This window comes from Urtica dioica, chromosome 8 (assembly GCF_054948205.1).
Source record: "Urtica dioica subsp. dioica isolate 48M chromosome 8, U.dioica_male_clone48M_v1_H2, whole genome shotgun sequence".
Taxonomy (NCBI): Eukaryota; Viridiplantae; Streptophyta; class Magnoliopsida; order Rosales; family Urticaceae; genus Urtica; species Urtica dioica.
In genome coordinates, this window is record NC_142763.1 from 21985361 (window position 1) to 22057449 (window position 72089).

Consider the following 72089-nt stretch of genomic DNA (forward strand, 5'->3'; position numbering starts at 1 on the left):
GCGGGAGTTATAGTATCAGATGCGACAAGTCGCATCTGATACCTTCGCGGGAAAAGTATCAGATGCGACTAGCCGCATCTGATAGTAATTCCCCGCGAAAAATTTGGCGGGTACCAGTACAATCCGATGCGACTAGTCGCATCTGATACTTTTCCCGCGAAGGTATCAGATGCGACTTGTCGCATCTGATTGTCTGTAGTTTTTTTTTTTAAATGCTGATTCTAATAGAATCAGCCTATTAAATATATAAAAATTATAATTTAAAAAATTAATTAAATAATTTTTTTGTTAAATTAAATAAATAATTTGAATAATATTAATTAGAATAATTATATAAATAATTTAATAGAAATTCTAATATTAAATTCATAAAATTTGATAATTTACGTTCAATAAATTTAAAAAATTACAATCTATTCTTTTTGTTTCCCTTTTTCATTCGAAGTCTTCCAATTCTGTAATGCACGGCCTCCTCTTCCGCCAGATCTTCCTCGTGCGCTGCCGCTCGAACGATGTCTGTTGCGAATTTTCTCGCACACGCAAGTGCACGTGGTCGCAATAGTAATAAATCGTAAGAACGAGTCGATCCAACGAGGACTAGCTAAATTGAAGATTCAAGATTCACAAGTTTGAATGAGAACCCAAAAATAATGATAGAAGGTTTGTCACAAAATTATCTAGCAAGTAAATAAAATAAACAACAAAACTAAAGAACGGTTTTACAATTATGAAGACAGAGGACTATGGTTTCACGAGTTCAATCTACGGTTCGGATTCACGGAAATTACGCACGATTATTGTTGTTCATATATTACTACTCGTACTCACGCTAATCGTATCACTAAATCTCTCTCGAGCATCTAGCAACCTAAACTCAATGCCGGAGTTTTATCTCTCGATCTCAACTCCTAAAAAGCACGGCAAGCATTCACAACAAGAGTACACACACGAGTCTAAAACAGCCTAGCTATCTCTAGCCTAGGAATGTATTTTAGTAATCCAAAACAAAAGCACAACAATCTAATCTTTCTCAAGCATTAGAATTGAACATAAAACATGCATAAGGTAGCTAATCTCATACAAGGCATTAAACATGGAATTGAACTAAGCAACATGACAAGAGCAACAACAATAAAATCAATCTATTTAGGAATCCATAACCGTCAAGAACTCGCTACACCATAGCCCTATGGAGGCTTAGTTCATGGTGATACAAAGAACAAAGCAAACATAAATCAAGAGCAATGAAACCAACATAATCTTCATAAATAAATGGAGTTCAAGAGATAGAGGAAGAGGATAAAACTATGGTGGTGGTGGCTGGACGAATTACGGTGAGGTGGCACTCCGATCTCCTTCTTCTCCAAAGCAAAACCAAGAGAAACTCTAAGGAAAAAATGAAGAACAAAGAAAAGCTCTCTCTCACATGAGATGAGATGAGATCCCCCAAACCTTAGCATGCCTTAGTATGATTGTATTTGTGTTTTTAAGGATGAATGGGGTCATTTTCGGAGCCATCTAGACCTTTCATTTTGATCCAATGGCCAAAATCTGCTCAGAAACGCAACATTGGAAAAAGCTGATTTCGGGACCGCGCGGCGCGCAGATCATTTTTTCAGCTTCGCGCGGTTCGCGCGTACGACTCTGGAGGCAAAAACGGTGAAATTTTCGTCCGCGCGGTGCACGCTTTTTTCCACGCGCCGCGTGCTTCCCGGTTCGCCGCACACCGTTTTTTAAACGGTCGTAACTCCTAGCTCCGATGTCCGATTTCTGCAAATAAACATGCGTTGGAAAGCTAAGAGGGATCTCTATCCAATTCTGGAAGTGGATCATCCAGAATCATCATTTAAAAATCCCAAAATCCTGCCGAAGAGGACGTCGTTCCTTGTTTCTCTCCAAGTTGTCCAAATGTGTATGAATCTCCTTGAAATTGTTCGGAATCGTCACATGATGCGCTAATAACCTCCTCAAGACTCAATTGACCTTTTAAACCTGAAAATCACTCACAAACATACAAAAACTATCAAAAACACTTGAGGACTCGTTAGTTTTTAGTCTGGGAAATAGGAGTTTTACGCGTAATAAACGCACCTATCAATGTCGCACCATTTCTACCGAACCTGGCGTCTGATCAGCATTTGGCATTGAAGCGCCTGGCGGCGTCTGAACATTCGACATTGAAGCGGATGGCGGCGTCTGAACATTCGGCATTGAAGCTGATGGCGACGTCGTCCCAGGGTGCATCATCGCGGGAGATGTCTGGATGGGAGACGGATGCTGCTGTGTGTAGGCAAAGAACTGTCGTTGAAATGCCTCCATTTGAGCTTGTTGTGCGGCCAACGCTGCTTGTAGCTCGCTAATCACTGGATCTGGAACGCGCGTCGATGAAGAACCTGAGGACGAGTTGTCGTCCTGAGCCTGAGCCAAGAGATACGAGGATCTCGGGATCGAGGGACCTACCCCGACATACCAATCTCGACGTTGCCCGAGAACAGTATCCATCGCGTACTGCTCCGCCTGGTCTATGTCAAACGTTTGGCCTGACTCCTCTGCTTGTCGCTGCATATCCTCGACTTGAGTCATAATTCGCGCCTTCAAACATATGTTAAAAAAATTATTAAGATTATCGAAACTTGATTATTAAGTAATTAACACAAGTAACTTACAAATGCTTGTTGCGCCCAAGCTGTCGTCCAATTGCCTTGATCATCTTGATGTTTATTCTCCCACGTGTTTAACGCCGAGGCCAAAGTCCCATCTTCCCTACTCTGCAGTTCTTATGAAAATATGAGTAATGTATTTATTACAAAAAAAATATTACAAAATTAGAATAAACTTACGTTCAAATGTCGATGAGCCAAAAAAGAAATCGACCCTTGTGTGGACTTCGTTTTCTTGTTCTTTGAATTGTCTCTGTTGCGAGTAGACTTTTTCTGCACATATTAAATTGCGTTATAATTCGATTTCATAGAAGATAACATAATTTTTTTGAATTATACATTACCTTCCAATCGTCAGTTGCGAACTCCTCTATCACCTTCTCCCAATCGTCTTTTTGATATCCTTTTGGGATTTCTTTCTTGGCGACATTCATTTGCCCACAACATTTGCCTAAGAAAGTCCCTGATAATCTAGACTTTTGGTTGCGCCTCATTCGCTTTGCATCGCGAATGATAGTCTGGTCAATCTGATGACGATAGCAATCCGCCGGAAGCAGCTCCTCGGTCTCATCATCCTTGTACACAAAAGTGTACTCGGAATGAAGTGCGCTCAGAATATTGCCCAACATCTGGGGCGTCACTTCGTTCCAATCACGAAGAGTGACCGGGATATGGACTTTCACCAAAGCGCCGACGCGGTTGTTGAATACTCCTACCTTTTTTATTGTTTTTCTTACGTCCTGGTAGAAAGTTTGGTTGATTGGGTCATACCTAACAACTTTCGCACCGGGTACCCCAAGCGCTGCTTTTGCCGAAGTAGAGCCGGTTGTTGGTCCCCTTGTTTTCTTAGGACCTTGGGAACCCGGTGTCTCTAGCGGAGACTCATCTCCACCTGCTCCTGAACGGTGTAGCGGAGACTCATCTCCACCTGCATCTGACATCCTGTAAGATGTGAACAATATTAGTAAATAAATATTAGTTTTCTGTTTAAAAAAAAACGTGGACGGCACCACGGATTTTATTATTAACAAACCTCACATATGGCGGAGGAAAACCGTGGTTACATTATATAGTAAATAAACATACAAAAAAGATATTAATCATTCATCATCATCTATGCCTATAATGTTAATATCATCTTCTATATCGACATCAACATCTTCTCCCTAAAAAACGACCTGTCTCTCATTTTCATCATTGTCTTCTTCATCATTGTCAACGACAGTCACTAACTCAGCTTCATCGATTTCATGTCGATGATTCAAACGCTCGATGTTTGACAACTCTATAGTCAATGGGATCGAGGCTGAGTTGGAGGGGTCAACTTCAGGAATGTCCCAAATCCCTCGATGATTGCATTCCTGGACGATTTCCCAGTCGCCGCCTTTAATAAGATCTTCGATGTAAAAAACTTGTTTGACTTGAGTCGCGAGTACGTACGGCTCCTCTTTAAACCACTGTTTCGCAGTATAAGCACTCGTTTCTCCAGTAGTCTTATCGGTGTGCACTAGTCGGTTTGCATGATACTTGTCACCGTACCAAATGCATTTGAACAATACAACACTACAGTTATGCCTATAGTTCACGACGATGACGTCTTCCATTCGACCATAGTAAGTGAAATCATCCACAAGTACACATACACCGCTATTTTGAGTGACTCGTTGATTATCGCGACGACGAGTGATGAACTTCACGCCATTTACAAAGCAGCTCGGATATTGATAGGCGACTTGAAGGGAACCGATAGAAAGCGAATAGAGCTCGCTAGACACGTCAGAACCATTAGCTTTCATATCAAAAATCTGACTACGAAAGAAAGCATTGATTAGCACTTGTGCGTTTATCAAAAAATTGCATTGATATTGTGTTATTACCTTCTTCTCAAACCAAATTTTGAACCTCTTTCTATGCTCCGCTTCAATATCGTGAACTCCAGATTCGCTCAAGAGATCCAAATGCTCGCTGTTATTAAAAACATTACTTCAATAGCAATATATAAAAAAGAATGAATTGAAACACATTCCCAACGATAACTTACGTCAAATATGGATCCACTTCAGGACAGTTGGTATAGATGTACCACTCCGCGTTCTCTTTCTGTTCATCGTCTAATACTATCGGTTTCATCATCCCATAAGGCACACACATCTCGGATCGAAAAACAGAGAGCTCTCGCACTTGAACTTCATCTATACTTTTTTTATCTTCAAGATACCTTGCAACGAACGTTAGAGCTTCTTCTACAACATAAGCTTCCGCAATAGAGCCTTCTGGTCTAGCTCTATTTTTGACAAAATGTTTTAACGTCCCAAGGTATCTCTCAAATGGGTACATCCACCGCATATGCACCGGGCCGCCATACAACGCTTCATCTGGTAGATGAATCGCCACGTGAATCATGATCGTGAAAAAAGCTGGTGGAAATATCATCTCAAGCTTACACAAGATCTCGATGATAGACTATTGCGCATTTTCAAGATCTTCTACTCTCAAGGTTCTCGAACTTATCAGCTTGAAAAAGTTGCAAAGCTCGGAGATCGTCTGATGTATTTCTTTTGGCACAAAAGGACGAATACCAACAGCCAACAACCTCTGCAAGATCACGTGGCAATCATGCGACTTCAAACCTGTGAGCTTTCCATCAGCAGTCACATTTTTCTTCAAATTCCCAGCGACCCCATCTGGAAATTTGACAGATTGGAGGAACTCGGTAAATCGCTGCCTCTGAACAAGGGTTAAGGTGTACGATGCTCGCGGTTTGTACCACGAATCCCCTTGTTTTTTCAAGTGGAGAGCGGTCTTGATGCCCAAGTCCATCAAATCAACGCCTTATCTGTGTCGTAGTTCTTCTTTTCTAAGCTGAGCAAGGTTCCGAGAAGATTCTCGCACACGTTCTTCTCTATGTGCATGAAGTCCATGTTATGCTTCAACTCCAAATCTGACCAGTACGGCAACTCGTAAAAGATGCTTTTCTTGGCCCAATTTAGTTCGCACTCGGCTCACTTTCGTTTTCTGCCCACGGAGCTAGCATGTTTGCCAGTTGTCGTGCAATAGACACTAGCCAACTGAGCGAGTATGTCTTGCGGAGTCAACTTCTCGGGTTTACTGCGTTTCTCGTGGCGATCCTTGTAGTGATCGGTGTTTTTTCTCAATCGGTGACGCATATGCAAGAATCGACGATGGTCGTAGTAGACGATCCTGTTTCTGACTTTCAAAGACGGCGTGTCAAGGTTGCACGTCGGGCAAGCGAGATACCCTTGGCCACTCCATCCCGATAAATAGGATCGAGCTGGAAAATCGTGAATCGTCCAAAGTAGCGCGACACGCAATCGAAACACTTCATCGTTGGCGCCATCTCGAACGCGGAATCCGGTCTCCCACAGTTCTTTCAGCTCTTCGACAATTGGCTGCAAGAACACGTCCATGCAACTAGTCCAAGCCGCACGTTTCGAGGCTCATGTTGTACGATAGACTCATTTCTCCGAACGGATTGAATCCATCTGCAACTAGTCCAAGCCGCACGTTTCGAGGCTCTGCAGCAAAGCCTGAGTATCTCTCGTCCAGGTTTTTCCACGTCGTACCATCCGCAAGATGTCGTAGAACACCAACTTCCCTGACGCGATCTCTTTCGTGCCACTGCATCAAAAGCGACGTGTGTCGAGACGCGTACAACTGCTTCAATCGATCTTTCAGGGGAAAATATCGCAAAATCTTTTGCGGTATCATTTTCCCAGTTGGCTTCCATCTGCTCTCGTTGCATACTGGGCACACGTCGACTTCCGCGAGTTCTTTTCGAAATAGGACACAATCGTTAATACACGCATCGATCATCTCGTATCCCATGCCAAAACGCTTCAGCTTCGCCTTTGCCTCGTAATGCTTCTCCGGAATTCGATTACCAGCTGGATGAGACTTCTTCAAGAGCTGCAAGAGTTCTGTAAACGACTTGTTCGTCCAATGGTTCGTGACTTTGAGGTGCATCAACGAAACCAAGAACGACAAAGAAGAAAACTCTTTGCATCCAGGGTACAATTCTGCTTCCAACTCGGCGAAGAGGTCTTCCACTTGCTCCTCTGCACGCACCTCGCTCTGGGTCGGCTCCGTAGCATCGTCGAAATCCTCGTGATCCCTGATATCCTCCACAGCACCGTGCAATCCTCCTATTCCTCTCTGATCTGTTCCTCCGATGGAATCTTCTTCATGAGGAAGGACGACACGCTCGAGCTCGCCGTGATGATACCATTTTGTGTAGCCTGGGGTAAACCCCTTGTTCAGCAAATGATTCCTGACAACCCCGATGTCGTGCCATCTCACGTTGTTGCAAGGTTTGCAAGGACACCGATATTTGCCAATTTCGTTAGGGAATCTTCTTGCAGCGCGAATAAACTCGTTAACACCGGTTTTGTACTGCAATGTCACCCGATTATTCTCCGCGATCCAATCTCTACTTGGATTGGACATTTCGCTGAATGAGAGCGAGAAATGAAAGTTTGGAAGAGTTATTGATAAAGGACGACGGAGAACACAATGAAAGAGAGATTATGAATTCTATGTTAATTATTTTGAGCTCGGATTGAATAAGTTGGGAGTTTTTAAACTAATTAATTCGAAACTCTACCGAAATTTCGGCAGAGTTTCCCCTTTTATACTGACAAACCAAAAACCTGCAAAATTATTTAAAAACATACACAAACCATCCAGAACTATCCTATAAATTATCTCAGCCCTAAACCGAACCTCCGTGGTTCGATCACAACATTTATAAATGAAAAATCGAAATAAACAAAATATCACAAACTATCAAAACATGTCACAAACTATTTTTCTTAGTTAAACTTACAATTTCATTTCATGTTAAATCAAATGAAACTAATCACAAATTCATTAACTTCATTTTAACTTAAACTTTATTTTATACTAAACATGTCACGAAACATCAAAACATGTCACAAAACACAAATAAAACTTAGATTTAACCTAAACTAATCAAATTATTAAACATGTGATTACAATTACTAATCAATTTCAAAGTAGCATGTTACAATTACAATTTTAATTTCATTAAATAATTTTAAACTAAACAACCTATTCATGTAATTATTAGACTAATTACAATTCCTAATTGATAAATTACAATAAATCAAAACTAATTAAAACAAAACAAATTTAAACTAAACACTAACCTATACTATATCACAAACTATGTCAAAACATGTCAAAAAACACTAACCTATACTATATCAAATTAATACTAATTAAGCTACACATATATATACAAATTAATTCCTAACACATAAACTTAATTTAATTAAAATTACAACATATACAATATACAATATATATTTACACATATACAAATTAATTCCTAACACATAAACTTAATCTAATTAATTCTTAACAACATATACAAATTACAATATATATTTACACATATACAATATACAATAAACAATAAATTAAATCTATACAATATATATTTACATATAATATATAAACTAATAATACCTAAACAGAAAAAAAATACTAACCTGGCCGGGACTCTCGGAGAAGGAAGGCTCGGTGGCTGGGACTCGGAGGCAGCGGGGCCGGGGCTGAGCGCACGGCGAGGTACGGAGGCTGTGAGCGCACGGTGAGGCAGAGAGAGAGCGAGGCAGAGAGGGAGAGAGGCAGAGAGGGGTTGAGCGAGGCGGAGAAGATGGCGGAGTGCGGCGGAGCTACTGCAGCGGAGTGCATCGGAGGCAGCGGCCGGGGCCGGGGCTGAGCGCACGGCGAGGTCCGGAGGCACGGGACGACTAATTGAGAGAGAGAGAGAGCGAGGCAGAGAGAGAGTTTAAACATTGAGAGAGAGGGAGCGAGGCAGAGAGAATCGTACCTGACGGCGGAGCGCGTTGGTGAGTCGGTGAGAGCGTTCCTGACGGCGGAGCGCGTCGGAGTGCGGCGGAGGTGGCGCGCGCGGCTTGGTGGAGGAGCTGCTGACTGAGCGCAACCAAGAAGGAGAAGAGAGAGAGAGAAGCGGCGGCGGAGCACAGCGGAGGGTGTGGAGCGCGGCTGAGTTGCAGAACTGGCCGGAGAGAGGTTTTTTTTTTTTTTTTTTAAATGGGCGACGTGAACTGGTGACGCAAGTGATTACACGCTCAAATAGTAAAATCGTAAGAACGAGAGTTGATCTCACGAAGATTGAGTTAACCAAGAATTTAATAAGCTAGCAACGAATTGAACTCAAGACTACGAAGGTGATGATTAACTATAAAAAGACAGATTAAATAAAATGCAAAATAGCACGAGTGAATGAATGATAGGAAGACAAGAGCTATGACTTCGCGAACTTTCCTATGAACGGGATTCTAAGAATTACGCACGATTTTTCGGTTTTATTTTTTCTAATCACGCTTGCGTCTAAGTATCGCTAACACTCTCTTGAGTATCTAACAATCGATGTCAATGTTCAAAGAAATATCTCTCGACCTCAAATCTTAAAAATACGACAAACATTGTGTTCAAGAGCGTACACATGACTCCATAGCAGTCTAGTTATCTTAGTAATTAGAAATGCACTACGGTGACAAAATTCTTGTGCACAATTATTCTCTCTCTCTCTCTCTCTGTTGAGTGGCTAAGCAAACCTAAAAATCATGTACGAAGTCGTGAGTCGCACACAAGCATTAAACATAAATCAAGCAAAGAATGATGAACAAAAAAGATACTTCAATCAATAAATTATGAATCCACATCCATATTCAAGCAAGCTAGACCATCACCTCATGGGAGATTAGTTCATGGCAACAAGAAAAATGAATGCATAAATTAATTAAATAAAAAACAAATTCCGTACAATAAAAATTAAACAAAGCGTAGAAAACGGGAGCGATTCTCAGCCAAGTTTGCAGGGACATTGGCGACATTAACATTCATAGCAAGAGTTTTGCTGATCAAGTCTAGTGTCATGACATTAAAGAGTAAATTGTGCCTCGGCGGTGGAAATTTGTTCAGATCATGCACTCCACATTGCAACAGCATAGTAATTTGAATAAAGGCCGCCAAGAACGTAGATAAAGAGATATCATCGGTAATAACCTGACATGAAGCACCGATTCCTGAGCCTCTCCTCTCTCTCTCAACTCAATTCTAAATCTTCTGTATGACAAAAGAACAACCGAAGCTCAAGTGTGAAACACGAAAAGAGCAGTAGCGTATCAGAGAGACGCCAAAGAGAAACTTAAGACGAACTAATGATATGCATATATAAGCATTACTTGTTCCGAAGTCTAGTGACAAAAACCATAGCTGTCGCTTTATACAATACGTTCTTTACCAAATCATATTTTCAAATGGAGAGAGCTGAAATGGAGGAGATGAAGGAAGAGCTGCTCAGGAAGGCGATGAAGGGCGATGTACAGAGACGACCCGCGGGCCCACACGGCGAAGATCACGCGGTCCGGGGAGACCGCGCTCCACGTGGCGATCTCCGATAGGCCGGAGGCCGTGGTGAAGGAGATCATCCTGCGCCACATGACGAATGCCAAAACGGCTCGGAAGGCGCTGTGGATGATGAACAATGGAGGGAACACGGTGCTACACCTGGCAGCGGCGATGGGGAACGTGAGGATGTGCCGGTGCATCGCCGGAGCCGAACCCTCTCTCGTCGGAGCTCGGAACTCCGACAGCGAGACGCCGCTGTTCCTGGCGGCGCTGCGGGGGAAGAAGGAGGCTTTCCTTGCCCTTCATTTCCTGTCTCCCTCAACGGAGAACGCTTCTTACTGCAGGAAGACCAAGGATGGCCAGACGGCTCTCCACTGCTCCATCGCCGGCGAGTATTTCGGTGAGTACTGGTCTTTATTTCTAGCTACCCACTTTTACTTTAATGCACAGATAAATAAGTACATAATCAAAGGTTTAGAATTTGACCATACGCTTTACTTTACGGTCGTAAAATATGATTCTTTAGCTATTTCTTCTAGTCTTTCATATTTTATGTTTCATAGTCGGTCAAATTCTATTTATAGAAATGTGCAATTAAAAAGACTTTCTATTTAAAAAAATGAAACTTATAAATATATGTAAAATAATACGTTTATTATTGATAGTGTTTGTATATAAATGAACGAGAGAGAGAGAGAGAGAGAGAGGGAGAAAGATTTGAGAATGAAGATGATCAATGTGATCGGAGATAATTTCTTCATCGATCTTTGCAGTGTTAACTAACTGCGTTTTATACAAGCTATACAAAGCTTAACTAACTCTAACCGCTTCTATCTAATTATTACAGTATTCACTAATCTAAACTAACTCTAACAACCCAACGTGGCTAACACTAGCTACTCTGTTGCCGTGACTAGCACGCATGAGTTGAGATAGCTACCCTTCATACCGTACCATGTACGCTAACTAACCCCTTTTGACTGTAATAGTTATATTCAGCCACGTGTTCCACACAGGTCCGGCCTAACCATAAGGATCGTAAAGTATTTGCTTTAGGGAAATGAATTTAATTAGTAGTAATTTTGATGCTTTGGACAAAAATAGTAGCAATTATGTTTTTGGACACGTTTACTAGTAACTGTAAACTGATATATCTATAATTGTTATTAATTGTAGACTTGTAAATCTACAGTTTATGACAACTGTATACTTTGATGTCTACAGTTACTAATAAAAGTATCTAAAAACATAGTTGCTACTCTTTTGATCAAAATTATCAAAATTATTACTAGTCGATGTCATTTTCCTTTGCTTTAAGCCCGCTCATCAAGAAAAAGCCCACAAATATTTTAAACTCACATTCAGTACAATATTAAAATAGAAATAAAGACACATTCTCAACCAAAATAAGAGTGTTTGATAACTCGTTTTTCATTATCAACCAAAATATTAATTTAGACAATTCTATTAGTGTAAAACAAAGAGATAGTGTTTTGTGTCCATTTTTACCCTCTTTTTTTCTTTTCTTTTTTCTAGTATTTTTTTTCTCAGCGTCTGGTATATATCAAGGAATTTGGGTTTGTTTGACGATTTGTTGACATATATATGTCAACAAATGACAACACTGAAAAGTTTATAGATTCGTTGACATAGATGTCATCAAATGACACAATTTGTTAACATGTCAACAAATGACATAATTTATTGATATATATATATATATGTCAACAAATGACACGGTTTGTTGACATGACATGATTTGTTGACATATATGTCATTAAATGATAAAATTTGTTGGCATATAAATCATTAAATGACACAACTTGTTAGCATATATGTCAACGATTGGCCTGTGGATGGAGAACGAGGCAGGGAACACTGTGCTACACCTGGCAGCGGCGATGAGGAACGCGAGGATGTGCATGTGCATCGCCAGAGTCGAACCCTCTCTCGTCGGAGCTCGGAACCTCGAGACCGAGACGCCGTTGTTTTTGGCGGCACTGAGGGGGAAGAAGGAGAGAAGGAGGCTTTCCTTGCGCTTCATTCCAAGTCTCTCTCACATGAGAAGGCTTCTTACTGCCGGAAGGCCAAGGATGGCCAGACGGCTCTCCACTACTCCATCGCCGGCAAGTATTTCGGTGACTAGTCTTCTTTCTCCACACATTTACTTTACTGCACAGATAAATATACAATAAAGTCTTAAAATTTGACCATACGCTTAATGTTGTTTTCATTTTATTTCATAATGACAAAGTTCCATCAACGTAACCAAAATCACATAATGTTTTCTCTTTACAAATATACTTCGTTACAAAACTAAACTCAGATGATATCTTTCCCTTTGATCGCATTCTAAAGACTGGAGAGGGTGGTTAACTGATAACAAGTACGTACCAAAACAAAGTAGCCCAATCGCAAAATTTTAACTAGCGAAATTATCTTCCTCATCCCTAGATTTTATGTAAATGATGCATTCACGCCTTATATCGGCCACAATCATTCTCGTAATTACTTGTTCATTATTATTTTTTTACTTTATTTGCTTGGTTATTATTAGACAAGCCTTATATTTGATTAATTATTAAACATGAGTCCCTCAATCAATATTTTGGTTAAACTTTTTTGCATTTAATTTATCAAAATAAGAATTTGTTGCGAGTAGTTATTCCACTTGCTCCTTTCAATGTTCTAAAAAAATAGCTCACCACCCCGCACTAAATATAATTTACTAAAAAGAATTAACTATTAATTAAATTTAATTTACTATGGACTGATGGGATATTTTTGTAATATTTGGCTATTTTTTTTAAAAGAGCATTAATTATTGGGCTACTAGCCTTATTTTTCTTTATAAAAAATTGGTATAATAATTGTAGATATACATGAGAAATGGGGACCCAAATTGATTAAGAATAAAATAAACCTATATATACCTATTGATAAGTGAGATTCATTCACACTTATCTATGACTCTTAGATAAGAATCGAAGCTTGTTCTTAATGTTTTTGATATTATTTTGTAGTTTTTATTGCATTTTCAGGTTTGAGAGAGTATGAGAAGGTTGTGGTGCGAAAACGGGCTGAATCGGAGCTAAATCGAGCAAGTTATGGTCATTTGAAGTCAAGTCAACAAAAGTCAACGATGGTCAACGACGGTCAACAAAAAGTAAGCGTTTCAAGGTTGGCGCGCCGCGCTATTTAAGGGCGCGCCGCGCTATTTAAGGGCGCGTCGCGCCCTGGTGACTAAATTTACACCCGAGAGCTCGAGCGGGCAACACGCAAGAGAGGCGCGGCGCGCCGTTATGTGGCGCACCGCGCCTTCAGAAAATTCACGAGTGGCGCACCGCGCCGTTATGTGGCGCACCGCGCCAGTTGCTTTTTCAGCACTTTTTGGAGCTCGTCTTTTAGCTCATTTTTGGCCCTTGGATCCCATCCAAGGGTCCATATTTGCTCCGAAAACTTTTCCTAAACCCTCATATACACTTATTCAAAGAGGAAAAGAGGAAGCTTTAGCATAGAACACTTTTGTTTTGGTTTTGAAACTTTAGAGAGAGAAATTGAGAGAGAGAAAGCTAGGGTTTGACACCCATTTTGCTCTTGAGCTTGGGAGTGAAGAAGAAGAGGGAGAAGTGACAACCTCCATCATCCTCATCACCTCCATTTGTTCACTCTTAACTCTATCTCTTTTATTTATTGTTCTTTACTTATTTACTCCACTTTTTGCTTGTTGAACATATTTTAAGCTTTCAAGTATTCTATTTGGGTTTTGTTGATTACCTTTGTCATTTGAGCATTGTGATAAGTTTATTGTTTTATCTAAGTGGAATATTGAAGTAGTGCTTGAGTTTTATGATATATTTATTTGGTTGTTGAGATTAGCATTCAATGTCTTGTTTCTTTATTGTTTTGCTTCTTTTACTTATTTCAATTTTACTTTGTTTATTCTTAATCATGAGTAGCTAAGTAGATTTGGGGTGCGATGTAGTTGAGTAGTTGAGTTGGTTGGTCAAACATTTGGATTAGATTGGTGCTTCATGGTTGGGTTGAGAGTGAAATTCTATGGGTATGGGGCGTGTGTTAGCGCTAATTAGAGTAGCTACCTATTTAGTGAATCTTAGACGAGTTTAGACACCGAGAGGTAATAAACGAGTGAGCTTTACCCATCCCATCTTCAACCTTCCTAGAGCTATAGAAAGACTAGGGGATAGTCGTAGTTGATTGAAATCCCGGGCTAAATGCGGTTTTGTGCTTTAATAGAACCCAAACCGAGAGGTGTAAGTTCGACACATAGCTAGATTCCTAAAGACTCGAGAGAGATTAGTGAATGATATAGAGGGATTGAGACTAAGTTTTAACACTCTAAACCCGAGCTTAGAATCGTACCAAGACCGATCGACTCGATGAAATAACGAAATCGCGCCCCTTCCTTTTAACTTGTGTTTAAATATTGTTTTCACTTTTGTTTACTTTTCATCTTGTTCTCAAAACAATCAAAAACTCCCATTTTTCATTTTCCATAACTCGAAAAAGAAAGCTAGTGAGTTTGCTTCGGAAATAGTCTAGAGTCCTTGTGAGATCGATATCCGTGCTTTTGCACTCTATTACTTGACGACACGTTCGCTTGCGTCGTGAGATTTCTCTAGTTGAGAAAATTCCCATCACCTATATATATTATATCTATTAGGGTAACCTAACAAGTAAAATTTAATCAAAATCTAGAGTAAGTGATAATTTTTTTAACAATTATGATATGTCTAGTTTCATTGTTGTCATTTTGGTATATAACATGAAAAAGTTAACGAAGATGTCTGGTAAAAACTCGTCCAACAGAAAAAGGCCAAACGCGACGGAATACGGGAAATGAAATCATTCTCCGTCGTCGCGAGACCAGTCTCTGAACAGCTACAAGCAAGACTCGAAAAAGCCCCGTCGACAATAGAGTGAGACCTAACCACCCTAGACAGGCCACGCGAGCCATAGGCAAGACCAAGCCCAAAAGGCAAGTCCTGCGGGCTACAAGGAGGTCCAGCTGTCAGAGGCAAAGTCCTGCGAGCCACAAGCGAGATCTAGCCCGAAGGGTAGGTCCCGCGGGCTACGAGCAAGTTCCAAAATCAGAAGCAAGCCCCACGAGCCACATGCCAGACCCAGTTCAAAGGACAAGTCACGCGGGCTACAAGCGAGGTCCAGCATCAGAGGCAGGCCCCGCGAGATCCAACCCGAATTGCAGGTCCCGCGGACTACGAGCGAGGCGCAGCCGTCAAAGGCAAACCCTGCGAGACCCAGCCCAAAGGGCAAGTCCCGCGGACTATGAGCGAGGCCCAGTCATCAAAAGCAAGCCCCGCGACCCACATGCAAGACCTAGCCCGAAGGGCATGTCCCACAAGTTACAAGCTAGGCTCAGCCGTCAGAGGCAAGCCAGCGAGCAACATGCGAGACCTAGTCCAAAGAGCAGGTTTTGCTGCCTACGAGCGAGGCAAAGCCATCAGAGGCAGGCCCCCGCAAGCCTTATCAAGACCCAACCTTAGGGCAGGTCTCAAAGGCATCACAAACTACAAGGCCCGCCTCGCGGCCTATGGTCTAGCCGACCAATGGCGAGACCCGCCCTCAGACGAGCGACCCCCTCCCCTACCCACGGCGAGGCCCAGAGGCCTTCGCGCGAGGCCTCCCAGCGACATCCCGCCCGAGGACTCTAAAAAATTATGCCAAAGTCCCAACCTATATGCCTATAAATATGAGCTCTTTTTCCTCATTCTGTAAGTCATTCACAACCTGAGAATACTAATACTCTTTCTAGACTACTCTAAATACTTCTGAGCTAACGAGGACATTTTCTCGGTAGAACATTACACCAACACTAATGTTAAGTATCGGAGAGCGCGAAGATGGGAAACCTTTCGCACCCTTCTAGTTCACTGTTTATTTCCTCACATGATTTGAGCTGGAGCGATTCCCGTCTACTCCAAGAGGTCGGTGATCTCAAGCGTTTAACGACACCAGCCTACGTGCAACCTCAGGATCTGATCCTGAGTTGAATAGTTAACGGTTCTCTAGTGTTGACTCGAAATCGAGCGTTAACAATGTCTAATAAACGATAAATTTTTAAACAATTAATCAAAGATAAGGCTATTCCAACCAGAAACAAATAACTGGTGGTATAATTGTGATTGGCTTCAACATTGTAATATGATTATAAATGCAACATTTGGAAAGTTGGTATTAATTATCCCTATAGTATAAAATAAAAAGAGAATTGTCATATTGATTTTTTGGAGTGTTCGGTTTTGTCCGATCTACATATATATATATATATATATATATATATATATATATATATATATATGTATATATATATATGTATGTATCGGATCGAACTGATTTAAATGGTTTGTAAAAAATAAAATTGGACGTGACCAAATATAAAAATAATTCCAATTGCACCAAATTATTTTTTATTGGTCCAATCCAGTTTGGTCCGACTATAGACTTTTTGGATGTTTGTTAATTCTAGAAAGTTAACTAGAAAAATTAACTCAATAATAAAATTATTTGAGTATTTAAGTTAATCACTAAAGTTATTAAGTTTCAATATTTTAATTAACTCTTTTGCTAATTTAATTTACTACGAGATTGGTCTTATTTAATCTAAACTACGGTTTTGATATCAAAAACCTGAACAGCCAGCTGAGACCCGTTTAAAAATCGCAATACATAAACCCTTTTTTTTTCCTAAATGTTTAGATTTAGATAAATATGTTTAAACGTAGTTTTCCCCATGGAGAGGATAAATATTATAATTTAGGAACATATTAATTGTTGTTATGGACCCTAATATCTTTTTGTGTAAAGTTTGATTATTATATTAGCTTTCTTTTTTATACATAATCCTGTTAGGACCGTAAGGGTAGTATTGTAATTACGTATTATTAGTTAGTTAGGCCGTTTAGTATAAATAAGAAGTGAGGGAAAGAGAAGGGGGATCGGAAAAGTATCGGAAAAGTATTGGAAAGATTAAGTTAGGAAGTTAGTTCAATTTGGAGAGCACGGACCTCTCGAAAAGTCCGATATCTCATTGTAATAGTTTCATTCCTATTCGAAACAATAAAAGAAATATCTCGGGGCGTATCAAGTCCCTTTTCTAATCCTTTTTTCTTATAGATTTGGCGTTCCAGATAATTCAACTGTACGGAGAAAGTCTTATAGACTCTGCGGACCAGCATGGACATACGCCTCTCCATGTATTGGCAAGTAAGCCATTTGCCTTCAAGAGTAGTAGCAACCTTGGAGGATGGCAAAGCATTATTTATCATTGTAAGTCTCACACCAAGATCATTTGTTCCGTACTACGTACTATTGGGATCAAACTAAACACTATACTAACTGTGGTTGTAATTTTGAAAGGCACAACTGTGGATATACTCAAGCCGGAAATAGATGATCGTACACTGATGATGAAGAAAATCGAGCAAGAAGAGGAATCCGCTAATTATCCGCCCACTTGCAAGATTTGCGTCAATGTATTTCAGTTGGTGATGAGATTCGCCAAAAATCGTATGCCAAGAGTATTTGAAACTATTAAAGGTGATGTAGCTAAATAGCTAATTTAAAGTTATAGATTTGCAATATAATCACGGTTTATCTTAATTTAGTGAGATAACAAAAATGTGCAGCAATCTGGTTTTAAAAAAAAACTTTGATCCTAAGATTATTTTTTTTAAGTGATAAATTGCTTATGATAATCGTAAAAAAAAATTAATTTTGCCTGTAAAAAAAAAAATTTGAAAACGTAAATTTGATTACTTTGCTGAAAAGTTGAAACTTTGGTTATTTTGCTAATCAATAAGTTTCAAATGGTTATTTTGTACAATATTTTCACTAATTATCATCTTTCTTTATTAAAAAAAAAACTAATTGATAAAGAATATTATCAAAGTTGTAAGTTTTTAAACAAAACTGTCAAAAGTTAATTAGTAAAATAGCTAAAATTTGACACATTCCGTAATTTATTTTTATAGTCTAAATTATTTGACATCGTATACAAGGTATCTGCCTCCTTAAATAAATTTATGGACACGGACAAACATTTTATTGACGTAGGATACAAGGTAGAAGGTAGACTCTTTAATGAATTTAGGGACAGTTGCGCTTTTTTGTAAATTTTTAATATTTCACTAATTTTATGTAAACTTTGGCTATTTTTGTAAAAAATTATTAGATTCTAATTAGATTAATTTTATTTCGTTGTTAACATCAACCAGTATGGTCTTATTCGTAGAACACCTTAACTTACCAGTGACCATCGGAACAAAGGCTCACGCTCAACAAATAGGAGCTGATACAGAGAACCCAAGCACGGAACAACCTTCCAAAGCCCAAAAGCTCTTTCCTCCAAACTACAACACATGTTTCAACTTTTTCAAGATTGTTTTCGAGGCTTTGCTCGTCATTCTCGGATTCGGTACATTCAAATTTTAGGATCTTCTAAGGCCAACCAAGGTTTTGCCTGACAAGATATCTTACTTGTTTTTTTTTCCTGTGTGGACATGGTTTGAGGTATTCAAGGATCTTTGATAATGAGAGTCCGGCAAAAGAAAGAGAAACACGTGTGGTCAGTCCAAGTGATGAACGAACTCCTGAACGATGCTTCTAAATATGAATACCATGACAGGGGAGCCGATCCCCGGGCAGTGCAACCGACGCGGTCCCACAAAGAAGACGGCGAGACTAACCCGTATGAGATCGTCGATGGCGACGATACTACTTTTCCGGATAGTACATTTGATCAGCCAATTAAAGAGGCTATGACCTCTGTGGATTCTTCGAAAAACGGAAATAACGGCAATGTCACACGAAGTAAAAGTAAGCTACACAATTATCAACTTTTATGCTAAATAGAGTCTAGCTCAAAATAAATTGGCGGTGAGATTAGTAACTCATGATCTCTTAATATACATTACCCATCTTTCACATTTTTCGATGCAACATCTTTAAGACGATGATATGTCAAGACCTTCTATGGCATTTCCCCCAAACGGAAATAATGGTAATGTCACACAAAATAAAAGTAAGCTACACAATGGTCAGCAACCAAGATGTCTCAGCGTATTACGAAGCATGTTGCAAGATATCTTGTCAAGACAGATTTGTCGCTAAAAAATACGCCATTAACACATGTAACAACAGAGACAAAACTAGAAAAATATAGCAGACTGTCATTTTCTTTTCTTTCACATTTTTTGGGTTCCAAACGAACCCTTTACTAATTGGTTTTTCTACGCGGCGTGCTGTGGCAGGGCAAAGAGAGGACATGAATGAGTCGACGATATTGATAGCGGCGAAGAACAGGGTAAGCGAGATGATGGAGAGGATACTTGAGTTGTTTCCAGAGGCGATACATGACGTGAACGCGCAAAAGAAGAACGTGGTCCTGCTCGCGGTGGAGCACAGGCAGCCGCAAATGTTGGAGTTGCTCGTGAGCAGAAGGATATTCACCGACAAAATATTTCAGCAGGTCGACAACGAGGGCAACAGTGCTCTCCATCTCGCTGCCAAGCTAGGAGCCTACATGCCCCGGCAAATCCCTGGCGCCGCTCTCCAGATGCAATGGGAGATCAAATGGTTCGAGGTAAGCTTTTTTTGCCTTGTTTACCACAATATATCCTCTTCCATTTAAGTGTTTGGTGTTTATAATCAGCCTATTATTCCATAAACTCAAATAAAATTAAACCAAGTTTTTATTTTTGGTGTATTTTTAAATTTTCTTTTATATTTTTCTAGCTTATGGTACCGTTGAATTCCATTTATTTTCATCAAAATCGATAAGAATTACATATTAAAAAATTATATAATATATATATAAATATAATATTAATTACCTAGTGACTTGCAACGAAAATAGAAACTAATTACCTAAAGTCAACGTTGAAAATTTCCAAATACATAACAATTAATGGCTAATATCTTTCAAAATCTGCTCAACATTCAAATTTCAAATTTGAAAACTTCATTATTCGGTTTTAATATTTAATTCGATTTTTTTTTTTAAAAATGCCTAATTAAAATAGCGTAAGGACAAAAAGGTAAAACTAAATCAATTAATAAGCTGCCACGTAAGTAAGATGGCTATTTACGGAAAATTAACGAAACGTTGGCTAAAACCAAATTGCTAGTGTTTTAGATGGCTAAACAGCTAATTATTTGTATTAAAAAATTATATAATATATATATATATATATATATATATATAAATATATATATTCGATGATTCAAAAGTCTTTGATGCTATCATCAAAATTCATTGAATTTTATCTAATACTTTTTTTGTTACTATATATATTTTCAATGATTTCAGCTGTCTTAAAAAACAAAAACATAAAATAGTTTTGGGATGAAAAATAAATTCTAAATTTTATGTTGTGATGGTGGACTTTGTTGTGTTATTTATGGAGAAGGATAAGATTGTCCATAATATTTTTAATATTTTGAAGACATTTTGAGAATTTTGAAATTTAGTGTGGTAGTTGGTTGGTATGTGTATATATATTTGCGCAAAAGGATGCGCTTGTTTGCATAGAAAATAAATATGAAATACTTGGATGTATTAAAATTCATTTTTCTCTTAAAAAGTAAATAAAGAAATCTGCATGTCTCTAAAAGTAATACAATAAAATAAATTTGCTGAAATAAAAGTACACTTTTAACCCAAAATATGAATATATCGCCCCTCTTCCAAAAATATGATAAACCATTTAGAAATTATGAGCCATTATGAACTTTCCAAAATTGTGAGCTTTTTAAGAACCTAATTTTTTTTTTTTTTTTAAAAGTATAAATAAAAGAGTAAAAAATTTTTAAAAAAAAAAGAAAAGAAAAGAAGAAGTTATTTATGCTCAAAACAGTAAACCATTTTTAATCCAAACAAAATTATATGAAAATAAATCTCTCTTCATTGATAAAAAAAATTATTATGATTAATATTTTAATAAGTATTAAGATATTTTGTATTGTAAATTGATATAATTAATATTTAATTTTTTTAATTACTAATAATTTTTTATTATAAAATAATAAATATTTAATGTTTACTTAGTTTTAAAGACAAATTACTAAAAAAAATCGTATTAAAGAATGATATAATTAATGTTTGATTAGTTTTAAAAAAATTTAATAAATTTTAATTATATAAATGAGGAGAGATATTTTTTCTTTTTAATTTTTTTGTATTATAAAATAATAAAATTGATGTTTAATTAATTTTAAGAAGAAGAAAAAAGTAGTTTTTCATTAAAACTGAACTTGACACGTCTTTTTCCTTCCAACTTAACGGTAAAAGTATGTACAGTGCAACTAAAACGTAATATTAAGTATTTTGGCCACCGAGGAAAAAGATTAATTAGGTATATAAATATGATTTCGAAAAAAAATTAAGCATTTTTAACGTCAATAACTCTAAAAAATATTTAGAGAAGACTATTCTTACCATTAATTTTTTATAAAAATAAAATAAAAAAAAATTCATCAAATTCATTTACGCTTGACTTTACAAGACTCATATATCATCCATAACCACAGTTCGTGAAGAAATCAATACCGCTGGGCTTCTTCGTGCGGTACAACAATAAGGGCGAGACAGCGAACGAGATCTTCACGGAGAGCCACACGAAACTGGTGAAGGCGGGCGGGGATTGGCTGACCCACACGTCGCAGTCGTGCTCCGAGGGTGGCGGCCCTGATCGCAACCGTGGCCTTTGCGACCTAACCACCTTCCCTGGCGGCATGGACGAGTCCAGCGGCCGCCCAAAGCTGGAGGACCGCCCCGCCTTCGAGCTCTTCGACATCACCTCCCTCGTCGCCCTCTCCTTCTCCATCACCGCCCTCGTCATGTTCCTCGCCATCCTCACCTCGCGCTACCAGGAGAGGGACTTCGCCCGAGATCTGCCGTGGAAGCTTCTCATCGGCCTCACTTCGCTCTTCGTCTCCATCGCTTCCATGCTCATCTCCTTCTGCGCCGGACACTTCTTCGTGCTTCACCACAAGCTCAAGTTCGCGGCTTTTCCGATGTACGCCATCACGTGTCTCCCCATTTCGTTCTTCGCTCTCGCCCAGTTTCCGCTTTATCTTGATCTCATTACGGCTAATTTCAAGACGGTTCCTCAGCGTACCTACAAGCTGGCTGCTCTCTCTGCTCCCTAACTATATATATATATATATATATATATATATATATATATATATATATATATATATATATATATATATATATATATATATTGGTTTTTTAAGTGTGTCTGTTATGTACTTTTTTTCAAAAGTTCTATTTTGAATCATTGTGTGCGGGCATGAGATAGCATGCCTGATCCATTTAGTAAAAGATCATGTAATAACAACTGATGGTTTCCATTAAAAAAATAAGACTACTAATTTTATATTATTCCATGTATACCGTTTTATATATTTGAGCCAGTTAATCAAAACGCTGGAGTTTCATTTAAATATCGTTTCAATTTATTTTTTATTAAAGCCTAATTTCATTTCATGTTGCTAATGGAATAAATTATTGAGATTTGTAAGTAACTAGGCCACTTTAAACATGTGATTTTGGATCTAGCCTATGTTTGACAATTTTTAGGAATATAACCAAATGGCTTATGTGGCAATAATTAAGGTCTGATTTGCCCTTATTTATTAACAAATTCGTCACTTTCTCTCTCCTATTTTTTTCAAATAATTTTTTTTGCATCAAAACTTCAAAAATTCGTATCTTTCTCATACGAACTCGAAATTGAGTGATTTCAGATCATACAAATTTGTGGCGTCGAGATCTTCAAAAATAGACCCATTGTGTTTGATGAAAAATTATGTTTAATGCCTCATAGTTACGTTTCCATTTATTTTTTTTGATAATTTCAAAAATTTCCAATTATTTCCATATTTAAGGTAGTAACATGATTTTTCTACATCTATGTTATTAAACATGATTTTTCATCAAACACAATAGATCTATTTTTGAAGATCTCGGCGTCACGAATCCGTAGGATTTGAAATCACTCAATTTCGAGTTCATATGAGATATATATAGTTTTTTGAAGTTTTTATGTAAAAAAAAGTGTAGGAAAAAAATAGGAGAGAGAAAGTGACGAATTTGTTAATAAATAAGGGTAAATCAGGCATTAATTATTGCCACATAAGTCTGTTGGCTATTTTACTAAAAGTTGTGAAACATAGGCTAAAAACAAATTTCATAGTTTCATTTTGACTATTTCGCTACAATGCCCTAAATTATTTTGTACCTAATTTACCTCATTAATTAAGTAATTATATTTATTTCCAAAATAATAAAAAAATAAAATAAAATCGATTTCCTGATTAGTAGTATATTAATAACTTATTTAAATATGAATTTATTTACTCTCTCTCTCTCTCTAAAAGCATCACTCTCTCTCATTCTCTCTCCCCCTTTCGGATGCAGTATCGGAACATCCGAATTTCGCGAAGCAGTAGTTTTTTACTCAAATTTCAACGTTTAGGATTCCAAAATGGTGGTTCTTCTATTATTTTTTTTATATTTTTGCTTGTTTTTGTTATATTCTTTTTATTTTCAGATTTTAATTAGTAAAAAAAAAAATTAGAGAATTCATTTTCTTCCGTGATTGTTCTTCGTCTTTCCAAGCTCTTTAGTCTACATCATTTTTGGAACTAAATGTTTATCAACATGTTTGTAGCAGTAACCACGTTGCACTTGTATGACAGTATGTAGACCAACTCATAATAATTTACATATCAATTTGCGAATATATATTAACCTCTTATAATTTTAGCTCTATTTAATTTATTTAATACATTTAATGCTTCTTCAATAATTGGTCTTTCTTAAAAAAAAATAAAAAACTTCATTTATAGATAGCATCCAAAAATTGATTATTCTTTAAAAGGAACTTTTTTATTTATAAGAAGATATAATTTTTTTTTTTCATTCTTTCTGACAACAAAAGAATTATTTATTTTTTACTCTTTTTCTTCATTTATCTATCTCACACATATTCTCTTATTTCAAACTCTATTTTTCTATAAATAGATGTCTGATAAACAGAAGACGTTTCTGACCTAACACTGTAAAAAAGAAGCTTTGGATTATTATTTATAACTTGGCCTTTGAGTTCTTTTTGTTTAACATTCATCTAATATTTACATTCAATTACACACTTATCCCACTTATTTTCCACAACCTAATATAATGAAATAATCGCGTTTGGGACAATATTTTCCACAACCTTTTTCCAAAAAAATAATGAAATAATCGCGTTTGGGACAATATCCCACTTATTTTAGACAAAGAGCTTAGAAAAGTATTAAATTTACATTCAATTACACACATATATATATATATATATCATATATATATATACATATATACGCGGTGCCTTGGGCATGGCTCAAAGCTAGTATTAATATAAAAATCTCAATATTTACAATTCAATTTTTTTCTTGAATTTTATTGTAAAACAATAAAGAGAAGAAGGAGAAGAAGATGACTTTTTTATATTTTTTTTAATAAGTAAAGGGATATGTGCAGTGATATATATTTGGAGTTATGACGGTCGTTTCGAACCCATAGAAGAGAAATGGAAATGGAATCCCTCGTATTTCTCTTGTGTTATTCAGATTGATAAAAAAAAAAAAAATTAGGTGAGAAATTTTATAACTAATGAGTGACTTCAATTTTCGATGGAAATTTGGGTGGAAATTGAAATCCATTTAAATTATACATGCGGGGACTACGTTTTGTGTTTATTTCTTCATTTCCCCTCTTCTTTCTCTCTCATTTTTCATAACTTCCAAACCCGATGTAGATTTTTAATTTTTCTTCTTATTTTTCATTCAATGTTCATTTCCCTCATATATTAAATTTCCCTTGCATTTTTTTGGGGGGTTTTTTTTTTTTTTTTTTTTTTTTTTTTTTTTTTTGTGTGTGTGTGGATCTTAAGGGAATGCGGGCCATATAGTTCAATAATGACAGTTAAATTAGACTTAGGTGAAAATTTAGTGTAAAAAACTTTGTTGGGTGTTATGCTTTAGGGTGAAGTCCTCGATTACATTATTAAAGATTACATAATGCCTAGGTTTAAATTCGAGGCTATGAGATCAATAATTTGTCATTAGGCACTAAGTTGATTGGTGAGATGGTATCTGCCAATAATTTATTTTAAAACAAAAACTATTTCAGAAATTAGAGTTAGTGCCTCTGCTAACCCGCTTCAAAGAACTACCTTCAACCCAAAACTCGTGTCAAATCAAGCAGTGTTTATTCCAATTCAAAACTCTATTTCTAACACTAAAAAAATATTATTTTTTTATCTATTAATTTTGATAGTTTTAACAACTTTATATATATATATATATATACATATATATATATATATATATATATATATATATATATATATAAAATTAAGCCCACATATACTAAAGCTGTATATTTTATATATTTCCAATCAGATTTTTTTTTATCTATTTTACAAAATTTTGTAGACTCTTAAATAAATATGAACTCTCATATACATAACTGTAATATTTTTCAATAATTTTACAATAATATTTTTTTTAGATAAACACACATTATATATATAAATATAAAAAAAATTATTTTGTAGGGGAACACATTACATAAAACATTTTTAAAATTAGGTATACACATAATAAAATGAAATACTAATTAAAACACATTGCATATAAAAAATCAAATTTATGTCATGTTATTTATTTTAAAGTTTGCTTGTAATGGAGATCTAATTTATTTTGTTCTCTACCATATCAAAATTAATTTGTATACCAGAACTGTTTTAAGCGCTCGTCTTTTTATGGTTTCTATCTTTCCAAATGAACAAAACGCGATCTTGCTGTGAGATATTATCATGACCAAAAAAACAAAACCAAAGCTCGAGTGTGAGACACAAAAGAAGCGGACGCAAAAAAGAAGCTTAAGTTCGAAGCCTAAAAATATATGCATTCATTATAAAAGGGCTCGCTCGTACCGCTTCAGTCACATGCCTTTCATATCCTTGCTTTTTACCATTAAAAGAAGGACAATTAAATCACTTGTTCCAAAGTCTAGTGACAATAATAGCCAAGTCATATAATTCTCAGCTGAAAATAATAATGGAGAGGATGAAGAAAGAGCTGTTCAACACGGCGATGAAGGGCGAGTGGAAGAGAGTGGAGGCGATGTACAGAGCCGACCCGCGGGCCCACACGGCGAAGATCACGCGGTCCGGGGAGACCGCGCTCCACGTGGCGGTCTCCGATTGGCAGGAGGGCGTGGTGGAGGAGATCGTGCGCCACGTGGCAGAAGCAGGCACGGTTAGGGCGGCGCTGGGGACGGAGAACGAGAGAGGGAACACGGCGCTCCACCTGGCGGCGGCGATGGGGAACGTGAGGATGTGCCGCTGCATCGCCGGAGCCGACGCCTCCCTCGTCGGAGCTCGGAACTCCGACAGCGAGACGCCGCTGTTTTTGGCGGCGCTGCGGGGAAGAAAGGAGGCTTTCCTTGCGCTTCATTTCCTGTCTCCCTCACGGAGCGACGCTTCTTTCTGCCGGAGGAAGGATGGCCAGACGGCTCTCCACTGTTCCATCGCCGGCGAGTATTTCGGTGAGTACTGGTCTTTATTTCTAGGTACCCACTTTTACTTTAATGCACAGATAAATAAGTACATAATTAAAGGTTTAGATTTTGACCATACGCTTTACTTTACGGTCGTAAAATTTGATTCCTTAGCTATTTCTTCTAGTCTTTCATATTTTATGTTTCATAGTCGGTCAAATTCTATTTATAGAAATGTGCAATTGAAAAGACTTTCTATTTAAAAAAATGAAACTTATCAATATATGTAAAATAATACGTTTATTATTGATAGTGTTTGTATAAATGAACGAGAGAGAGAGGGAGAGAGATTTGAGAATGAAGATGATCAATGTGATCGGAGATAATTTCTTCATCGATCTTTGCAGTGTTAACTGACTGCGTTTTATACAAGCTATACAAAGCATAACTAACTCTAACCGCATCTATATATCTAATTATTACAGTATTCACTAATCTAAACTAACTCTAACAACCCAACGTGGCTAACACTAGCTACTCTGTTGCCGTGACGCATGAGCTGAGATGGCTGATGACGTGCCATCTCAGTGTCTGGGCTAATAATTATGATCTTAAAGCTCATAATTGTGCGTATTCGTTCGAGGAATGTCGTATAGAGAAAAGTTAGAAGAAAAACACATCTCGTTATATACCACTCATGATCATGAGTTGAAGGGGCTTCAAAATCATATCATTACCTAATTGCCCCTTCATACCGTACCATGTACGCTAAATAACCCCTTTTGACTGTAATGGTTATATTCAGCCACGTGTTCCACATAGGTCCGGTCCAACTTTAAGGGTCGTAAAGTATTTGCTTTAGGGAAATGGACTTAACTAGTAGCAATTTCGATACTTTGGACAAAAAAGTAGTAATTATATTTTTGGACAATTTTACTAGTAACTGTAGACTTATATATCTATAATTATTATTAATTGTAGATTTGTAAATCTACGGTTTATGAAACTGTATACTTTGATGTCTACAGTTACTAATAAAAATATGAGTCGTAGAAAAATGGTAAATCTACGATTTGTTGACATAACTGTTAATAAATGACAGGTTTCTATACAAATTTCTCATTAATGAGCCATAGAAAAATCAACATAAATAAGATTAGAGTTTTTGTCTTACAAAATTATGATAAGGTCTTCAAAAGAATTCTAATATACTCCTGCTTAGACACTATTAAAACAACCTAATAAGCATGAGAAAGTCACAACCACCCAGCACAATTAAATCTATTTTTTCAGACCATACAAAGCCGAACAATTTTTTTTTCTTGAAACACAATGTTTGATAAAAAAAAAAAAAAAAACCAACTCATATGTAACTTGCTTTGCCTCAATAAAATATAAGAAACGCACACCCTAATTTAGACTAAAAGCTTGTTCTTATTAATTCCGCTAATTAAGATGAGATGAGGCAATAAAAAAGCCAATAGCAACACTTGAAACAGAAAGAACAAACCAATCAAGCACACCAATAAGACCACTGTTTTCCTCGCCGGAAGCCAAAGACTCCGACACGTCACCACCGTCACCATAGAACCTGGCCGCACAAACAGGTTGTAGAACATTTAACTTTTTCAATTAATTTTCTTGGGATTAAAATATTATCAAACTCAAAAAATTTGGACAAATGTTTTTATGAATGGACAAATGTGTTATCAACTATATATATATATATATATATATATATATATATATATATATATATATATATATATAAAGCATAAGCACTTTTGTTCACGATGTACGCATAAGCATATATATATAAAGCATAAGCACTTTTGTTCACGATATAAAGCATAAGCATATATATATATATATACATATATGATCATCTCAACACAACAAAATCACACACAATTCACGTGCAAAAAAAAAAAGCGACATCTAAAGTCTAACCTATTAGGAAACATAACTTATTTAATCATTACAAAACAACAAAATTCGCACACAATTCACACACAATTCATGTCCAACAAAGAAAAAGCGACGTCTAAACTCTATAAACTACTAGTAAACATAACATATCGATACATATATCAAAATCACAAAAAATAATCATTTTATATTATCTAGTGACACACAATTTTCAAGCGACGCCCAATATAATATGTACAAAAAAAAATTGACATTTTATAAAATAAAATAAAAAACTTACTTGGATGCTAATACGGGAGGCGGCGGCGACGGCGAGTGAAAACCGGATTAAAGGCGTCCACAACCTAATGAGAGGCTGAAAATATGTAAAACAAATTTAATAAAATGTTTATTAAAAAAAAAAAAAAAAAAAACTCTACCTAAGCTCGACCCGACGACGGCGACCGGACGAAAGAGGGGCGGAGGGACCGGCGGCGACTATGGGCGCGGGGACGGCGGTAAATAACAACAAATGCACATCCTTCACACCGAAATCAATAAAAAATAACCTAAGAATCTTAATATCATGAAATAATAAAAAAAAAAAGATAAACAAAAAAAACCTAAAAAAACCCTAAAACTAACCTCTTACCCGTGCGTCACGACCAAAAACGTTCACCAAAATCACGACGCCGGCCGGAGTAGAGTGCTAGAAATGTGTAATGGTGGTGGAGGTGGTCGGTGGAGATGTGTAATGGTGGTGGAGGTGGGTTTCAATGGAGGTATTTGGGGTTTTGGAGAGAAAATGTCGAATGAGGAAGAAGAAGTGAGAAATAACTGTGTGCGAATTTACTTATGTATTTTTTTTTTTTTTAAAAGGGGGGCGTCGCTCGTTTTTTGAGCGACGCCAGGCCACGTGGCAGGGGCGTCGCTCAAAAAGCGAGCGACGCCCCTGCCACGTGGCCTGGCGTCGCTCAAAAAACGAGCGACGCCCCACGTCGCTTATTTATTGAGCGACGCCGGGCCACGTGGCCCAATCAAATTAAATTGGCTTAATTTTAATCATTTCCACGTCAATCGAACCCCAAAAAATTATGTTATGCGTCGCTCAAAAATGTACCCGACGCAAATATAGCGACTTCTAATAGGTATTTTGTAGTAGTGAAATAAATAAATAAACACTTTGATGAACCAATAAACATCGACTATAAACAAGTAATCAATAATACTGTCTGAAGACCATCAACACTAAACCTGAGCCTCTGCTTCACGAAGATCAAATTCCGTCCATCGACCACACCGGCCCAAACACAGGAACTATTTGTTTGATGCGTGTGGTGTGATTCTCTAAACATATTTTCAGATATCAGAATGTTCACTAGTACAAAAAAGACCTTTGGGTGCGACTATTTTAGCACCCAAAAGTCAATTTTCGCACCCAAATATATCTTTAGGTGCGACTTTTCCGCACCCGAAAGTTCGCACCTAAAAGTCTTAGGTGCGAAAAGTCGCACCCAAAAGTCTTAACTTTCGGGTGCGACATTTAGGTGCGACTTTCTGCACCTAAAGTCGCACCTAAAAAGTCACCAAAATCCATGGAAAAGGCGGGTAAAAGAGCATTGGGTGCGACAAAGTCGCACCCGATAGTCATTTGTGGATTAAAAAAAAGTGCTTAAGATGTCGCTCTATTATAAAGTGACTTGAAATCTTGTTAGCAGTGCTTTAGTTGTCACCTGATTTAAAAGTGACTTCGATTCTTAATTTATTTATAAAAATAAAAAGCAACTAAATACGTTCAGCCTCAAATTTTGAAACACATATTCAACATACGTATGCACAAATCACGGTACCGATAAGAAATACACAAATCACGGGATTGATACACGAATGTATATAGATCAAGACTACAACAAACACTCAACTAAGCACTGTAAATCAGCAAACATTTTTTTTTTTTTTTGTGTACTAACCTAGTTCCGAGTGATAGTATACCAGACTTTCTAATAATGCCACCGTCCAAAGACAAGGCTCCATCGGTTATGCACGGGAGAGCCTGAAGCATATCCATTCTTGTCTTGTAGATTTGCAAGCGAGAGAAGAGGCTGTAAAACAGCGTCTCTCTGAGACCTTCTCCACCGGATGTGACACAAGACAAGTTCTTGCTTTCCAGATTGATCAAGTTCACCGCGTAGTCAACGAAGCCAACGTATCGTCTGAAGTTTCGGAAGTTTCGGCTTCGGAAGAGCAAGCTTTCTCTGTGGATCGCCCGCCACAAGCTCACCCGCGTATCGTCTGAAGCCCAACAGAAATACAAAAGAAAATAAAATGAAAACACAAATTGGAAAAGGAAACAAAAAAAAACGAGGACTGTTTAATTGCCTCAAATCTTCAAGGCACATGACGAGAAAGCGTCCACTTATTTTCTTCCCCGAAGCCAGTCCGACACCATGCAGAGAAGAAGCGTCGTTTTTTATATTCCCTTGCTCGTCGTACTTCTCGAGAGCCTTAACACCTTCGTAGCTTCTGCAAACTATGCCCAGCAGGGCCTGCATTCCCAAGTACTCCGACAAAAGCCTGTGCTCAAAATTTCCCACAGCCCGTTATTTCAAGAACCAATCTTTAAAACTAATACCGATAAGAAATAGAAACCTGCTGAGATTCTCGTCTTCGACTCTGCCAAGGGCAGCGACGAATTAGAACATTTTAATTTCAATCACTTGACATTATTATTCTATAAATTAAAAAAAAAAAACAGCAACTTTATGACAGTTAATTGTTTGCTTGCAATAATAATTTGCCCACTTGCAAACCATCAAATAAAGGCTAGCTGCTGTAAAACTAAAATATTAACGAACGCACTATCTTATTTAGCATTACTAGCTAGTTTCCCGCGTAAGGCAGAACATTAACGACCTTAATGCTAATTATAAATACTCCATAAACAATATTAACACACACACACACACACACATATATATATATATATATATACACACACACAATACAATATTTGTCACATCATAAGTTGTTATCGATTCAAAAGCAAATAACTAACACTACTAAATAAATAAAATGACTAATTGCACCTTAAGAATCTAACACAATTATAATCACCTGAGGATTCAACAACTTGACCTTTTCTCCACCGTTTTAGAGTACTATTTCAAATACAATAAAGAGATTACAGGTTTGTGAATTCCAATCAAACGAAACACCCAAAAAAAAAAATCAAAAACAGATTCGTCCATTTATACAAATGAGGCAATGCCATTCTCTAGTCTTAAAAAAGTGAGAACAAGACAGACTATCAGTATGCTTGCAATGACTCCAACAAAAAACCTCACAAGCATAAGATACTATTGTTATCATTATATTTACTAATAAAAAAAAAATCTAAGCCTACAACAAGTTTTCCTTCATCTACCAAAGCTCGTAACAACTTGAAGCCAAGATTCTCATGCCCAAATCAAATCTTTAACACAATGCATCACTGCAGCGTATCATCGGAATATATCACTATGATACAAAACACTACTGTTTCTTCTTCCCAATCCACTCCCCTTTCAGTCCTCCAAATGTCAAATTTGAATCAAAAAAACCTCAACCAAAACAAGGTCATAAAAAATATTTCATAAACGCCGGGAATCAAACAGAAAACTCACCAATCAACAGACGAGGACACAGTGTCGCCGCCGTCCACAGCAACGCCGGTGACCTGAAGCTGGTGCCCGAAACCAATTCCTCAACATAAACAAGCACCAAAAACACTCCAAAACATATGAAAATCATCAATCTCGTTTCAAACCGAAAACCCCCAAATTCAAGTTCCAAAAACCCTAGAATCGAATCTCAAAATCGGGGAAGAAACATCTCACCTTGTTTGTGAGATCACATCTTCTCGGCGTTCTCTCCCTCCTTCCTCAGCGCCTCTCCCCTCGGTCCGGCGTCCTCGGCGGAGCGCGGTGGCTCATCTCTTCTCGGTCAATGGATCTCGGTGGCTTGCTGTCGGCCGACCTCTTCCTCCGCGAGCTCGAATCCATCTCACTCTCTCGCTCTCTTCCTCTCTCTCGCTCTCTCTCTCTCGCTCTCTCGCTCTCTCTTCCTCTCTCTCTCTCTCTTCTTCTCTCTTCTTTCTTTTCTTTTCTTTTGTTTTGTTTTCTTTTCTAATTTTTTAGAAGTGAAATAAGAGGGAACAAAATCCCGCTAATTTTTTAGACGAAATGTTTTGGATTTTTTGGTGCGACTTTGTCGCACCCAAAGGTATGATGAACTTTTGGGTGCGATTTTTTGCACCCAAATTTAAAAAAAATCAGCGAAATTTTTTTGTTACTTCAGTGACTTTTGGGTGCGAAAAGTCGCACCCGAAAGTAATTTTGGTGCGACTTTTAGGTGCGAAAAGTCGCACCTAAAAGTCATCCGCACCGAAAAACTGTATTTGTAGTAGTGGTTAGAGAGTTGTTGGATTTTGTGATTTCGTGATTGAAGATTAAGCATTGACATTGAATGATACCAAACATCAGGAGTTACATAGCCATATAGAAACTTTAAGTTTGCATAATAATCAACGTTTAGTTAATTATAATTAATTAGCCACTGATTCTATTAATTATAATTAAATTGATATACTTTGTCCAAATAATTTTTGTCTATTAATTGAATCATTTGGACAAAATTGTCTATTTAATTACAGTTAATATAATGAGTGGCTAATTAACTACAATTAATAGAACGTTGTCTAATTAGTAAATAATAAGTTTGACGTGGTTTAGTTGCTTATAAATTTCAAAAAGTTGAGATCGATGTATAATAAGGGATAAATTTTTAACAATTAATAAAAGATAAGGTTAATCTAACAATAAACAAATAACGGATGCAACATTTTTTTTAAAAGAAAATGTTACTAAAACATTTACGTCTAATAACGGATACAACATTCGAAAAATGTTCTTATCCCTATAAAATAAAGTAAAAATATGGACTCGTCATATTGCTTTCCTAGGGTGTGCATTGTCTCGTCGAGTCTCAAATTGATCTCTAAATCGCATAAGACCTTTATTTTACTCATTTAATTCCTTTATTAACTTTTTTTTTTAACTTCTTTTAGATTTGGCGTTCCAGATAATTCATCTGTACGGAGAACTTATAGGCTCTGTGGACCAACATGGACATACGCCTCTCCACGTATTGGCAAGTAAGCCATTTGCCTTCAAGAGTGGTAGCAACCTTGGACGATGCCAAAGAATTATTTACCATTGTAATTAGTCTCTCACCAAGATCATTTGTTCCATATATACTACTATTGGGATCAAGCAAAACAGTATACTAACTGTGGTTGTAATTTGGAAGGCACGTTTGTGGATCAGCTCAAGGCTGAAACAGATGATCCTACACAGATGATGAAGAAACTCAAGCAAGAAGAGGAATCCGCTAATTATCCGCCCACTTACAAGCTTTGCGTCAATGTATTTCAGTTGATGATGAGATCCGCCAAAGCTGGTTTGCCACTTAAAAAAATTAGTTATATATAATAGCAAAGTAACTAATTAACCTATTTTCTTTATAAAAAATAAAATAAAATAAAAAGACTATTTGATTAACAATATAATCAAACTTTTAAGTTATTAAACAAAATTGTCAAAAAAATAATTTATTTTACTTTTATTTTTAGTAAAATAGCTCAAATTTGACACTTTCGGTGAAAAAAACAAATTGTAGTCTAAATTATTTGATATCGTATACAATGTATCTACCTCTTTAAATAAGTTTATGGACACGGGCAAACATTTTACTGACATAGTATACAAGGTGTAGAAGGTAGACTCTTTAAATGAATTTAGGAACAGTTGCGTTTTTTGTAAATTATTGATATTTCACTAATTTTATGTAAACTTGAGCTATTTTGTAGAAAAAAAATATTAGATTCTAATTAGATTAATTTCTTTTCGTTGTTAACATCAACCAACCAGTATGGTTTTATTCATAGAACTTCTTAACTTACCAGTGACCCTCGGATCAAAGGCTCACGCTCAACAAATAGGAGCTGATACAGAGAACCCAAGCACGGTACAACCTTCCAAAGCCCAAAAGCTCTTTCCTCCAAACTACAGCACATGTTTCAACTTTTTCAAGATTGTTTGCAAGGCTTTGCTCGTCATTCTCGGACTCGGTACATTCAAAATCTAGGATCTTCTGAAGCCAACCAAGGCTTTGCCTTTGCCTGACAAAATATCTTACTTTTTTTTTTTTTTATGTGGACATGGTTTTAAGGATCTGGGATGATAATGAGAGTCCGGCAAAAGAAAGAGAAACACGTGTGGTCAGTCCAAGTGATGAACGAACTCCTGAAACGTGCTTCGATGTACGAATACGAAAACACGGGAGCCGATCCCTGGGCAGTGCAAGCGATGCGGTCCCACAAAGAAGACGGCGAGACTAACCCGTATGAGATTGTCGACGGCGGCGATGCTACTTTTCCGGATAGTACATTTGAGCAGCCAAATAAAGAGGCTATGACCTCTGTGGATTCTTCGAAAAACGGAAATAACGGCAATGTCACACGAAGTAAAAGTAAGCTACACAATTATCAACTTTTATGCTAAATAGAGTCTAGCTCAAAATAAATTGGCGGTGAGATTAGTAACTCATGATCTCTTATATATGAATCATCTTTCACATTTTCCGATGCAACATCTTTTTAGATGTCCGTCTTTCGAATCATTCGTTTTGGGTGATCGTTTTGAGTTTTGCGGGGTCTGATAACGTGGTATTCTATCTCAAAATCAATTTGCGAATCAATGAGCAACCTTTGATTTTACAAACTTTGTTAGTCTCGAGTAATATTTATATGGTCAAAGGTTACTCGTTTCATTAGGGTCTGTTTGGAACCCAGAAAAAAATTTGAAGGAAAATGAACATGGTAAGTATTAGCGTATATATATAATATATTAGCCATTATTATTATTATTATTGTATTTAGGATTATTTCCCTTTTTCTTTATTTCACTTTTTGGTTGTATTAGGGTTATATATACCCAGACTATTCTATTATGTATTTCATCAATTAAGACTTCCTCTTTTTTCTCTGAATCCCTAAATCTTCATGGTATCAGAGCCATCTTCTCCATTCATGGATTTTGTTAATTGATTGAAGAAAGTTAATATACCAAGCACGGTGTTCGCGGATCGAACTCCGCAGTGAGTTCGCTGGGGGGTTACGGGGGGCAGCGCACCCCCCTCGGGGTTCGGGGCATCGTTTTTCGTCCGTATCGTTGGTATTTTCGCGTCCTTTTCTTGATTTGTGGATGTCGTAATTGGTTGAGTGATTGTCTTGTTCATCGGTTCGGTGCTGTTTGGATGCGTTGTTGATTTCGTTTTCGGATTTCGATTTGGGGGTTTCTATCTGTTTGTTTGGATTTCGTTGTTTTTTGGAGTGTTTGGATTTGTGCTTTTTCGATATGGCGGGTCATAGAGATGATTCCCTTCAGGCAATTGGTGTTCAACTGGATGGCAAAAATTACTCATATTGGAGTTATGTTATGAGGAATTTTTTGCGTGGAAAATCGATGTGGAGTTATGTGACGGGTGTGCGTCGTAAGCCTACCGATGAGAAGGCCGAAGATTTTGCAACTTCGATTGATGTTTGGGAGTCTGACACCGCGAAAATTATCACGTGGATTAACACTTCTGTTACCCACTCGATCGGTGCTCAGTTGGCAAAGTACGAGACTGCAAAGGAGGTCTGGGGACATCTAGAGAGACTCTATACTCAGTCTAATTTTGCCAAACAGTATCAGTTGGAGATGGATATTCGTGCGCTTCGGCAAAACGGTTTGAGTATTCAAGAGTTCTATTCTGCCATGTAATCATTGTGGGATCAGTTGGCATTGACTGAGTCGGCTGAATTGAGGGCAGTGGCGGCTTACATCTCTCGGCGTGAAGAGCAGCGATTGGTTCAGTTCCTGATGGCCCATCATGACGACTTTGAGGGATTGCGTGGTGCGATTCTTCACCGCAGTCCTCTTCCTTCTGTTGATTCTGTGGTCAACGAGCTGCTGGCCGAAGAGGTTCGTCTCAAGTCCAAGATTGACAAGGAGAGTCCATCACCCGCGGTGCCTGCTGTCCTTGCTGCCCCGTACCGTTCTCCTGCTGATAGTACGTCCAGGTCATCACTCCCTCTGGATAAATGTGCCTTCTGTAAAGAGAAGGGACATTGGAAGGCTCAGTGTCCGAAGTTAGGCAGGGACAGAGCACAGCCGCAGCAGCAGCAGCAACAACGCCCAACCCAGCCTCAGTCTCGCCCGACGGCTCCGTGGGCACCCCGTCCAACGGCTCCGTGGGCACCTCGTGCACCAGCTCCGTGGGCACCTCGTCCTACATTTCGTGGACACCTCCGCCCACCAACGACGTTGCTGCCCCATCTGTGGATCCGTACATGTTTGAGCAGTTCCAACAGTTCCTTGCCTCTCAGCCTCATGCCATGTCAGCCTCTTCCTCTAAAGGTTTGTCTTCATCGTCAGTCCCAGGTATACCATCCTCCATTTGGATACTTGATTCGGGTGCTTCTAACCATATGTCCCCTCATTTTTAATCTTTTGTGTCTTTGTCCCCTCACTCGTCCATACCCATTATGACTGCCAATGGCACCCCTATGCCATCAGAGGGTTTTGGTTCTGTTGTTACACCTCATATTTCCATTCTTGATGTCTACTATATTCCTAGTCTTGCTTTAAATCTTGTGTCTGTTAGCCAATTGACTGATTCTGGTTTCGTAGTAACTTTTTCTTCTTCATCTTGTTGTGTTCAGGATCCGTGATCTCAGATGGTGATTGGGACAGGCCGTAAGCAGAGGGGACTCTATGTCTTGGATGAACTTAAAGTGCAGAGCCTCGGGGCCGAAGATGAGGAAGCGGCGGAAGCGGCGGCGGAGGGCGGGCGGGGCCAGGGAGTCCGGGAGGGTCGGGGCGGCGAGGAAGCGGGACAGGTGGCAGGGGTCGGCGGGGCCCAGGCCGAGGACGCAGATGAGGACGAAGAGGATGTGCTTGCACGCCGGGGCCCTGTCGGGGCACGTGCACGTGGGCCCCCGCGTGGCCCCCGCGAGGCTGACGGCGTACACGTTGGCCGTGGCGCCCAGGACGAAGAACGTGGTGATAAAACATCACCGAACGGTAATGCCACGTCCTTAAAACTTGTCTAGTTTTCTCTACTCTATTTCTTAACATTGTAACTTTTCCAAAAAAAAATGTGTGTTGATCCAGAGTTAATTAATACAAAGGCATCATAACGGACTAAGTAATCTGACCTGCTACTATATACGAGGTGCTGGCTAGGATATCGACATTAGTGTAGGCGTAGATGCGATTGTGAGGGGCGATGGTGTCTGATTTGCTGGTGGTGCTTCTAGTCGACCTTAAAAATCTGTGGCCCTTCAATTTCAGATTGAATGAACTTAAGTCGCCCATTCTGATTGTTCTGCTCAAAATTCTGCTTCGGACAATCTTTAAGGAAGTGTCCTGGCTGACCGCACTTGTAACACTTCATGAGAAGTACTTAACCAAAATTAAAAATACGAATTTAAAACAAAAGATAACAGCAAATATACTAAAACATAATCCATAATCTAAATCTCAAACAAAATATAAAACTCTTTGAAACTTCGAAGTAAATGAAAATAAAAACCTTTAAAAATTATTTCTTAAAAACTCGTAGCGGAAGACTTATTTCTTAATAACGAAAACAAAACTTTAAACTTTATTTCTTAATAACTCGTAGCGGAAGACTTAATTTGTGAATGGAATCCATGACCCAACCATCTCGCTATCGATGCCGCTAGTCCACCCTGCTCAGTTCCTTGCAAGTTGTTTACCTACAACACAAACATATATTTTTTTCGAAGAGATGAGCTTACGCTCAGCGAGAATAATATAAAGCTCACAAAATAAAAAGAGTAATGCAATGCATGAACCGGTTATTAGTATTTTATAACTAAACGGTGACTTGATTTTTCTTTTCTTGATTCTATCAACTTTTAATTCGGGGTGCCCCTAGGGTAGTCGTACCTATTTCAGTGCACACTTTAGAGACGAAAGATATGGGGTTGCAAGGTCCCACACTTCGCTCTATCTTATAAACTTATTATGGCCTCGGCCCGAGAAATTTCCCCATTTGGGCCCGTAAGTCGGCTCGAGAAATTCTCCTTAAGACCTCCGTAGCTCGAGGCGGTACGACTCCCTTGCTTATCTTTATCTTTTCACTTTTTTATTTTTGTTATATGCACGAATGACATATGACATAAAATATACATGATAATATGACTAGAAAAAGAACATGATATAAGTATTCTAATTTATAACATATCATCACATAACATATCATACCATATCATATCATCACATAGCATAGCATAGCATACCATATCATATCATAAACTCAACATATCATAACATATCATACCATAACACACATATGTCAAACAATCAAACAATAACAATTTCAAAAAATATTATAAACTCATTCATATCATATAATACTTAATATATTTTTGAACTAATCTGTGTTGTAGTGAGATTATTTTCACCTGGATGTCGGAGGTTACGATCGTAGATCGTCGAATGAATTGGACACTCAAAACGACTCGGAACCTAATTGGGATAAAAGACTATCGGGATCAGCTGAGAAAAAGGATTCAAGACAAAATTTTGGTTCTGGAAATTTTCATAAACGACTTTCAAAGTGAAATTACCAAAATACCCTTGGCTATTAGGGTTTCGGTGAAAAATTAAAACTCTGAGAAAACTTCTGTAAAAATTACAGTACGTATAAAACATAATTTTGATCACTTTTTGTAAAGGCACCACGGAAAAATAATTTTTTTTAACTATTTCTTAAAAATAATTAATAATACTTGTGAAAAACTAGTTTGCGGACCGATCGTAAAATCGTCAGAAAATATTATATGTAGCATGAAAATATTTTTTGATTACCTTTTTAAAAAGAACACATGTAAAAAAAGAGTTTCCAAAAAGAATCAAAACGTTTTAAAGTCTGAAAATCGGGAATAGGCCAGACCAGCGAACCAGGTCTGCGCACTGTTTTGAAAATAATCAGAAAATATTATTTATTTCATAAAAATATTTTTCGATTAAGCATTTAGATAGAAGACATCTAAACCTAACTTTTCCAAAAAGAATCGATGCAAAATAACGATTTTTGAAACCAAAATAAGTGTTTTAAAAAACGATTTTTATTGAATCCGAACCAGAAACACTTTTTTTATATCTAAAGGCTCACTTAAAATAAAACAACAAACAATATAGAAATTAATTTTAGAAAACCACGAATTACATACCTAATTTCTCAGACGGTTGTAAAAGAATTAGTCTTTTACGCTCATAGGGCTTGAGAACAAAGAGTAAAAGATTTATCTATTTGGTGACTAGGGTTTTTTTTTTTTTTTGAAGGTGGACAAAGAGAGAATAAAAGAGATTGGGGCTGAGGAAAGGGAGAGAGAGACGAGCGTATAACAAAATGAATAAAATTCTAACCCTAAAAATTATTCTGAACCTAATATTATATCTTTATATTCTCTATTATTTAAAAAAAAAAACTTGTTTTCCTTGCCGCAAAGAATAGCTAAAAATTCGGCAAAGAAACATCTAGAATATAACAACATATGTATAGCTTTATAAAAAAAAACGCATATACATATTATATACATTGACTTTTCTTTCTTTTATTTATTGCTAATATATATATACACACTAATATCGCTACAGTATACAAATTCCAAAAACGTTTAACCAAAAAGTTATTACACATTATACATATACAACATATATTATATACATATTATATATATTAAGTATCATTAATACTTTACGAATATATATACAGTATATATATATATATATATATATATATATATATATCTATATATACACACAGAAGACATATTTAATAATGTACGTTATATATACGATAACTGATAAGTGAGATTCATTCACACTTATCTATGACTCTTAGATAAGAATCGAAGCTTGTTCTTAATGTTTTTGATATTATTTTGTAGTTTTTATTGCATTTTCAGGTTTGAGAGAGTATGAGAAGGTTGTGGTGCGAAAACGGGCTAAATCGGAGCTAAATCGAGCAAGTTATGGTCATTTGAAGTCAAGTCAACAAAAGTCAACGACGGTCAATGGAGTCAACGTTTCTCGAGAGGCGCGCTGCGCCTAAAACATGGCGCGCCGCGCCCTGGTGCCAAAATTTACACCGAGAGCTCGAGTAGACGACGCGCAAGAGAAGCGCGGCGCGCCTTCAGAATTTCACGAGTGGCGCGCCGCGCCGTTATGTGGCGCACCGCGCCTTCAGAAAATTCACGAGTGGAGCACCGCGCCGTTATGTGGAGCACCGCGCCAGTTGCTTTTTCAGCAATTTTTGGAGCTCGTCTTTTAGATCATTTTTGGCCCTTGGATCTCATCCAAGGGTCCTTATTTGCTCCGAAAACCTTTCCTAAACCCTCATATACACTTATTCAAAGAGGAAAAGAGGAAGCTTTAGAATAGAACACTTTTGTTTTGGTTTTTGAAACTTTAGAGAGAGAAAGTGAGAGAGAGAAAGCTAGGGTTTGACACCCATTTTGCTCTTGAGCTTGGGAGTGAAGAAGAAGAGGGAGAAGTGACAACCTCCATCATCCTCATCACCTCCATTTGTTCACTCTAAACTCTATCTCTTTTATTTATTGTTTTTTACTTATTTACTCCACTTTTTGCTTGTTGAACATATTTTAAGCTTTCAAGTATTCTATTTGGGTTTTGTTGATTACCTTTGTCATTTGAGCATTGTGATAAGTTTATTGTTTTATCTAAGTGGAATATTGAAGTAGTGCTTGAGTTTTATGATATATTTATTTGGTTGTTGAGATTAGCATTCAATGTCTTGTTTCTTTATTGTTTTGCTTCTTTTACTTATTTCAATTTTACTTTGTTTATTCTTAATCATGAGTAGCTAAGTAGATTTGGGGTGCGATGTAGTTGAGTAGTTGAGTTGGTTGGTCAAACATTTGGATTAGATTGGTGCTTCATGGTTGGGTTGAGAGTGGAATTCTATGGGTATGGGGCGTGTGTTAGCGCTAATTAGAGTAGCTACCTAGTTAGTGAATCTTAGACGAGTTTAGACACCGAGAGGTAATAAACGAGTGAGCTCTACCCGTCCCATCATTAACCTTCCTAGAGCTATAGAAAGACTACGGGGTAGATGTAGTTGTTTGAAATCCCAGGCTAAATGCGGTTTTGTGCTTTAATAGAACCCGAACCGAGAGGTGTAAGTTCGACACATAGCTAGATTCCTAAAGACTCGAGAGAGATTAGTGAATGTTATAGGAGGGATTGAGACTAAGTTTTAACACTCTAAACCCGAGCTTAGAATCGTATCTTGACCGACCGACTCGATGAAATAACAAAATTGTACCCCTTCCTTTTAACTTGTGTTTAAATAGTGCTTTCACTTTTATTTACATTTCATCTTGTTCACAAAACAATAAAAAAAACCCCCATTTTTCATTTTCCATAACTCGAAAAAGAAAGCTAGTGAGTTCGCTTCGAAAATAGTCTAGAGTCCTTGTGGGATCGATATCCGTGCTTTTGCACTCTATTACTTGACGACACGTTCGCTTGCGTCGTGTGAGATTTCTCTAGTTGAGAAAATTCCCATCAAGTTTTTGGCGCCGTTGCCGGGGACTTCGGTTCTATTTTCGATTGAATTATCTAGTTTAATTTTTGAGTTTGTTTGTTATTATTGTGCTTATTGTGGGCCTCTTATGTTTTAAAGGTGCATGCGACGACGTAACCCTCCGCTCATTCCTATCAATCACGAGATCGAACGGATTTGCTGACGAAACCGAGCGGAGGCAAGGCGAGCCGCCATGGAAGGAGGCAATGAAGCACAACCACGTGGTCGTCGGAACGCGGAACATGGAGAAGAACGAAGGACCATACTCGACTATGGTCAACCTACTTTCGACGAGCACCAATCGGCAATACGAATTCCGGAGATGGAAGGGAACCCAAACTTCGAGATTAAAACCTCGATCATCCACATGGTGCAAAACAATCAATTTGCCGGTTCCCCCTCCGAAGATCCGCAAGACCACATCAACAACTTCTTGCGGATTTGCAACACGTTCAATCTCCCTCACTTATCCAAGGAGGCCGTGTGTCTACGACTCTTCCCGTTCTCAATCCGCGACCGCGCACAAGGGTGGTTGTCTTCGCTCGCTCCGGGTTCGATCACCACATGGGATGACTTATGCTTGAAGTTCATCTCGCAATTCTTCACTTTCGAGAAGATGACCCGGAGGAGGAATGAGATCCATAACTTCGGCCAATTTGACGGAGAGTCTCTCTATGAGGCATGGGCCCGCTTCAAGGACATGATTCGGAAGTGTCCGGGCCACGGTATAGCAGAGTGGATGCAACTACAAATCTTCTATAGCGGGCTTACGGCCTCGACTCAAGACCGAGCCAACACCGCATCGGGAGGCTCACTTCTCGACAACACCACCACCGACGCATTTGCACTACTCGAGAAGATGGTCCAAGTGAACGATCAATGCCCGGTCGAGAGGAGAATTTTCGCGAGAGAGCCGATAACTCCGGAGATGGAGCTCCTCAAATCGTTGACAATTGAGGTAGCCAAACTCGCGAAGACCGTCCACGGAAAAGAAGCGGCGAAGGCGGTGGAGGTGTCTCACCACAAGTGTGGTTTGTGTGCGGGTCCTCACCCGACGGACGAATGTGGCGAGATAGAGGAGTCTAGGTTTGTGGGAAACCACAACAATCGTCCCACTTACCAAAACTCGGGGAATTATTACACGGGAGCGAGGAACAATCATCCAAACTTCTCGTGGAGAAATCCTCAAGACCAAGTGGCAATGCAACCGGCTCCACCTCAACACCAACAACCATACCTTCCACCGCATCATCAACATCATCAACACCCACCGCCTCAACAACACCATGGGAGCTCGCAATACCGGAATAATCCTCCTCATCAAGACAAGAGACCGAATCTTGAAGAATTAATTGCCCAAATGGCAATTGAAAACACCAAGTTCATGACGAACACCACGGCCGCACTCGAACGCCAAGAAGCGGCCCTCAAAAGCAACTCGGCCCAAATAAGAACTCTTGAAGTTCAAATGGGTCACTTCGCTAAAGCCATGAGCGAGAGACCGCAAGGGTCCCTTCCAAGCACCTCCGAAGTGAATCCAAGGGAGCACTGCAATGCCATTTCTCATCAACACGTTGCAGCCACCGAGAGCCAGAAGAAAGAAGAAGAAGAAGAGGCTGCCCCGGTCACCAAAGCCCCTAAGCCGCACTCGTCGGTCCGCATCTATGAGACGCCGCTCCCATTCCTGCAACGGCTCACGGTGGCGCTTTCCACCGAGTGTAGCGCACTTCTAAAACAAGAGCTCCCGCCAAAGTTAGAAGACCCGGGCAAGTTCACATTGCCGTGCACTATTGGAGACATCTTTATCGAGAACGCCTTGTGCGATCTAGGTTCGGGCATCAACCTCATGCCGTCGGCCGTCTTCAACAAACTCGGGGTGGGTGAACTAAAGCCCACGCGCACCACTCTCCAACTGGCAGATCGGACCGTAAGGCACCCGCGCGGTTTCGTGGAAGACCTCCTCGTAAAAGTCGGAAAATTCACTTTTCCGGCCGATTTCTACGTCATCGACATGGACGAGGATCGCGATATCCCCATTCTCTTTGGAAGGGCTTTCTTAGCCACTTGCGGTGTTCGCATAGACGTGCAAAGAGGCGAGTTGATGATGCGCATGAAGAACGAGGAGGAGACGTTCGGGATCTGTAAAACCCGAAAGCGCAAGAAGGAAAAAGAAGATGTCTACGTCCTTGAGACGTACGAAGTCGCCACTCCACCACCCACACCTCCGCCACGGGCTCCTAAAGAAGAATCAACAAAAAAGGTGATCAAAGATGCAAAGCCGAAGTCTCCTTTCAAGCCACGGCGAGGACATTGGCCAAAACCGTTCAAAGAGGTATGGATGAAGAAAGAGCGCGTGGAAGAAGATCCGCCGCCGCCCGAGCGCGGAGGCGACGAGTAGGGGAGTTCTACCACCCCCGCGAGGTAAGTTCTCTGTCTCCCGTGTTTTTATGGATCTACATTGAGGACAATGTAGAGATTGAGTTTGGGGGGGGGGGGGGTGAACTACTTTGTGGGGGATTTCTGTTAGATTAGGTTGTCTTTATTTAATTTTTATTTTCTTAATTTTGTTTGGTGATTGCTTATAAGTGATAGTATTAAAGTGTTTTCTCTCGTTACTTGCCAAGGATACCATGTATTTTCGAAGAAATCCGAGTTTGAGTCAATTTTAAAATTTTGTGGGCTTCATTGTGATTGACTAGTGGTTTGAGTAACACAATTTCGGTTGATTTTTCCCACTTATGCACACACGTCGTCCCGGGGTTTGAGTAGTCCTTAGAGGTTCGATCACATCTTTAAATGTCTATTAGCTCACGAACACTAAGAACCGCTCTAGCCCTCATCGAGGCGAAATGACATGACACGAACCTAGGAAAAATGACATAGGCCTTCATTTGGACCGATCAGAGCCAAAAAGCCAACCCGTAATACTTCCTTGAGCACCCTTTCAGAAAAAGCCGAACGATTAATCCTTTCTCGTTACTTAGTCAGAAAAAGCCAAGCCCATATTTGTTCAAATCCCACAAAGAACCCCGTTAACTTAGCGACTTTTGAGTGAATTTTTTCGATTTTTGTGACATGTTCTTCGACTAGTCTCTATGTGTTTTATAGTTCATTAGACACCACGCCGGTGATTGTTCGTTTTTATGTTTATTGTTTTGTAGAAGAAAAAAAAAGAAAAAAAAGGAAAAAAAAGAAGAAAAAAAAAGGAAAAAAAAAAACAACAAAAAAAAAGAAAAAAGAAAAAGAGTGTGTTTAATTTATGCGTTTTATTATTTATTTGTATTAGTTTTTGGCGTGGTATCCTGTGACATTAGTTTTAGAGACTAGACGTTGCATAGTCAAAGTTTGGGGGAAAAACATTGGGAAGTAAAGGCTTAGGAAAGAAAACGTTCGCGAAAGGTGAAATGTTATACCATGAACGTGAGAATGGGTGAGTAAGTAATAACATGTGAAAGTTGGTGAGTTGGTGAGATTGAGTCGCTAGGTTGACGTTTTAGCCACATTTTGACCATATCCTACCGTTGACCCTATCCTAACATTACAAGCCGACAAAGCCTTATTGATTTCCTTGGTAAGTGTCTTGCATTAGTGGAGAGTGAGCGGCGAAAAGCATTATGGTGTTTGATTCACATTCATCTCATTATTATTTGAGCATTTGACATTAGAAGACGAACATATTGAGTTGACCTCTCTCTCTATCGGGACATATTTCACACACGGGGGATTTTGATCGGGAATGTGTTGCAAAAGGCCATTTAGTCAATCTAATTATTTTTTTGGTTTCATATGATGATTGACTTGGATTCGGAAATTTTTGTAGGTTGAGGCATGTAACTAACACTTGACATTGTTGCTAAACTTTGTGATCACCATTCGTTTTTAGTGTAACTTCTTTGGTGTGTTTATTTTATTGTCTAGTCTTTTGTGTTGCTTGAGGACAAGCAACGGTTTAAGTTTGGGGGTTTGATAAGTGAGATTCATTCACACTTATCTATGACTCTTAGATAAGAATCGAAGCTTGTTCTTAATGTTTTTGATATTATTTTGTAGTTTTTATTGCATTTTCAGGTTTGAGAGAGTATGAGAAGGTTGTGGTGCGAAAACGGGCTAAATCGGAGCTAAATCGAGCAAGTTATGGTCATTTGAAGTCAAGTCAACAAAAGTCAACGACGGTCAATGGAGTCAACGTTTCTCGAGAGGCGCGCTGCACCTAAAACATGGCGCGCCGCGCCCTGGTGCCAAAATTTACACCGAGAGCTCGAGCAGACGACGCGCAAGAGAAGCGCGGCGCGCCTTCAGAATTTCACGAGTGGCGTGCCGCGCCGTTATGTGGCGCATCGCTCCTTCAGAAAATTCACGAGTGGCGCACCGCGCCGTTATGTGGCGCACCGCGCCAGTTGCTTTTTCAGCACTTTTTGGAGCTCGTCTTTTAGATCATTTTTGGCCCTTGGATCTCATCCAAGGGTCCTTATTTGCTCCGAAAACCTTTCCTAAACCCTCATATACACTTATTCAAAGAGGAAAAGAGGAAGCTTTAGAATAGAACACTTTTGTTTTGGTTTTTGAAACTTTAGAGAGAGAAAGTGAGAGAGAGAAAGCTAGGGTTTGACACCCATTTTGCTCTTGAGCTTGGGAGTGAAGAAGAAGAGGGAGAAGTGACAACCTATGTTGTCGGTCGTTTTCGGAAAACCCGAGACGCCAAGAAGGCACGTCGCTCGAAGGGCCGATGGTCAGGCCGGAGGTCCTGAAGAGCGGCAAGTCTTCAAGCCCTCGCCCAAACTCTTGACTCCTTGAGTCGAGCCTAGCCCCTCGAGTCGAGACTTGAGTCGGCTCCCCGAGTTGAGCCTCGCTCCTCGAGTTGAGACTTCATACAGTCTCCTCGAGTCGAGCTTCGCCCCTCGAGTTGAGCCTTGAGTCAGTCTCCTCGAGTCGAGCTTTGCTCCTCGAGTCTAGCCTTGAGTCAGTCTCCTCGAGTCGAGCCTTGAGTCAGTCTCCTCGAGTCGAGCTTCGCTCCTCGAGTTGAGCCTCGAGTCGTTCTCCTCGAGTCGAGCCTCGAGTCATTCCTCGAGTCGAGCCTCGGGTCGCTCCTCGAGTCGCTCCTCGAGTCGAGCTTCGAGTCGAGCCTCGAGTCGTTCTCCTCGAGAGGAAACCTTCATATTTCACGTGGCAAGAATGGTATTCGAAGACCCCTAAAGGCCCGCAAGAGTCCGGCAAGACGAGCCATTCGCCGCGCGCACAGCACGCTGCGCCGGCCAGCCGCGCAGCAAGCAGCGCGCCGCGCCATCAAGTCAGCGCGCCGCGCCAAGACGCGCCCGTGCCGCGCGTCCTGCGCCACGTCCAATGACCCGCACGCCGCGCCAGGAGACCCGCGCGCCGCGCCCCCTGCGCCGCGCGCCGCGCGTTGTGCACCGCTCTTTGTGCGCCGCGCGCGCCGTGCGCCTCCACTGGATGCCACATGCGTTCCTAGTCCCACATGGACGAAAAAGAAGCCTTCTAAGGCCCCCAAACACCTATATAAACCCCCTCCCATTGAGGGGAAAGCCATCCCATTGAATCCTATTCAATCCCATTGAATCCTATTCAATCCCATTCATTCTCAAGGAACTTGAGACTTCTCTCTGCTTCTCTGGATGCCATCCTTGGCCTGAAGCAGATTCTCCACGATTTCTTGTTCTCAGAGATTCTGAAGCGCTTTCCGGGGACTCCCGAGTGCCACCTCTCTTGATCGAACGATTAATCTTGAGCCCACGAGCGCTCTAACGGTTTTCGACTGAAAATCGCCTACGCGTCTAGCACCCTAGACGCGTCCACCATTTCTGACAAGAAATCGCCTACGCGTCCGGCATTTCCAAACTAGGAATCGCCTACGCGTCCGGAATCTCCGCCACGACAAGGAACTCTTGACTTAGAGTCTTCCACGTCTCCAAAAGAGAGAAAACACACATTCTCTCTCGCATACGCGATCTCCAAAGTTCTGAGACATCGCCGAGGACTCCTCCGCGCCTCGTCTCCTTCATCGAGCACGCCTCTCCACCAAGGCTCCGCGCCTCATACTGCGTCTCACACGCTTGAACTACGTTCTGACCTGATCCCACACACGGGTACGTAGGCAGCCGACACCCAAGGCACGGTCACTCCTCCTCCTCACCCCCTACCTCTCTCGAGAGGCGGGTTGATCGGAGAAAACCCTAGCTCGAGACTATCGAGTTCACACTCTTGGCCCGGGTGCGATCACTTGGTCCGGCCTTGGATCGAACCGCCCGAGGTTTTAAATAGTTGTTCATTTTTCGTGCGACAACATTTTGGCGCTAGAAGGAGGGGACTTCCCAACCTATTCAGCCCGAAATCCCTTCTGTTCATCTTCTTCTTTTCTTCTGCGAACTCAACTTTCTCGAACTTGAGAAACGATGAGTAGCCAACCAACCATACGTTCTAAGGGAGTTAACAACCCCGATAACGTCACTGGGACCAAGAAATACTTCTTGCGCTCCCAAGCGCATGGTGACAAAGAGTCGCTCCACGAAGAGAGCTCGACCCGCTCACCATCTCCATCTCCTGATTGCAGGGAGGACCGCATCACGGAGTCGGAGGAGAGTATCCGCCAACTAAAGGCGAAGAACGCGAGGTACCGCAACTGACTGGCTGCGAAGTCGAGTCGAGCATCGCTCCTCGAGTCGAGTCATTCTCCTCGAGTCGAGCCTTGCTCCCCGAGTCGAGTCACACTCCTCGAGTCGAGCCTTGCTCTTCAAGACGAGTCACACTCCTCGAGTCGAGCCTTGCTCCTCAAGACGAGTCATTCTCCTCGAATCGAGCTTCGCTCCTTGAGACTAGTCATTCTCCTCGAATCGAGCTTGCTCCTCGAGACGAGTCATTCTCCTCGAATCGAGCTTGCTCCCCGAGTCGAGTCACACTCCTTGAGTCGAGCCTTACTCCTCGAGACAGGTCATTCTCCTCGGGTCGAGTCATTCTCCTCGAGTCGAGCTTCGCTCCTCGAGACAAGTCATTCTCCTCTAGTCGAGCCTTGCTCCTCGAGTCGAGTCATTCTCCTCGTGTCGAGCCTCGCTCCTCGAGACAAGTCATTCTCCTTGAGTCGAGCCTTGCTCCTCGAGTCGAGTCATTCTCCTCGAGTCGAGCCTTGCTCCTCGAGACGAGTCATTCTCCTCGAGTCGAGCTTCGCTCCTCGAGACAAGTCATTCTCCTCGAGTCGAGCCTTGCTCCTCGAGACAAGTCATTCTCCTCGAGTCGAGCTTTGCTCCTCGAGACGAGTCATTTTCCTCGAATCGAGCTTGCTCCCGGAGTCGAGTCACACTCCTCGAGTCGAGCCTTACTCCTCGAGACAGGTCATTCTCCTCGGGTTGAGTCATTCTCCTCGAGTCGAGCTTCGCTCCTCGAGACAAGTAATTCTCCTCGAGTCGAGCCTTGCTCCTCGAGTCGAGTCATTCTCCTCGTGTCGAGCCTCGCTCCTCGAGACAAGTCATTCTCCTTGAGTCGAACCTTGCTCCTCGAGTCGAGTCATTCTCCTCGAGTCGAGCCTTGCTCCTCGAGACGAGTCATTCTCCTCGAGTCGAGCTTCGCTCCTCGAGACAAGTCATTCTCCTCGAGTCGAGCTTCGCTCCTTGAGTCAGGTCATCCTCCTCGAGTCAAGCCTTGCTCCTCGAGTCAAGTCATTCTCCTCGAGTCGAGCATCGCTACTCGAGTCGAGTCATCCTCCTCGAGTCGAGCCTTGCTCCTCGAGTCGAGTCATTCTCCTCGAGTCGAGCGTCGCTCCTCGAGTCGAGTCATTCTCCTCGAGTTGAGCTTCGCTCCTTGAGTCGAGTCATTCTCCTCGAAGTCGAGCCTCGCTCCTCGAGTCGAGTCATTCTCCTCGAGTCGAGCCTTGCTCCTCGAGACGAGTCATTCTCTTCGAGTCGAGCTTCGCCCCTCGAGACGAGTCATTCTCCTCGAGTTGAGCCTCGCTCCTCGAGTCGAGTCGTTCTCCTCGAGTCGAGCCATGCTTCTCGAGACGAGTCACTCTCCTCGAATCGGGCTTCGCTCCTCGAATCGAGCCTTAAACTTTACGCATGAAGATCCTCCGTCCGTGTCTCACGAGACGATTTACCAAGCGAGTTGTGCATCCGCACAATGACGCGATAGTTCTCAAAGCCCAAGTGGCTAACAACTTGGTGAAAAGAGTTCTCATCGACAACGGCAATGCTGCCGACATAATTTTCAAATCCACCCTAGAGCGCATGAAGCTCGGGGGGCTACGCCCAACTCCGACCCAAAAACCTTTATTCGGGTTCACTGGGGAGAGAGTCATGACCGAAGACATCATCAATCTACCGGTCACCTTCGGAACTCCCGGAGGCATTGAAGTCGTTCAAATGGTTCCATTCCTAGTGGTCGACCAAGAATCCCCCTACAACGTAATCATTGGGCGACCCACGTTGAACCGGCTAAGGGCAATCACTTCAACATACCACCTACTGGTGAAGTTCCCCACCGAGGATGGAATCGACATCATGGCTGGAGACCAATCCCAAGCCAGAATATGCTACATCCAAGGAGTCGATGGAAAAACCGCTAGAAAGACGGTTAACACGATCTCTCAACTTAGAGACCGCGTCGAGTCGACCAAGGTCCTCCGCGAAGTCCATGAAGACATCTGCATGACACCCAAGTGCAAGGTGCCAACGTGTTCATCCCAAACTGGGAGGGACCCCACAATGTCTGCCAAGTCATACATGACGAGACACGCTACATCAAATACACGGACACCGATCCGTCGCCTATGGAATGCGGAACATTTGAGGCAGTACTACCAGTAGCCGGCGCATCCCCCCATTTTATTTCTTTTCTTTCTAAACATTCAATAAGGCCTATGAGCCAACGTTTTAGGATTCCAAAGTTTTTGCAATATTAATAAAGTTCGAGGTTTTTCTTTCAAAATCCACTTTTTCAAAGATTTTCGATCATCAAAGATTATGCTTGTAAACCTAAAAACTCGGGGGGCTGGTGACATAGGCAATGGTAAGTGCGCTCAAAATATTCAAGAAAGTACGCTCCACAAAAGGAAAGCACGCTCCACAAAAACAAAACACCCGAACACAAACAGGAACGAGCGTTCAAACCAAGACGCCTTCGCGGCGCGCCGTAAGACATCCACGAGATGCAGGCTGAAGACGCCTCCGCGGCGCGCCATAAGACATGCCTGAGATGCAGGCTGAAGACGCCTCCGCGGCGCGCCATAAGACATCCCAGAGATGCAGGCTGAAGATGCCTTCGCGGCGCGCCGTAAGACATCCACGAGATGCAGGCTGAAGACGCCTCCGCGGCGCGCCATAAGACATCCCTGAGATGCAGGCTGAAGACGCCTCCGCGGCGCGCCATAAGACATCCCTGAGATGCAGGCTGAAGACGCCTCCGCGGCGCGCCATAAGACATCCCAGAGATGCAGGCTAAGACGCCTCCGCGGCGCGCCGTAAGACATCCCCGCGATGCAGGCTAAGACGCCTCCGCGGCGCGCCGTAAGACATCCCCGCGATGCAGGCTAAGACGCCTCCGCGGTGCGCCGTAAGACATCCCCGTGATGCAGGCTAAGACGCCCCCGTGGCGCGCTGTAAGAAATCCCCGAGATGCAGGCTAAAGCCGTCCCTCGCGACGCACTTAAGACGCCTACATGGCGCGCGTAAGACGCGTAAAGGCGCAGCCCGTAAGACGCCTACATGGCGCAACCTAAGACGCCTACATGGCGCACGTAAGACGCGTAAAGTTGCAGCCCGTAAGACGCCTACATGGCGCAACCTAAGACGCCTACATGGCACACGTAAGACGCGTAAAGGCGCAGCCCGTAAGATGCCTACATGGCGCAATAAGACGCCTCCGCGGCGCGCTGTAAGACATCCCCGAGATGCAGGCTAAAGCCGTCCCTCGCGACGCACTTAAGACGCCTACATGGCGCGCGTAAGACGCGTAAAGGCGCAGCCCGTAAGACGCCTACATGGCGCAACCTAAGACGCCTACATGGCGCACGAAAGACGCGTAAAGGCGCAGCCCGTAAGACGCCTACATGGCGCAACCTAAGACGCCTACATGGCGCACGTAAGACGCGTAAAGGCGCGGCCCGTAAGACGCCTACATGGCGCAACTTAAGACGCCTACATGGCGCACGTAAGACGCGTAAAGGCGCAGCCCGTAAGACGCCTACATGGCGCAATCTAAGATGCCTACATGGCGCACGTAAGACGCGTAAAGGCGCAACCCGTAAGACGCCTACATGGCGCAACCTAAGACGCCTACATGGCGCACGTAAGACGCGTAAAGGCGCAGCCCGTAAGACGCCTACATGGCGCAACCTAAGACGCCTACATGGCGCACGTAAGACGCGTAAAGGCGCAGCCCGTAAGACGCCTACATGGCGCAACCTAAGACGCCTACATGGCGCACGTAAGACGCGTAAAGGCGCGGCCCGTAAGACGCCTACATGGCGCAACCTAAGACGCCTACATGGCGCAATCTAAGATGCCTACATGGCGCACGTAAGACGCGTAAAGGCGCAACCCGTAAGACGCCTACATGGCGCAACCTAAGATGCCTACATGGCGCACGTAAGACGCGTAAAGACGCAACCCGTAAGACGCCTACATGGCGTAACCTAAGACGCCTACATGGCGCACTTAAGACGCCTACATGGCGCAACCTAAGATGCCTACATGGCGCACGTAAGACGCGTAAAGACGCAACCCGTAAGACGCCTACATGGCGTAACCTAAGACGCCTACATGGCGCACTTAAGACGCCTACATGGCGCAACCTAAGACGCCTACATGGCGCACTTAAGACGCCTACATGGCGCACGTAAGACGCCTACATGGCACAACCATAGCACACCTAAAACGCCTACATGGCGCAACCAAGATGCCTACATGGCTCATCTAAAACGCCTATACGGCATACCTAAGAAGCCTGCATGGTGCATCTAGGCCATCCCTCGCAATGTGCCTAAGGCGCCTAAACGACGCACAAAACCGCTTCTCACGACGCGCTAAGAGTCGCCACAAAGCGTTGAACGAACCGCCGTACAAGGCGCAGTTCATGCTGTCTTCGCCATCGCCAACTAAACACGATCACCCTCACCTTGGGAGAATCCCCGTTCCATGCGAGTTGATTGAAGCTGCTCGCAAAAACTCGCGAACCCCGCCTCCGAGCAAGAACCTTGCTCGGCCTGAACTAGCTGAGACTTCGCTCCTCGAGTCGAGTCATCCTCCTCGAGTCGAGCTTCGCTTCTCGAGTCGAGTCAGTCTCCTCGAGTTGAGCTTCGCTCCTCGAGTCAAGTCATTCTCCTCGAGTCGAGCTTCGCTCCTCGAGTCGAGTCAGTCTCATCGAGTTGAGCTTCGCTCCTCGAGTCAAGTCATTCTCCTCGAGTCGAGCTTTGCTCCTCGAGTCGAGTCATCCTCCTCGAGTCGAGCTTCGCTTCTCGAGTCGAGTCAGTCTCCTCGAGTTGAGCTTCGCTCCTCGAGTCGAGTCATCCTCCTCAAGCCGAGCTTCGCTCCTCGAGTCGAGTCATCCTCCTCGAGTCGAGCTTCGCTCCTCGAGTCGAGTCATCCTCCTCGAGTCGAGCTTCGCTTCTCGAGTCGAGTCAGTCTCCTCGAGTTGAGCTTCGCTCCTCGAGTCAAGTCGTTCTCCTCGAGTCGAGCCTCGTTCCTCGAGTCGAGTCGTCCTCCTCGAGTCGAGCTTCGCTTCTCGAGTCGAGTCAGTCTCCTCGAGTTGAGCTTCGCTCCTCGAGTCAAGTCATTCTCCTCGAGTCGAGCTTCGCTTCTCGAGTCGAGTCAGTCTCCTCAAGTTGAGCTTCGCTCCTCGAGTCAAGTCATTCTCCTCGAGTCGAGCTTCGCTCCTCGAGTCAAGTCAGTCTCATCGAGTTGAGCTTCGCTCCTCTAGTTAAGTCATTCTCCTCGAGTCGAGCTTCGCTCCTCGAGTCGAGTCATCCTCCTCAAGTTGAGTTTCGCTCCTCGAGTCGAGTCAGTCTCCCCGAGTTGAGCTTCGCTCCTCGAGTCGAGTCATCCTCCTCAAGTCGAGTTTCGCTCCTCGAGTCGAGTCAGTCTCCTCGAGTTGAGCTTCGCTCCTCGAGTCAAGTTATTCTTCTCGAGTCGAGCTTCGCTTCTCGAGTCGAGTCATCCTCCTCGAGTCGAGTTTCGCTCCTCGAGTCGAGTCAGTCTCCCCGAGTTGAGATTTGCTCCTCGAGTCGAGTCATCCTCCTCGAGTCGAGTTTTGCTCTTCGAGTCGAGTCTGTCTCCTCGAGTTGAGCTTCGCTCCTCGAGTCAAGTCATTCTTCTCGAGTCGAGCTTCGCTCCTCGAGTCGAGTCATCCTCCTTGAGTCGAGTTTCCCTCCTCGAGTCGAGTCAGTCTCCCCGAGTTGAGCTTCGCTCCTCGAGTCGAGTCATCCTCCTCAAGTCGAGTTTCTCTCCTCGAGTCGAGTCAGTCTCCTCGAGTTGAGCTTCGCTCCTCGAGTCAAGTCATTCTTCTCGAGTCGAGCTTCGCTCCTCGAGTCGAGTCATCCTCCTCCAGTCGAGTTTCGCTCCTCGAGTCGAGTCATTCTTCTCGAGTCGAGTCATCCTCCTCGAGTCGAGTTTCGCTCCTCGAGTCGAGTCAGTCTCCCGGAGTTGAGCTTCGCTCCTCGAGTCGAGTCATCCTCCTCGAGTCGAGTTTCGCTCCTCGAGTCGAGTCATCCTCCTCGAGTCGAGTCAGTCTCCCCGAGTTGAGCTTTGCTCCTCGAGTCAAGTCATTCTCCTCGAGTCGAGCTTCGCTCCTCGGGTCGAGTCATTCTCCTCGAGTCGAGCTTCGCTCCTTGAGTCGAGTCATTCACCTCAAAGTCGAGCTTCGCTCCTTGAGTCGAGTAATTCTCCTCGAAGTCGAGCTTCGCTCCTTGAGTCGAGCCATTCTCCTCGAGTCAAGCCTTGCTTCTCGAGTTGAGTCATTCTCCTCGAGTCGAGTCTTGCTCCTGAAATCGAACCATTCTCCTCAAGTCGAGCATCGCTCCTCAAAGTCGAGTCACGCTCCTTGAGTCGAGTCTCGCTCCTTGAGTCAAATCATTCTCCTTGAGTCAAGCACTGCTCCTCGAGTCAAGACGTCCTCCTCAAGTCGAGTCACACCCTCCTCGAGTCGAGCCATGCTCCTCGAGTCAAGTCACTCTCCTCGAGTCATCCCTCTCGAGTCGAGCATCACTCATCAAGCCATTCTCCCCGAGTGAAGTCTTGCTTCTCGAATCGAGTCATACTCCTCGAGTCGAGCATCGCTCCTCGAGTAGAGTCATATTCCTTAACGTCCAGCCAGTCTCCTTGAGTCGAGTCTAGCCCCTCGAGTTGAGACTTGAGTCGGCTCCCCGAGTCGAGCCTAGTCCCTCGAGTTGAGACTTGAGTCGGCTCCCCGAGTTGAGCTTCGCTCCTTGAGTTGAGACTTGATTCAGTCTCCCCAAGTCGAGCTTCGCTCCTCGAGTCGAGCCTTGAGTCAGTCTCCTCGAGTCGAGCTTCGCTCCTCGAGTCGAGCCTTGAGTCAGTCTCCTCGAGTCGAGTCCCACTCCTCCAACAAACACCTGGAGCGACCTGAAGAACAGGTTAGCCAAAGCAGAGACCCGCCTCTACACAAATGCGTGTCCCGCTAGCCCACGCATGTCCCCTTTGCTCCGGGGCTAGAGCGATGGACGCAAACGCGTCTGCCTCGCCCACGTCGAGCTACGTCTCCTATCCGCTTGGACCCTCCTCCACGTGTCGATCACACACTCGTGTCGAGAGAGACGGGAAAGCGAGAAAGAGCACTAGCATTCGCAAGAATATTCTCTATGTTCACAAAAGCTTCGCGACAGCGAAGCCCTGGGAGATAAATTTTCCTCAAACACCCGGCGGAAACAACTAAAAGTTCACCGCCCGGGGCCTCCCGAGCAATGAACTTGGGGGGCTAATGTTGTCGGTCGTTTTCGGAAAACCCGAGACGCCAAGAAGGCATGTCGCTCGAAGGGCCGATGGTCAGGCCGGAGGTCCTGAAGAGCGGCAAGTCTTCAAGCCCTCGCCCAAACTCTTGACTCTTTGAGTCGAGCCTAGCCCCTCAAGTCGAGACTTGAGTCGGCTCCCCGAGTTGAGCCTCGCTCCTCGAGTCGAGCTTCGCCCCTCGAGTTGAGCCTTGAGTCAGTCTCCTCGAGTCGAGCTTTGCTCCTCGAGTCTAGCCTTGAGTCAGTCTCCTCGAGTCGAGCCTTGAGTCAGTCTCCTCGAGTCGAGCTTCGCTCCTCGAGTTGAGCCTCGAGTCGTTCTCCTCGAGTCGAGCCTCGAGTCATTCCTCGAGTCGAGCCTCGGGTCGCTCCTCGAGTCGCTCCTCGAGTCGAGCTTCGAGTCGAGCCTCGAGTCGTTCTCCTCGAGAGGAAACCTTCATATTTCACGTGGCAAGAATGGTATTCGAAGACCCCTAAAGGCCCGCAAGAGTCCGGCAAGACGAGCCATTCGCCGCGCAGCAAGCAGCGCGCCGCGCCATCAAGTCAGCGCGCCGCGCAAGGCAGGCGCGCGCCGCGCCAAGACGCGCCCGTGCCGCGCGTCCTGCGCCGCGTCCAATGACCCGCACGCCGCGCCCCCTGCGCCGCGCGCCACGCGTTGTGCACCGCTCTTTGTGCGCCGCGCGCGCCGTGCGCCTCCACTTGATGCCACATGCGTTCCTAGTCCCACATGGACGAAAAAGAAGCCTTCTAAGGCCCCCAAACACCTATATAAACCCCCTCCCATTGAGGGGAAAGCCATCCCATTGAATCATATTCAATCCCATTGAATCCTATTCTATCCCATTCATTCTCAAGGAACTTGAGACTTCTCTCTGCTTCTCTGGATGCCATCCTTGGCCTGAAGCAGATTCTCCACGATTTCTCGTTCTCAGAGATTCTGAAGCGCTTTCTGGGGACTCCCGAGTGCCACCTCTCTTGATCGAACGATTAATCTTGAGCCCACGAGCGCTCTAACGGTTTTCGACTGAAAATCGCCTACGCGTCTAGCACCCTAGACGCGTCCACCATTTCTGACAAGAAATCGCCTACGCGTCCGGCATTCCAAACTAGGAATCGCCTACGCGTCCGGAATCTCCGCCACAACAAGGAACTCTTGACTTAGAGTCTTCCACGTCTCCAAAAGAGAGAAAACACACATTCTCTCTCGCATACGCGATCTCCGAAGTTCTGAGACATCGCCGAGGACTCCTCCGCGCCTCGTCTCCTTCGTCGAGCACGCCTCTCCACCAAGGCTCTGCGCCTCATACTGCGTCTCACACGCTTGAACTACGTTCTGACCTGATCCCACACACGGGTACGTAGGCAACCGACACCCAAGGCACGGTCACTCCTCCTCCTCACCCCCTACCTTTCTCGAGAGGCGGGTTGATCGGAGAAAACCCTAGCTCGAGACTATCGAGTTCACACTCTTGGCCCGGGTGCGATCACTTGGTCCGGCCTTGGATCGAACCGCCCGAGGTTTTAAATAGTTGTTCATTTTCGTGCGACAACAATCTCCATCATCCTCATCACCTTCATTTGTTCACTCTAAACTCTATCTCTTTTATTTATTGTTTTTTACTTATTTACTCCACTTTTTGCTTGTTGAACATATTTTAAGCTTTCAAGTATTCTATTTGGGTTTTGTTGATTACCTTTGTCATTTGAGCATTGTGATAAGTTTATTGACTATGAAGAAACCTTCTCGCCAGTCGCGATGCTTAAATCCATCCGCATACTCCTATCCATAGCTGCAGCTCTCGACTATGAGATCTGGCAAATGGATGTCAAGACAGCCTTTCTGAATGGCAATCTTGACGAGCGCATTTACATGGCTCAACCAGACGGTTTCGTGGATAAAGGTCAAGAGACCAAGGTTTGTGAGTTGCTTAAATCCATTTATGGACTAAAGCAAGCATCTAGGTCATGGAATATTAGATTCGATGAAACTGTAGAGAGCTTCGGCTTTGAACAGTCAATAGATGAGCCTTGTGTTTACAAGTTAATACACGAAGGCAAAGTAGTGTTTCTGGTACTATATGTCGATGATATACTACTCATTGGTAATGACGTGGGTAAGTTATCTGAGGTTAAGGTCTGGCTGGCAAAGCAATTCGATATGAAGGATCTAGGAGAAGCTGCATACATTCTGGGAATCCAAATCTTTCGAGATAGGAAAAACCGGACCCTGCCGCTCTCTCAAGCATCTTATATTGATAAGGTGATGGATTGCTTCTCGATGCAAGACTGCAAGAGGGGTCAAACACCATTTAGGCATGGAGTTTCACTCTCTAAGGACCAGTCTCCCAAGACTGCACAAGAGATTGAAGACATGAGGAAAATTCCTTAGGCCTCTGCCGTAGGAAGCCTCATGTATGCTATGCTTTGCACCCGACCTGATATATGTTTTGCCGTTGGCGTAGTTAGCCGTTTCCAATCCAACCCTGGACCCGAGCACTGGATTGCTGTTAAGCATGTTCTTAAGTATCTTCGAAGAAGTAGGAACTTGATGCTTACATACTCAGGTACTGACCTGACTATGACGGGATATACCGACTCCGATTTTCAAGCGGATAAGGATTCCAGGAAATCCACTTCAGGAACTGTGTTCATCCTTAATGGTGGAGCTGTTGTGTGGAGAAGTATTAAGCAATCTTGCATTGCTGACTCCACAATGGAAGCAGAATATGTGGTTGCTTGTGAAGCATCCAAAGAGGCTGTATGGCTTAGAAAATTCCTTAAGTACTTGGAAGTTGTTCCAAACGTCGACGAGCCCATGACCCTTTATTGTGATAATAGTGGGGCTGTCGCTAACTCAAAGGAACCTAGAAGCCATAAGCGCTCTAAACATATTGAGAGGAAATACCATTTGATTCGAGAGATCGCGCAATGCGGAGATGTGGAGGTGAAGTAGATCTCTGGAAGATCCATTCACCAAGGCCCTAGCGAACATGGTCTTCGACCAACTTCGAGAGGGATTAGGCATGTAGGACTACTCACATCTTCTTTGAGTCAAGTGGGAGTTTGTTGTCAATGGTGCCCACAAGAAGAGTAGTAGTGTCTATTTATGTACATTTGATGTCATATAGTCTTACGAAGACTCTTGCTTGTAATTGCTTATTCATTAATAAAAAGTTGAAACGTTCATTCATTCTTTCTTTGTTTGAAGCTTTATGATAAAACCCTGGTCTTTTAGTCCATAAACAAACCTAACAACTTACGAAGAGACAAATGTAGATTTGCATGAACAAACTCTTCGTAGTTTGCTTAAAACGATATATTCGCAATCTTAGGGTCAAAGGACTATTGACCTCAGTATGATTGTTAGAAGAATCTATGATGTCTGGTTATGAGGCATTGAGAGTTGGGGACTCTATAGTTCTTCTAGGTATCTTCCGAAGGTACTGAATTGACCAGTGCACTTCTAGAGACAATATAAGAACAAACCATTTAACCTCTTATGTCTCGAAGTCACTATGTATGAATTGCATCATGCTTACCTTAATCCTGAAATGAGACATGCCATTTCACACCTTAGTATTCTCATTTGAGAAAGTCAGAGTTCGGACTCACTATGTCATTCCGAACAGGGCCTATTGGTGAAATACTAAGTTGTGAGTATGTCATGAGTAACTTTGTGAAGTTCTCATAGATATGGAATTCATGTACAAGATTGCTGAAATGCAATGTATGTCACCTCATGCTTTGTTCCTTGGAGTGTGAATAAATGAACTGGCCAGTGTCCAAATTGAGTCCTGACTCTTTTGGATGAAACAATGTGACTTGTTAGCTCCTCGTCAATACATTGTTTCTAACTTATTCACAAGCGACAAAGGAGTTGAGGAAATAACAGCTAGAAGGGTAAAATGGTAATTTAGTAAATCCCGACTAGCTGATGACATTCATGAAGGGTAGCATAGATAATATTCAGTGGATCCGCTCATTATAATTAGGTCGAATTCTTGAGTAGAAAACAAATTCATTTGAACCGAGAGATTTTCAGTGTCAGCTCTTTAGTGGAGTCAGCTGGCATTAAGCTAAACTTGGAAAAGGTTTGTGAACTTTTGAGTCCAAGTGTTTAGCTAAAGCTTTGTTCATTTGGGTCCATGAGGTCACTGTCACGAATCACATCGATAGGAATAGTTAAACTGGAAGCTAAGTCAAAACAAGAACGAAAATAGTCAAAAGGGTATTTTTGTCTTTTGAGACAAAGGATGAAATGAATGTCAATAAATTTTTTGACAAGTTCATTTGATGACTTAATGTCACTCGGCCATAATATGATTAATTGGGCCTTGTGGATTAATTTCATTTCATAAGAATTTTATTGAAAATTCTTAATGGGCCTTTTTCATGTTGTCATGAACAAAATGGAAAAGCTTCTAGAAGCCCCTTCTAGAAGGTGATAGGCGCCCATAATACCCATAGGAAGAGAGAATATTTTGTGCATAAATGTATCAAGATACTTGCCAAAAGAAAAAGAGGAAACAAATTTCCCCTAAGAGGAAACATGGTGGGCGCCCAAATGTGGTCAAGAGAGAAGCAAACAAAAGAGGAAACAAATCCAAGGACTTACTTGTTTTGTCTTGGACGTGCACCTCTTTGAAGGAAAAGGGAAATTGGCTCATGAATATGTGATATTCTATAGAAGAGGAAACTACCTTATTGAAGGTGAGACCTCTCCTATAAATAGGAGCCTCATTCCACACTTTTCATTCATGCAAAGTTTTAGAGATTGAGAGCTTCTCTCTCTAGACTTGGCCGCCCCTTCCTCTCTCTCTCTCTAGTTTATATTTTCGATTATTTCTTGTCTTGGCACCTAGGTCCTCACTCGACCTAGTGTTTAGCTCTGCGACTTCGAGACTCGTTCTCAAGTCGTAGTGTTTAAAAGTGCCCACTCACTGATTCCTTCTTTTCGAGTGATTTAGTGATAGAAACTTTCGTGGTTGCTCGAGTTGCCGAGGAAAGGAAGAGAGACGTGCTGCGAGGGGAGACGAGCGTTGCAACTTTCCAAAAGCTTCTACAAGGTTCAAGCTTCAAGAAAGGTTAGTAACTTTTATAGCTCATATTAGTTTTTATTTACATGTACATGCTCTTGTCTAGGTTAGTAAAAACTAGTTTTACTTAAAAAGAAAATTTTTAAAATTCCGCCGCTTAACGAAGCGTTAAACTTTTTCTTAAACCCTAGATCGATTCCAACAAATGGTATCAGAGCTATGGTCAAAGGAATGCATGTGCATGTTTTTAAATTATGAGCTTGAAAATCGTTTTCGAAAGTTTACTAATTTTGTGACAAGTTAGAATTGTAATCTTAGATTTTTTTTTTAATTTATTGCTCATGCCTTTAAATTAAAAACCATGTTGATTTTCTATGAGTTTGGGATGATGTTAAAACACATTAGAATCAGTTCTAAAAGTTTTTAATTTTTTATATTGAAAAACGTGTTTTAAAGGTTTGAGAATTTTCGAGTAAAATTTTGTGACTAGTTTTGTTTTCTTGCTAGTTTCGTTTATTTACTTGAATCGTTTTATGCATGTTGATTATTTCTTTTATTCTATGTTATTACCCTGCTAATAAAACACAAATAAAAGCTTTAAACAATATCTTAAAACGTTCCGTTACACTCGATTCTTTTTCGCACCTAAAAGGACGAAGCTTTAATTTATTTCTTTTTCTTCGAGCTGGAATGTAAACCCGCATTAAAAGCGGCATAACTCTCTGCTCAGAAATCGAAATTTAATGATTCTTGAATCAAATTAAAGCTCTGTCTGTCCTCTGTCCAATGCCACCTGTTTCGGTTCAAAAGGACATCGGAGCCGCCAGATATGGCGATTTTACTCCGAGGTGCGCGGCTGTCTGAAACTCCAGTTTTTTTAGAAATCCGGATTTTCAAACCCCACTACCATGAGTTATAGAACTCTAATGAGAAAACTTTCTTGAGCAAAAATGTTTTTCATATGATTATAAACATGATGTATAAAGATTAAAAGTTTTGATTTTTGAAAGATTAATTGAAATTGAGTTTTTACAAAACTAGTTTGAATTTTGAAAAACCGTTTTCACTTTCAAACTTGAAAAATATTTTGTCATCCAAATCAAATAAATTTTCGAAATGTTTTCAAAACTATATCTATATCACATATGTTCAAAATCTATATGCTCTTGAAAATTTGAGTGGGAGGTCTCCTTGTAGACAAGCCGAAAAATAAAAAGATGTGTAATCTCAAACTTTCAAGTGTTCGAGTGAGTTGAAGTTCACACTTCCCTCACGCACTTTCCCGAAATAGAAAATAGGAAAAGATCGAGTATGTACCTTGTGCCTTTATGCACTAATACTGCTCTGAACATGTCGATCTAGGATTCTCTTCTAGTTGTCCGCTCTGTCGCTCTCTAACTAGGAAATTTGTTTCCGAACTTAAAAGAGTCGATGAACCAACTCCAAAAACTAAGTGGGAGGGTTATACTCGTTGTTTGTAACCCGCGATCCCCAACACTAGTGAAAGATGCAATAACGTGGGACTAAGAGCCACTCTTGTGACCCTCACTTAAATGTGAGTACTCCAAGGCGTTATTGCTTCGATCATTGCTCAATGAGCTACGTCCAAGGGTGATGCAATGATGGCAAGGCCTCCCCTTGGGGGATTGTTTTTCAAAGCTGATCTTTTGGACTAAGTGGTTGGTTGCACACTTAGGCTCAATCCCTAGTATCCTTCCTTAAGGCTCTGCGAAAGGATATGAGTGATCAAACCAATTTACAAGGTGGCTAGTCAAAGTAGATGTATTGACATCTTGGCTTAGCATTAATGATGTGTCATTTACTTATAAATGGAGATTTTTTGCGGCCTTCTCTTGAGGGAGTAAATTATCGTTTGGTTTATAACACCTTTGGATTTTACAAAAGTCTTAATGAAACTTAAATCCTAAACCAAAGACTAATCATAAACTTGTTTCAACTTATATAGGCAATATGTCTCCCAACTCTCACTCTTTCATTCTTTCCTCGATCAAACTCGAAAACGAAAACTACGTAGATTCGAAACGTAACCTCGACATAATACCTACCGTTAACAAGCACAAATGGGTACTCACCACCCCGTGTCCTCCTCTGACGAATGATGATTCAACTCAATGGGACAATGACGCCTTAGCGGCCTGGCTTCGATCCGATGAGATTGTGAAATGCTACATCTTGGCATCTATGAACAATATGCTGAAAGAGCAACATCGTGACTTCGAGACTGCCGCTGACTTGCTCTACAATCTCCTTGAGATGTTTGGAGGGCAAAGGCGTCAAGCAAGGCAACAAGCAGTCCGACAGTTTATGAACTGTCATATGCAGGCTAGGACTCCTGTTGGAGACTTCATGATACTGATCATTAGTTTTCTGAATAAAATCGAAATCCTAGGATCTGAGATTGATGGGAAGAATATCATAGATATGATCTTAGAAACTCTCCCCGCATCTCTTGATACCTCCAAGATGAACTACTTCATTAACAAGCTAGAGTACATTGTTACCAAGCTTATGAAGGGACTTCACACTGCTGTAGGTCTCACTAAGAGAAAGAGGAATCAAGGAGAGGCACATGCTACTGAGCAAGAAGCCTCCGCCTCTGGAACTGTGAAGAGACCTTACAAGGCCGATAAAAAGAACTGTCCCGCCTATCTCAAAGCAAAGGAACATAGTATTGTACTAGTTACCGAAGCATGCTTAGTAGCTGATAATGTATCATCGTGGATTATTGACTCCGTTGCTACTAACCATATTTGTTGTTCCTTGAATGGTTTCAAGAAAACCAAAAGCTTAGAGGAAGGCGAGTTCTGTTTCAAATGGGGTGATGGGAGCCTGGTGTCCGCGAAGGCTGTGGGATCCGTGACGCTGTCTTTTAAAGATCGCACTTTAAACTTGAATAATGTTTATTTTGTTCCTACCTTTGGGAAGAACTTAATATCCGTTGCTCGTCTTCTTGAGCAAGCTTATTGTTTAAAGTTCATTAAGAATGGAATTAGTATTTCGTTTCCTGATAATTCTTTCGTCACTGATGCATGTATAAAGAATGGTCTTTTTTACATCTATCCCACTCAACCTTCTCTTTTAGACACCGAAATAGATAACGATCTAATTAGGGAGCCAAAGAGGATCAAACTTTCTGAATCCTCCAATCTAACAAAATCAACATACCTCTGGCACTTAAGACTTGGTCATATCAGTCTAGATAGGATTAAGAGACTTGTGAGGGATGGTCCACTCCAAGCCTCTGCAATAGGTTCACTACCTACTTGTGAATCCTGCATAGAAGGAAAAATGACTAAGCGACCTTTCTCCGATAAGGGTCGAAGAGCCACTGAGTTGCTGGAACTAATACATTCTGATGTATGTGGTCCGCTCAACCAACAGGCACGTGGAGGATACGAATACTTCGTTACCTTCACTGATGATTACTCAAGATATGGGTTTGTCTATTTGCTTAAACACAAATCCGAGACCTTTAACGTATTTAAGGTCTTTAGGGCTTTAGTGGAAAAGCAAACTGGCAAAGTGATCAAAACCCTTCGATCTGATCGAGGTGGTGAGTATATGTCTGGAGAGTTCGATGACTTTCTTAAAGAAGAAGGTATCGCTTCTCAGCTTACCGCACCTGGCACACCTCAACAAAACGGAGTGTCAGAGAGAAGAAACCGAACTCTTATGGAGATGGTTAGATCGATGATGAGTTACTCATCACTCCCGCTTTCTTTTTGGGGATATGCCCTCGAAACAGCCGCCTACATTCTGAACCAAGTTCCGTCCAAAACGGTTCCTGGTACTCCTTATGAACGATGGACTGGCCGTAAAGTGAATCTTGGCCGCATCCGAATTTGGGGTTGCCCTGCACACGTGCTGAGGCAAAAGACTAGCAAGTTGGCTAGTAGGTCAGAATTGTGCCTGTTTGTAGGATATCCGAAGGAAACCAAAGGTTTTACTTTCTATAGTCCCGAGGACGATAAGACTTTCGTTAGCACGAATGCTCGTTTCCTTGAGGAGGACTTTATGAAGGATGCAAAACCTAGAAGCAAAATTGTGCTTGAAGAAAAGTTGGGTGAGGAAGCTTCTACCTCGTCTGTAAGAACTGTTCTTACCCCAACTGAAACACAACCTAACTCATCAGAATCTCGTCAAGTAGTACTTCGACGTAGTGGGAGGGCTACTCAAAAGCCTGACAGGTACATGTCTTATGGAGACTCTCTTGTAGCCGTCTCCGACATGGATGATCCTGTTTCCTATAGCCAAGCAATGGCTTGTTCTGAATCAAACCTTTGGCTTGACGCCATGAAAGTTGAGATGCACTCGATGTATGTCAACAAAGTCTGGAAACTTGTAGACCTTCCTGAAGGGATTAAACCCGTAGGGTGTAAGTGGATATACAAGAAGAAAAGGGGTCCTGATGGGAACGTTGAGACGTTCAAAGCACGACTTGTGGCGAAGGGTTATACCCAACAAGAAGGGATTGACTATGAAGAAACCTTCTCGCCAGTCGCGATGCTTAAATCCATCCGCATACTCCTATCCATAGCTGCAGCTCTCGACTCTGAGATCTGGCAAATGGATGTCAAGACAGCCTTTCTGAATGGCAATCTTGACGAGCGCATTTACATGGCTCAACCAGACGGTTTCGTGGATAAAGGTCAAGAGACCAAGGTTTGTGAGTTGCTTAAATCCATTTATGGACTAAAGCAAGCATCTAGGTCATGGAATATTAGATTCGATGAAACTGTAGAGAGCTTCGGCTTTGAACAGTCAATAGATGAGCCTTGTGTTTACAAGTTAATACACGAAGGCAAAGTAGTGTTTCTGGTACTATATGTCGATGATATACTACTCATTGGTAATGACGTGGGTAAGTTATCTGAGGTTAAGGTCTGGCTGGCAAAGCAATTCGATATGAAGGATCTAGGAGAAGCTGCATACATTCTGGGAATCCAAATCTTTCGAGATAGGAAAAACCGGACCCTGCCGCTCTCTCAAGCATCTTATATTGATAAGGTGATGGATTGCTTCTCGATGCAAGACTGCAAGAGGGGTCAAACACCATTTAGGCATGGAGTTTCACTCTCTAAGGACCAGTCTCCCAAGACTGCACAAGAGATTGAAGACATGAGGAAAATTCCTTACGCCTCTGCCGTAGGAAGCCTCATGTATGCTATGCTTTGCACCCGACCTGATATATGTTTTGCCGTTGGCGTAGTTAGCCGTTTCCAATCCAACCCTGGACCCGAGCACTGGATTGCTGTTAAGCATGTTCTTAAGTATCTTCGAAGAAGTAGGAACTTGATGCTTACATACTCAGGTACTGACCTGACTATGACGGGATATACCGACTCCGATTTTCAAGCGGATAAGGATTCCAGGAAATCCACTTCAGGATCTGTGTTCATCCTTAATGGTGGAGCTGTTGTGTGGAGAAGTATTAAGCAATCTTGCATTGCTGACTCCACAATGGAAGCAGAATATGTGGTTGCTTGTGAAGCATCCAAAGAGGCTGTATGGCTTAGAAAATTCCTTAAGTACTTGGAAGTTGTTCCAAACGTCGACGAGCCCATGACCCTTTATTGTGATAATAGTGGGGCTGTCGCTAACTCAAAGGAACCTAGAAGCCATAAGCGCTCTAAACATATTGAGAGGAAATACCATTTGATTCGAGAGATCGCGCAATGCGGAGATGTGGAGGTGAAGTAGATCTCTGGAAGATCCATTCACCAAGGCCCTAGCGAACATGGTCTTCGACCAACTTCGAGAGGGATTAGGCATGTAGGACTACTCACATCTTCTTTGAGTCAAGTGGGAGTTTGTTGTCAATGGTGCCCACAAGAAGAGTAGTAGTGTCTATTTATGTACATTTGATGTCATATAGTCTTACGAAGACTCTTGCTTGTAATTGCTTATTCATTAATAAAAAGTTGAAACGTTCATTCATTCTTTCTTTGTTTGAAGCTTTATGATAAAACCCTGGTCTTTTAGTCCATAAACAAACCTAACAACTTACGAAGAGACAAATGTAGATTTGCATGAACAAACTCTTCGTAGTTTGCTTAAAACGATATATTCGCAATCTTAGGGTCAAAGGACTATTGACCTCAGTATGATTGTTAGAAGAATCTATGATGTCTGGTTATGAGGCATTGAGAGTTGGGGACTCTATAGTTCTTCTAGGTATCTTCCGAAGGTACTGAATTGACCAGTGCACTTCTAGAGACAATATAAGAACAAACCATTTAACCTCTTATGTCTCGAAGTCACTATGTATGAATTGCATCATGCTTACCTTAATCCTGAAATGAGACATGCCATTTCACACCTTAGTATTCTCATTTGAGAAAGTCAGAGTTCGGACTCACTATGTCATTCCGAACAGGGCCTATTGGTGAAATACTAAGTTGTGAGTATGTCATGAGTAACTTTGTGAAGTTCTCATAGATATGGAATTCATGTACAAGATTGCTGAAATGCAATGTATGTCACCTCATGCTTTGTTCCTTGGAGTGTGAATAAATGAACTGGCCAGTGTCCAAATTGAGTCCTGACTCTTTTGGATGAAACAATGTGACTTGTTAGCTCCTCGTCAATACATTGTTTCTAACTTATTCACAAGCGACAAAGGAGTTGAGGAAATAACAGCTAGAAGGGTAAAATGGTAATTTAGTAAATCCCGACTAGCTGATGACATTCATGAAGGGTAGCATAGATAATATTCAGTGGATCCGCTCATTATAATTAGGTCGAATTCTTGAGTAGAAAACAAATTCATTTGAACCGAGAGATTTTCAGTGTCAGCTCTTTAGTGGAGTCAGCTGGCATTAAGCTAAACTTGGAAAAGGTTTGTGAACTTTTGAGTCCAAGTGTTTAGCTAAAGCTTTGTTCATTTGGGTCCATGAGGTCACTGTCACGAATCACATCGATAGGAATAGTTAAACTGGAAGCTAAGTCAAAACAAGAACGAAAATAGTCAAAAGGGTATTTTTGTCTTTTGAGACAAAGGATGAAATGAATGTCAATAAATTTTTTGACAAGTTCATTTGATGACTTAATGTCACTCGGCCATAATATGATTAATTGGGCCTTGTGGATTAATTTCATTTCATAAGAATTTTATTGAAAATTCTTAATGGGCCTTTTTCATGTTGTCATGAACAAAATGGAAAAGCTTCTAGAAGCCCCTTCTAGAAGGTGATAGGCGCCCATAATACCCATAGGAAGAGAGAATATTTTGTGCATAAATGTATCAAGATACTTGCCAAAAGAAAAAGAGGAAACAAATTTCCCCTAAGAGGAAACATGGTGGGCGCCCAAATGTGGTCAAGAGAGAAGCAAACAAAAGAGGAAACAAATCCAAGGACTTACTTGTTTTGTCTTGGACGTGCACCTCTTTGAAGGAAAAGGGAAATTGGCTCATGAATATGTGATATTCTATAGAAGAGGAAACTACCTTATTGAAGGTGAGACCTCTCCTATAAATAGGAGCCTCATTCCACACTTTTCATTCATGCAAAGTTTTAGAGATTGAGAGCTTCTCTCTCTAGACTTGGCCGCCCCTTCCTCTCTCTCTCTCTAGTTTATATTTTCGATTATTTCTTGTCTTGGCACCTAGGTCCTCACTCGACCTAGTGTTTAGCTCTGCGACTTCGAGACTCGTTCTCAAGTCGTAGTGTTTAAAAGTGCCCACTCACTGATTCCTTCTTTTCGAGTGATTTAGTGATAGAAACTTTCGTGGTTGCTCGAGTTGCCGAGGAAAGGAAGAGAGACGTGCTGCGAGGGGAGACGAGCGTTGCAACTTTCCAAAAGCTTCTACAAGGTTCAAGCTTCAAGAAAGGTTAGTAACTTTTATAGCTCATATTAGTTTTTATTTACATGTACATGCTCTTGTCTAGGTTAGTAAAAACTAGTTTTACTTAAAAAGAAAATTTTTAAAATTCCGCCGCTTAACGAAGCGTTAAACTTTTTCTTAAACCCTAGATCGATTCCAACAAATGGTATCAGAGCTATGGTCAAAGGAATGCATGTGCATGTTTTTAAATTATGAGCTTGAAAATCGTTTTCGAAAGTTTACTAATTTTGTGACAAGTTAGAATTGTAATCTTAGATTTTTTTTTTAATTTATTGCTCATGCCTTTAAATTAAAAACCATGTTGATTTTCTATGAGTTTGGGATGATGTTAAAACACATTAGAATCAGTTCTAAAAGTTTTTAATTTTTTATATTGAAAAACGTGTTTTAAAGGTTTGAGAATTTTCGAGTAAAATTTTGTGACTAGTTTTGTTTTCTTGCTAGTTTCGTTTATTTACTTGAATCGTTTTATGCATGTTGATTATTTCTTTTATTCTATGTTATTACCCTGCTAATAAAACACAAATAAAAGCTTTAAACAATATCTTAAAACGTTCCGTTACACTCGATTCTTTTTCGCACCTAAAAGGACGAAGCTTTAATTTATTTCTTTTTCTTCGAGCTGGAATGTAAACCCGCATTAAAAGCGGCATAACTCTCTGCTCAGAAATCGAAATTTAATGATTCTTGAATCAAATTAAAGCTCTGTCTGTCCTCTGTCCAATGCCACCGGTTTCGGTTCAAAAGGACATCGGAGCCGCCAGATATGGCGATTTTACTCCGAGGTGCGCGGCTGTCTGAAACTCCAGTTTTTTTAGAAATCCGGATTTTCAAACCCCACTACCATGAGTTATAGAACTCTAATGAGAAAACTTTCTTGAGCAAAAATGTTTTTCATATGATTATAAACATGATGTATAAAGATTAAAAGTTTTGATTTTTGAAAGATTAATTGAAATTGAGTTTTTACAAAACTAGTTTGAATTTTGAAAAACCGTTTTCACTTTCAAACTTGAAAAATATTTTGTCATCCAAATCAAATAAATTTTCGAAATGTTTTCAAAACTATATCTATATCACATATGTTCAAAATCTATATGCTCTTGAAAATTTGAGTGGGAGGTCTCCTTGTAGACAAGCCGAAAAATAAAAAGATGTGTAATCTCAAACTTTCAAGTGTTCGAGTGAGTTGAAGTTCACACTTCCCTCACGCACTTTCCCGAAATAGAAAATAGGAAAAGATCGAGTATGTACCTTGTGCCTTTATGCACTAATACTGCTCTGAACATGTCGATCTAGGATTCTCTTCTAGTTGTCCGCTCTGTCGCTCTCTAACTAGGAAATTTGTTTCCGAACTTAAAAGAGTCGATGAACCAACTCCAAAAACTAAGTGGGAGGGTTATACTCGTTGTTTGTAACCCGCGATCCCCAACACTAGTGAAAGATGCAATAACGTGGGACTAAGAGCCACTCTTGTGACCCTCACTTAAATGTGAGTACTCCAAGGCGTTATTGCTTCGATCATTGCTCAATGAGCTACGTCCAAGGGTGATGCAATGATGGCAAGGCCTCCCCTTGGGGGATTGTTTTTCAAAGCTGATCTTTTGGACTAAGTGGTTGGTTGCACACTTAGGCTCAATCCCTAGTATCCTTCCTTAAGGCTCTGCGAAAGGATATGAGTGATCAAACCAATTTACAAGGTGGCTAGTCAAAGTAGATGTATTGACATCTTGGCTTAGCATTAATGATGTGTCATTTACTTATAAATGGAGATTTTTTGCGGCCTTCTCTTGAGGGAGTAAATTATCGTTTGGTTTATAACACCTTTGGATTTTACAAAAGTCTTAATGAAACTTAAATCCTAAACCAAAGACTAATCATAAACTTGTTTCAACTTATATAGGCAATATGTCTCCCAACTCTCACTCTTTCATTCTTTCCTCGATCAAACTCGAAAACGAAAACTACGTAGATTCGAAACGTAACCTCGACATAATACCTACCGTTAACAAGCACAAATGGGTACTCACCACCCCGTGTCCTCCTCTGACGAATGATGATTCAACTCAATGGGACAATGACGCCTTAGCGGCCTGGCTTCGATCCGATGAGATTGTGAAATGCTACATCTTGGCATCTATGAACAATATGCTGAAAGAGCAACATCGTGACTTCGAGACTGCCGCTGACTTGCTCTACAATCTCCTTGAGATGTTTGGAGGGCAAAGGCGTCAAGCAAGGCAACAAGCAGTCCGACAGTTTATGAACTGTCATATGCAGGCTAGGACTCCTGTTGGAGACTTCATGATACTGATCATTAGTTTTCTGAATAAAATCGAAATCCTAGGATCTGAGATTGATGGGAAGAATATCATAGATATGATCTTAGAAACTCTCCCCGCATCTCTTGATACCTCCAAGATGAACTACTTCATTAACAAGCTAGAGTACATTGTTACCAAGCTTATGAAGGGACTTCACACTGCTGTAGGTCTCACTAAGAGAAAGAGGAATCAAGGAGAGGCACATGCTACTGAGCAAGAAGCCTCCGCCTCTGGAACTGTGAAGAGACCTTACAAGGCCGATAAAAAGAACTGTCCCGCCTATCTCAAAGCAAAGGAACATAGTATTGTACTAGTTACCGAAGCATGCTTAGTAGCTGATAATGTATCATCGTGGATTATTGACTCCGTTGCTACTAACCATATTTGTTGTTCCTTGAATGGTTTCAAGAAAACCAAAAGCTTAGAGGAAGGCGAGTTCTGTTTCAAATGGGGTGATGGGAGCCTGGTGTCCGCGAAGGCTGTGGGATCCGTGACGCTGTCTTTTAAAGATCGCACTTTAAACTTGAATAATGTTTATTTTGTTCCTACCTTTGGGAAGAACTTAATATCCGTTGCTCGTCTTCTTGAGCAAGCTTATT

General features: G+C 41.3%; 2 protein-coding genes and 3 pseudogenes across 3 annotated transcripts; 4 read left to right on the forward strand and 1 right to left on the reverse strand.

Moving 5' to 3' along the window:
- The first annotated feature begins 9939 nt into the window (after nt 1-9939).
- LOC149388569 (uncharacterized) lies at nt 9940-22271 on the forward strand (annotated as a pseudogene). Its single transcript, XR_016300648.1, has 7 exons — nt 9940-10482; nt 17238-17390; nt 17481-17590; nt 18306-18537; nt 18642-18932; nt 19373-19704; nt 21651-22271. The product of XR_016300648.1 is annotated as an uncharacterized LOC149388569 (transcript).
- A 3897-nt stretch (nt 22272-26168) lies between these two features.
- Nucleotides 26169-35648, forward strand: LOC149388570 (uncharacterized). The gene is made up of 7 exons (XM_089622463.1): nt 26169-26724; nt 33689-33838; nt 33931-34080; nt 34586-34750; nt 34852-35151; nt 35283-35347; nt 35604-35648. Exons 1-7 carry the CDS (start codon nt 26235-26237, stop codon nt 35646-35648), a joined length of 1365 nt encoding a protein of 454 aa, XP_089478589.1. The 5' UTR covers nt 26169-26234.
- LOC149388571 (protein DEFECTIVE IN MERISTEM SILENCING 3 pseudogene) lies at nt 28123-31269 on the reverse strand (annotated as a pseudogene).
- A 390-nt stretch (nt 35649-36038) lies between the features above and the next one.
- LOC149388572 (uncharacterized) lies at nt 36039-37425 on the forward strand (annotated as a pseudogene).
- Nucleotides 37426-42499: 5074 nt separating this feature from the next.
- LOC149388573 (uncharacterized) lies at nt 42500-44704 on the forward strand. Its single transcript, XM_089622464.1, has 2 exons — nt 42500-44135; nt 44388-44704. Exons 1-2 carry the CDS (start codon nt 42500-42502, stop codon nt 44702-44704), a joined length of 1953 nt encoding a protein of 650 aa, XP_089478590.1.
- The last annotated feature ends 27385 nt before the right edge of the window (nt 44705-72089 follow it).

Coding starts and splice junctions, on each gene's coding strand:
- LOC149388570 (XM_089622463.1), top strand. CDS start 26,235: ATGGAGAGGATGAAGAAAGAGCTGTTCAACACGGCGATGAAGGGCGAG. Junction 26,725..33,688: donor CATCGCCGGCGAGTATTTCG/GTGAGTACTGGT, acceptor AACTTCTTTTAG/ATTTGGCGTTCCAGATAATT. Junction 34,751..34,851: donor GCTCGTCATTCTCGGACTCG/GTACATTCAAAA, acceptor CATGGTTTTAAG/GATCTGGGATGATAATGAGA.
- LOC149388573 (XM_089622464.1), top strand. CDS start 42,500: ATGGAAGGAGGCAATGAAGCACAACCACGTGGTCGTCGGAACGCGGAA. Junction 44,136..44,387: donor GAACGCCTTGTGCGATCTAG/GTTCGGGCATCA, acceptor GTGTTCGCATAG/ACGTGCAAAGAGGCGAGTTG.